Here is a 71,898-nt window from a genome sequence, read left to right as displayed (position 1 = left end):
AGGGAACAGCATAGGGAAGAGCCCAGAGGCGGGAACAATTTCAACAGAGAAGGGGGTTATCTGGAATTGAGAGACCAGCAGGCTGAGGAGACTGCCAGTGCTGGGTCCTAAACACTCCAGAATCTAACGGAAAGTTATTGAAAGGCTTTAAAGTGGGAGGTGGTCAGTTGTGTGTCTCTGAAAGATGACTGACAGATACACAGACATTGAGCAGCTAGCTCTGCACAGGCCCCTAAAGATCCAGTCACTGTGTTTGCCTGTGGACTGAGGAACTAGGTGGCTGGGGGTCAGAGGTGGGAGGCAGAAGTGTTCCTAGGGACCCTTTGTTAACTTCTGATCTTGGAAGTATCCTGTGTATCCCAAGACCGGAAGCAGGAACAGGAAGAAGGCCACTGCAGATGTCCAGGACAGACCTGAGACATCCCGGAAGCTCCGTGATCAGACTGTGGGCATGAGGAAGGGGTTGGCATTACAATAATCCCTGTTTTTGGATTCAGGATTGAGTGACTAAGTGGATGGTGATGATAACTGAAATTCGGGAGAGGTGAAGAGGGTTTTGGGGCACGGACAGTTCCAGAATTTCTATTTAGGAGAGGCTCAGGGGTGGTCAGCTAGTTGGAAGAGGAGGCTGGAAGAGCTGTGTCTTAAATATGCATTTGCACAGCATTTATATAATCAAGATAGGTTCGATTATAGTGCAGTAACCTCAAATACACAACACGCACACATCTCAGAATTAAAGAACAGCAAAAATGTCGGGGACTTAGACAACAGTGTTTTTCGTTTTTTTTCCTTGTTCACCGTGAGCTACAGGTCTAGATGACTCTCTGGGCAACTGTCCTACGCGCGATGGCTCAGCATTCTGGGCTGCTTTGATCTTAGGCATCTGCATCTCAACACATGATAACTTTGGGACAAAGAAAGCGGCGGGGCAGGGGGTAGACACTGAAGAGAATTGTGCACCTGTTCCTAAATATTTCCACGCAGATGCCATATGTGTAATTTCCCCCACATTTCAGTGGCCACAGTGACTGCCATCACTGAGTCTAACTGCAAGGAGATGGATAAATAGAATTCTTCCAAGTGTCTAGGGAAGGAAGGAGAACTGGTAGAGCTCTAGTGCTGTCACTATGAAACTTACATGAGAATGAAAGAATTTCCAAAGTTTGTCTCCAAGAATGGGGTACATCAAAGAAAGGGGGGCACCTGGCCGGCTCAATTGGTGGAGCGTGTGACTCTTGATTTCGGGGTGGTGGGTTTGAGCCCCACGCGGGGTGTAGAGATTACTTAAAAAAAAGAATGGGGGTACTGGTTATGCAGAGTTGAAATGTTGGCCATCAATGAGAAGCCCTCCCCCCACCATTAGTGTTGTTTTTTTTTTTGTGTGTGTGTGTGTGTGTGTGTGTTTGTGTGTGTGTAGGGGGACCCAAGAATCCCAGTTTTGGACATGTTAAATTCAAGAAGCCTCCATCCAAGTGGAGGTATCAAATAAGCAGCTTAATCAGGAGGTCAGAGGATAGGTCTGGGTTAGAAATAGAATTGGGGAGATTAAAAAATATATGTATCTGCATTTCGGCATTGGTGCATGAGAGTGTGAAGTCCAGTGGTCTAGGCCAGTGTGGTCAGGAACACAATGGTCTTTGGAACAGGTAGAGGATCAAAGACAGCTGTAGACAGAACCTGCTGTCACCCACAATTAAAAAGGGGTCTGAAAAGGAGACTGGGAAGGAACAATCACAGAAGGGGAGAGTCCAGAGTGACTCTGCTACAGTTAAGGGGAAAAAGCTTTAAAATGTGTATTTCTACTCTTGTCATGCAAACTCCCCTACTTGCATGATAGATCCCTGCCCCTTCTGCACCTCAGTTCCCGTCTCTGCACTGAGTCAGATCTACCAGCACTTCACACGCTCTAGTGACCTCACTGTGTCTTTTATAGCTTGGAAGGGGGCAGGGGGTCTCTGTGGGGTCTCTTTTGTAAGAGCACTGATCTTACTATTCGCGAGGGCTCTGTCCTCAGACCTGATCACCTCGCAAGACCCCATCTCCTAATACCATTACCTCGGGGGATTAGGACTTCAACATATGATACTGGGGGGAACATGAACATTCAGATCATAGTGGTGCTTGATATCACATTGTCCTGCTCTGTTTCCTTCATGTCATTGACAGTTCTACACTTGATCTTAGGTCAGATCATTTAGACTAGCATTTACAGTCCTAATTGTTAATTGTTTACTTGTGTACTGTGAGTCTGACCCCATCACCCCCAATATGAAGCAAACTACAAGAAGATACAAGGAAAGCTTAGTTGGCGGAGGGGATGAGGATTGGGAAGCATAAGCAGTGGTTACTGCCTCTGAAAGTACCACATTTTCAGCAACTTTAAGATACTATGTTGCTAAGAGAGTTGTTAATTATACGATGGCAATAGCATTGGAGCGGGTAGTCTGAAATTCTGATTGGGAAGCAAGCAGAGAAGGTAGTCACATACTGGCACCTTTATGGGGGCTTTGCTGTCTCATCAACCAGTCTCATGCCTCCTGACGTGGCCCTGGGATAGAGAACTCCGATGTTATGACCTGGCTACAGCCTTGAGACAGGATCTCATCTACTTCTACATCACAGAGCCTAGAACAGTGTCAGCCAAATAGTAGGCACTCAATAATTATTGAATAAATTTACATAATCTTATATAAATTATTTTGTTTCTATAACCTGATAACATACATTACTTCATTACTTACACAATAAATAAATAAAGTTGTAAATGTTGCCAACAGCTTAGTTGGATTTGGGCTGAAAACTACCCAATGATTTGGACATGAACTTCACCGGTAATGTCAGTGGGACCATTTGCAGTCGGGGATTGGCAACACGGCTGGACTGCACGGAGGGAACAGCAAGGGAAGAGAGGAGGGGGGCCAGGGAGACTGCTCCTTCCAGAAGCTGGAAGCAAAGGGAAGTTAGAATAAGATCATGAACCATAAGATGCAAAATGAGTAGAGTTTTGTTTTGTGTTAAAAGGTTGAGACTTCAACATTTTTTGTGTGTGAGGAGAACAGAGCCAGTAGAGAAAGAACCAAAGACGCATGAGAAAAGAGAGCTGCTGGTGTGTGGGCAAGAGGAACCTGGCATTTATAGAACCAGGAATTCCCTTTCCAACAGGATACTAAGGAAGTAAGGACAGATTGGGAGTCCCGGTCAGGAAGCCCAAGGGATGGGCCTGCCACTGGCCTTTTTCTTTTCTTTCTAAGCACGAAGGGCAGAAACATCACTTCCCAAACTACTCTTCAATTTCTCCTCTTAACCAGTTCTGCTCCCTGTTTGCTCACACATACGCTTCACTCCTGCCCTTTAGGCTCTGTCTGTCACCTCTTCCCCGCTCTGGACTGGCCTGCAGCCCCTAGGCCTTCAGCGGGCTTAGTGTGCGACCGTGGTCAGTTGTCTGGGATTGTCCTGCTCTTTGATCCCGAGATGACAAAATCTCCTGTCTTATGAAATTGTTGGAATTCCAGACTTTTATCTGGTTTCTCTCAGTGAGAATTCCCATGGAGTGTCTGCACATTTCACAAACCCTGTCCCCCTACTTCTGAAACTGCATTCGACTTGGTGTAATTATTCAGCCCAAAGATGGCCACAAAACTCTCCCTTAGTTTCCTAAAATATAAGCAAGATATCTGAAACAAGACTGTATTTGAAAACTCAGCGATAACAGAAGGGAATAATAAGAAAGAAAAGTAAAAAGGTGTTGTAACTCAAACGCCCAGACCGTTTTATTCTTGCTTTACCTTGAGATCATTTTCTCAGATGCCAGAAAAGCTTATTTAATTGCAAAAGCACTGTTGATATTCCTTATCACACCGAAAAACTTGCTAAAACACCTATTTGAACTCTTATGCACTTCCAAGTTTCTCTCCCTACCTCAGCTGTCCGGTCCCTTCCCTGTCCTTCCAGAAGTTTCCTCCCACAGTGCATGGAGATGGCACGGAGATCTCTGGTCTTCAGCAGAGCCCTTCTCCAGTCATACCCAGCTCAGCTCTCCAGTCATACTCCTTCCACAAAACTGGAGGAAGAGATCTCTGCAAAACAAAGGCCCCGGTTGTTACTCACACCTGACCAAGTCTTACACCTTCACACCTGGAAACAGTCTAGGAGGTTTTTCCTGAAGCTTCTCTGTGAATCCCCAGCATCAGAATCTCCTACGGTCTGGGAATCAAACCAGAACATGTTTGCCTTATTATAATTGTTTTAGACAATAGCTTTAGGAAATTATTATGAATCAAACGCTTAGTTTGGGGGCCAAATTGTACTTATATCTATATATGCACATATATGCACATTGCCTTATCACCCTGTCTCATCCTGTAACCCCCAAACTTAAGAAATACAGTGTTATGTGGGAGATTTTATTTACCCGTGGCTGGTGCCACCTAGTGGATATTTCTGTCTAAACAGCTTGGATTCTAGGATTTTTTTTTTTTTAATTTTAATAAACATATAATGTGTTTTTATCCCCAGGGGTACAGGTTTACACATGTCACAGCACTCATCATAGCACGTACCCTCCCCGATGTCCATATCCCCACCACCCTCTCCCGTCCCCACTCCCTCCAGCAACCTCAGTCTGTTTTTTGAGATTGAGTCTTTTATGGTTTATCTCCCTCCCGATCCCATCTTCTTTCATTTTTTTCTTCTCTTACCCCCCAAGCCCCCCATGTTGCATCTCCACTTCCTCATATCAGGGAGATCATATGATAGTTGTCTTTCTCCGACTCACTTCGCTAAGCACAATACCCTCTAGTTCCATCCACATCGTCGCAAATGGCAAGATTTCATTTCTTTTGATGGCTGCACAGTATTCCATTGTATATATATACCACCTCTTCTTTATCCATTCATCTGTTGATGGACATCTAGGTTCTTTCCATAGTTTGGCTATTGTGGACATTGCTGCTATAAACATTGGGGTACACGTGTCCCTTCGGAGCACCACGTTTGTATCTTTAGGATATAAACCCAGTAGTGCAATCACTGGGTCATAGGGTAGCTCTATTTCCAGTTTTTTGAGGAACCTCCACACTGTTTTCCAGAGTGGTTGCACCAGCCATTTACAATTGCACCCAAAACCATAAGATACCTAGGAATAAACCTAACCAAAGAGACAAAGAATCTATACTCAGAAAACCAGAAAGTACTCATGAGAGAAACTGAGGAAGACACAAAGAAATGGAAAAATGTTCCATGCTTCTGGATTGGAAGAATAAATATTGTGAAAATGTCTATGCTACCTAAAGCAATCTACACATTTAATGCAATCCCTATGAAAATCCCATCCATTTTTTCCCCAAAGAAATAAAACAAATAATCTTAAAATTTATATGGAACCAGAAAAAACCTCGAATAGCCAAAGGAATATTGAAAATCAATTATCATATGGTTTCACTTATTTGTGGAGCACAACAAATAGCATGGAGGAAAGGGGCATTAGAGAGGAGTAGGGAATTTGGGTAAATTGGAAGGGGAGGTGAACCATGAGAGACTATGGACTCTGAAAAACAGTCTGAGGGGTTTGAAGTGGCGGGGGGGGGGTGGGAGGTTGGGGTACCAGGTGGTGGGTATTATAGAGGGCACGGCTTGCATGGAGCACTGGGTGTGGTGAAAAAATAATGAATACTGTTTTTCTGAAAATAAATAAATTGGAAAAAAAAAAGAAAGAAAAAGAAAGCCAAGGTTAGTGGCATCACAATTCCAGACTTCAAGCTCTGTTACAAAGCTGTCATCATCAAGACAGTATGGTACTGGCACAAAAACAGACACATAGATCAATGGAACAGAATAGAGAGCCCAGAAATAGACCCTCAACTCTATGGTCAACTAATCTTCGACAAAGCAGGAAAGAATGTATATGGAAAAAAGACAGCCTCTTCAACAGATGGTGCTGGGAAAATTGGACAGCCATATGCAGAAAAATGAAATCGGACCATTTCCTTACACCACACACGAAAATAGACTCAAAATGGATGAAGGACCTCAATGTGAGAAAGGAATCCATCAAAATCCTTGAGGAGAACACAGGCAGCAACCTCTTCAATCTCAGCCGCAGCAACTTCTTCCTGGGAACATCACCAAAGGCAACGGAGGCAAGGGCAAAAATGAACTCTTGGGATTTCATCAAGATCAAAAGCTTTTGCACAGCAAAGGAAACAGTTAACAAAAGCAAAGGAGTCTAGGATTTTTAACGACCTGGGGTAGGAATGAAGAGGAAGATGGCTAACAGTTACTGTTAGATGTGGTGCTAATCTATATAAAATCCATCGGCTAATTTAATCTCCAAAACAATACTAAATTATGGGAACACCATCCCCATTGTGCAAAAGATGGAATGTGAGACAAAGAAAGCTTGAGACTTGCCTTTCAGGAAGTAAATGGCAGAGTGACAACTGCAGAGTCCAAGGCCTTACCTGCTGAGCCAAAACACTGAGGAAACTCCATTAATGGAAGAATTCGGTACAATGTATTTATACAGTGGAGGGTGATGTCGCTGGTGTGGTTTAGCCCCTGGGGAGTGGGGGAGGTGCCTGAAGACTACCTAAGTATTAACAGGTTCCAAGGAAGTAGCTGTCACCCCTTGAGGCACTGAGAAGGGCCAAAGAAATGTCCCACACTGGACACTGGGCAGACAAAATCCATTCCTGTGTCCTAAATTCCCCTGCAGGCCACAGTGCAGGCGTGCTAGGTCTGCATTTTTTATTCTCTTTTGTTGCAAGAGAGAAGCAAATATTCCCAGTCAGTGGGATAGCTGAAGACTGATGCTCTCCCTCCCCACACATCAAATTAGGAAGTTCAGGCCCCCTTCTGACAATCTCGAGTCTTTATTCCTGACAAAGGAAGAGTGTGTCACTCTCCAGCATCTCAGTGAGAAGTTCGGTGGGAAGGAGGGCCTTTTCTCTGTGGCGTAGACCTCAGGTGCTGTCAGGCCTTTTCTGTGGAGTATGGAAGAAGTAAGTCATTCCCAGATGTCTTAGTCATCTGGGGCTGCCGTTACAAAAGTCCCACAGACCCAGTGGCTGACACAGCAGAAATATATTTTCTTACAGTTCTGTCCGGAGTCTCGGGGTCGGGGTGGTCAGCATTTGGTGAGAGCTCTCTTTCGGCCTCATGGAACCTTTTCTGGGTACGTGTACAACAAGAGAGAGCAAGTTCTCTGCTGTCGTTTCTTCCAAGGGGACTGAGACTATCACAAGGGTGCTACCCTCATGATGTCAATCTAATCCTAATGGCGTTTCAGGGGCCCCACCTCCAAACATCATCACACTGGAGGACAGGACTTTCAATATAGAAATTTGGGGAGGGCACACATATCTCTGTGCACAGATATTTGCACAAGATATTTGCACAGAGGGCACATTCTGCCATGAGACAACCAAAATTCACTTCCTTATCACATGCAAAGCACATTCATTCCATCCCAGCGACTCTGAGTCCTACCTCATTCCATCAACTCTGAACTCTAAAGCCCAACGTCTCACCTAAATATCATCTAGATCAGGTATGGGTGAAGCTCTAGATCCATCCTGAGGTAAAATTCCTCTCCGGCTGTGAATCTGTGAAACCAGCCAAGTTATGTGCTTCTAAAATACAGTGGTGGGACAGGCATGGCGTAGACATTCCCATTTCCAAAGGGAGAAACAGGAAAGAAGGGGTGATGGGGTCCCAGCCACTCTGAAACCTAGCAAGACAAATTCCATTAGCTCTTAGGCCTGGAGAATAAACCACTTTGGTTCACTACTCTGCCCTCCAGGCCCGCTGGGGTGGCAGGGTCATCCCCCAAGCGTGGCTCTCTGTGTGGGCCCTGTGCATGAGGTTCTGCTGAGCAGTCCTGCTCTTTGAACCCGAGGTGGGGGCAGCCTTGTGCCCTTTGCACAGCCTCTCCTGTGTACACGGGGGCTGGAGTGGGAGTGGCGGCCTTGCTGATCTCGGAAACCACCCGTGGGCTCCTTTCTCCCTCTTCTTGAAGGATAGTACCTATGCCCTTGGCCAAAGAGTTCCACGGTCTCACCCTGGAAAATCCAAGGCATCCAGCAGCCATCCTTCATTTCATCCCGTCTTCTCTGCCCCTGTCAGTCCACACGGGCAGTGTGTCTGCTGGTACAATCCTACCTCTGTGTCTGGCTCCTGTTGGGAAGGCTGAGCAAGTCTACAAGTTACTGCCCCCGTGATCTCTGTCAGATGACTGTCGAGCACCACCTTGGTGTTCTCTTCAAAACAACCCTTTTTTTTTTTTTTTAATTTATTTGAGAGAGAGAGAGCACACAAGCGGGGGTGGGTGGGAGAAGCAGACTCCGCACCAAGCAGGGGACCCTATGTGGAATTCCATCCCAGGATCCTGAGATCATGACCTGAGCCAAAGCCAGACACTTAACTACCAGAGCCACACAAGGCGTCCCAAACAAGCCTTCGCATTTTGTGCAATATGGATAGGCTGAGAATTTCCCAAATCTTCACATTCTGGTTCCTCTTTGCTTCACTGCCGCTTCGCCTCTCTCATTTTGCATTTCCCTGTGAGCAGTCAGGAGGAACTGAGCTGCTCCTCTCTCAGTTGCTTGGAAATCTCCTAATCCAGTTGTGTCACTTGCAAGTTCTACCTTCCCCAAAACCTTAAAACAAGTCTAGCCAAATCTCACTTTACATAAGGACTGCCCTTCCTCCGGTCTCCTCCAGTAATAGGTTCTTTTGTCTGCCACCTCACCAGAATCGCCCTTGATGTCCTTATGCCTTGTGTTACCTCAGAGTTCTCCCACATTTAGGTATTTGATAGAGCAGCAGATTCCTGATACCAGAATCTGTGTGAGTTAGCTCGGGCTGCCGTAGCAGACCTGTCGCCGGGGTGCTCACACAGCAGAAATGTATTTCCTCGCTGTTCCAGAAGCTAGAAGTCTGAGAGCTGGGTCAGAGCGCTCTCCTGGCTTCTCACTGTGCGCTCACAGGACCTTTGGTGAAGCGAGAAACATGTTCTCTGGTGACTCTTCTTACAAGGATACCAATCCCATCATAAGGGGCCCATCGTCATGACCTCATCTACCCTTAATTACCTCCCAAAAGCCCTACCTCCGAACACCACCACACTAAGGGGTCAGGGCTTCCTCATGTGAACTTGGTGTGGGGGACACAAACATTCAGTGCATAACACCAAATATGATTTTAATTTCTTTGCATTTATTTTTATTGCAAATGAGTCTGTCTAGTTTTTTTCCCCAGCTTTTTATTAAACACCTGAAAAGTTGAAAGAAGAAAACAACAGTACACCACTGCCTACATCATTAATCGCCGTATTTGCCTTCTCTATATGTCTATATACCTCTCTAGCTGTCTATTTGTTGTTCAAAGTCTCTTATGGACATCATGGTCTTCTACCCCTGTCAGCATGCATCTCTTAATCAAAGTAGCATTATTACTCTTAAGAAAACAATTCTCTTATATCATATTTTAGCCAATTCAGATTAAAATTTCTCCAGGATCTTTTGTAGCTCTTTCCCTCTAATTTTGGATCAAACGAAGCTTTAAGCATTACATTTATTTGGTATAGCTCTTTAGTTTTATTAATGTAGAAAAGTCCTCCAAAACATTTTCCCCCCATAACATTGACTTTTTGAAGAAACAATGTGATGATATTGTGACCATATGAACTCTTTGAGATATACAAAAATATTTATCAAGGGAATGGGGAAAATGCTGTTACAAAAACACAAGGCATGATTAACTGGCCTCAAGTTTAATTTAAACTTCTTACCTGAGTGCAATCAGAAAGCTTATCAGTTGCAGAAATTAACATATTGTTAATTGGTAATAGTACTAGAAAACACTATATGTTCATGATTCTAGAACTCTGCCTAAATTTACCACAGTTTTAAATTGATATTCACTGGTGGTTCAGCTCATCAAAATATGTGGATGAAAAATTTTAAAAATCTAACTTAAAAAAATCCTCAAACAGTACAGAAAAATACAAAGTTGTAAGAATCACTCAAAATCAGTCTATCCATAAATAGTATTAATACTGGGTAAACAGCATATGCAGCTATCTATACATCTATCTGGAGAGATAGGTAGCAATACTTTTATAAAAATAAAACGGTACTCTTGGAACACCTGGATGGCTCAGTAAGTTAAGAGTCTGCCCTCAGCTCAGGTCATGATCCCGGGATCCTGGGATTGAGCCCCACATCAGGCTCCCTGCTCAGTGGGGAGCCTGTTTCTCTCTCTCCCTTTGCAGCTCCCCCAACTTGTGTGCTCTCTCTCTCACTCTATCAAATAAATAAATAAGTATTAAAAACAATAATATGGTACTCTATATCCCTTTGTCCCTTCAGCCCATGGGCTCAGTGGCTTCTGGCTCTTACACTAATCAGCGGGTTATCTTGGTCATATTTGACATCATGCTTTTCCATTACCTGTATAATCAATTCCTTGCACTAAATTCCCCTCACTGAAAATACCTGAAGCATTTTCATGTTAGACCTTGACTACTCTATGGTAGATGCTCTTTTTAATGAAAATATTCTAACTTTAGTGACTTTTACTTGAAATTAATACAAAATAAGAACATGAAGTAGAAAACTTTTTCCTTTAACATGAGGGGTGTTAACATTCTAAAAGCTCTTTCTAGGTTAAGAAAAGAAATTATGGGGGCGCCTGGGTGGCTCAGTGGGTTAGGCTGCTGCCTTCGGCTCAGGTCATGATCTCAGGGTCCTGGAATCGAGTCCCGCACCGGGCTCTCTGCTCAGCAGGAAGCCTGCTTCCCTCTCTCTCTCTGCCTGCCTCTCCATCTACTTGTGATTTCTCTCTGTCAGATAAATACATAAAATCTTTAAAAAAAAAAAGAAAAAAAAAGAAATTATGAAAACTTCTTCAAGTTGGAGCTGTTACGCCTAATATTTTTAACTGCTTTTCAATTTTAGACAGTAAAAGTAGACAATTCATGAAAAACTAGTACTCACAAGCTTTCTGTTTACTTATACTTATTTTGTTCAGGTTTGTAACATTCACATTCTAGTAAACAATTTCCACCCTTGCTCAGTATTAGTGAAGTTACATTTTTAAACTGGCTCTATTTCACTACAAAGTCAGTTTCACGCAGCCAAAGCAGGTTACTTGCTTTGTTCACAGACACATTCAAACAACAGGAAGAGTGTCTGGCACAAATAAATGCTGGTTGAATAAATTATTTACCAAAATTATTCACCTTCTTAAATTTTAAATTAGAATTTCCCACCTAACTGGCTGGATTTCATGGCTGTGTATGTAGATATGTATAAACACACTCTTAGACACAGTTTTTTCCAAGAGAATCTTGGCCATGCAGTGCGGTTTGAGTCTCTTCCTGTTTGAAGACCTGACCCACTGTCTTCATGCATTATCCGTTCTCTGCTCATTTTATCCAATGTACTCTGAATATGGGTGTGTAAGCTGTCACAAATTCTTTACAATCCTAGTGGCCAGTGCCTGCCTATCATCATTATTTTATACTGTAAGCTTTTGTCTAGTTGTCTGCCACATTTGTGGGCAGAAGTTTAAAATGTGTCTTTTTGTTTTGATAGGGCTATGCTATTTTTGATGACATTCTTCAAGTCAACAAATATTTTGTACACATACTGTGTACACAAATACACATACTGTGTATGACACAGATATAGATGGCCAATGGACCCTATCCTCAAGGAACTGGTCCTGTGCGGTAGATAAAATAAATCTGTTGATACAATATGAAGTAGAGAGTCAGATCTTAGGAGAAAGACAGTGCCTGGATGTTTTGAAGAGACAATAACTACCAGGAGGAATGAAGGAAATGGACACTGACAGAAGGCCTGTTATTGGCAAGTAAGGAGGAGCCTTCATACATGTCATCTCCTTTCATCTTCAGAATAATTCTGCAAGAAAAATGATCATTATTCCCATTTCACTGATACAGATACTGACCTTAAGTAATTATCCAAAATAACACAGGGAGAGTTGAGACTGAAATCCAATTCTTCCTGATTCCAAAGCTGATGCTCTTTCTCTACTACATATATTACCTGTTGCAAGAATCAATCAGAGAAGGCTTGATGGAGAAAGTGGCCCACGAGCAAGTGCCTTGATGGGTAGGTAGGTTTTAAGGTAGGACTAATAATTCCTAATCTATGTCCAGCTTTTTCCTTAATTGAGGTACAGGTGGGTGTTCGATCTGCTGCCAAGAAATTGTTTCTGTTCATTTGGAGACCCAGTTCTGAGCGGATAGTGATTACCAATTATAGGAAAGAAACTCCAAGTAGCCTTGTTCTTGAGTTTCCTGGCATTCTTTGGTGTTGGATACCTATCTTTTCCTTCATCACCCCTTTGCACAGACACACAAGAATTAAGTCCTCTTGATGCTAAGATTTATCCTTCTCCTCAGACATTTCTAGGGTAAGTTTAAATTCTTCAAAACACCATGGGAGATAGAAAGCAGCAGCTTAAATTTTTCAAATTTAAGTTCCAAGTCATTAGTCCACTTTGACATTTTAGTTGGTTATAACCAACAAGGGACAGAGAGCACAGAAACAGCAGAGAGAATTGCATATAGAAAGGGTCAACGCAGTTTTATGCCCCACATGGGATCTGTGTGTGGGCTCTTGTTTATGTCCTGGGCTATGATGTAGACTGTATTTCTGATAGTGACAGACATTTCTTTAAACAGTAACGCGGCCTATTTACAAGCCACGTATACCAGCAAAGCCTGAAAGTGTTTTCTAACCAGCACAGAGGAGCAGCTGGGCTTAGGGTCAGGGAGCCCTTGGATGAAAACTTTCTCCAATCTAGGAAACAGTATCACAGGCTGCTTAGGTATTAAGTACTGTAATATCCTAAGCATTCTTTCAAGAGTCAGCTTAGTAGAAATGTTGATAGAAAAAAAACTAGGTAAGTATGTCTTAGCAGAGGCTCTGGAGGGAGGAGTAGGCCTGTCCAGCTCAATGGTTACCCAAGGCAAAATCCACTTTCTCAGAGAGGAGAGGCCGCAGGACCTCTCCAGATTAAAGTCCTCCTATCCAATTGGGTTATGTATATTTCCAGGACTCAAAGGATGACAGAGGAGGAATGCCTTCAATCAGCAATATTCAGTTCTTGGCTCTTTACTGTCTTCTTCTTCCCTGAATTTGTCTCTTGCCCAGTTTTTGATGGTGTTTGGAAAACCAGCTGCCATACTAGGTAAGGCTTGGCTGTGGTAATGTGTTAGGGCTCAGTTTCAAGAGCTGCTAGGGAGAGGAAGAAATTGGGACTGTGTGGGGTTAGGGTTAAGGCTGGCTGCTAACCCTGTTTGAGGGCAGATCACTCAACTGATTCCAATACAGAGAAGTCAGAATCTTAGCTAAACATCAGTTTTGTTTTGTGTATCAGTATGCTAATAGGTTCCAATCAGCCCTACTGACCCTATCTCAAAACTTATCTTCAATCCATTTTTATAAGTAATAATAAAATTATAGCTAATATTTAACATTCCTTTAATGATGTGCCAGCTGCTATGCTAATATTATCTCATTTAATCTTAACTGTCACCTTAAGAAGTAATGACTATAGTAATTACCATGGTAATAAGAACTACCATTTAATGAGAGGGCTTACTGTGTGCCAGAGAGTACAAAGTGCTTTAGATTGATAAAAAAACATTTAATTCTCACAACCCCAAAGACAGGTATGATTGTTACCCCCATTCTACAAAGGAAGGAAGTTAGCCACAAAGATTAGGTCACCTGCCTAAAGTCTCGCAGCTAGGAAATGGCAGCACCAGGCCTGGAATCCCCGGTCTTTAACTGTCAAGTTCAACTATCTAATCACTATATTCTACTGCCTTTCCCATCCACTTCTACTTAACAAACTTCTTTTTTTAAAGATTTGAGAGTGGGCATGTGCACACCAGGAGAAGGGCAGGGGGCGAGAGAGAGAGAGAATCTCCAGAAGATTCTGCACTAAGCACAGAGCTAGACACAGGGTTCGTCGAAGTTCACGACCTGAGCTGAAAGCAAGAGTTGGATGGACGCTTATCCGACTGAGCCATCCAGGTGCCCCTACTTATCAAATGTTTTCATATATAATGGACACTATCCTGATCAGTTCTTCTCTTATTAACAGTTGATTCACACAAACTAGCATTTTGGACCTCACAGTGGTCTCTGGTTTCCCGGTCTGCTGTTCTCTCTCTCCTCTCTTTAAAGATTTTATCTGTAAGCAATCTCTACATCAACGTGGTTCCCCAAATTACAACCCCGAGATTAAGAACTGCACACTCCACCAACTGAGCCAGCCAGCCATCCCAGTCAACTCTTCTTCTCGTATAGGTAATAGTTTTAAAAAAAAGATTTTATTTACCCATTTGACAAAGAGAGAGATCACAAGTAGGCAGAGAGGCAGGCGGGGGGAGGGGAGCAGGCCCCCCACCGAGCAGGGAGCCGGGTGCAGGACTCGATCCCAGGACCCCGAGATCATGACCTAACCCAAAAGCAGAGGCTTAACCGACTGAGCCACCCAGGTGCCCTAGGTAATAGTATTGATTCACTCCCCACCACCGCCCCCCTGCTCCAAACTGAAGTTCTGCTCATTTAAAAAAAAACATATCTTGCTGAACTATGCTGTTTATATGAATAATATATTCATATATTATGAATAGAACCAGGCTAGGTTTTGTTTATGTACTTTTTGTAATTAAAACTCTTAAAATTAAACTCCACACCACATATGGGGCTTGAACTCATGATCCTGAGATCAAGAGTCACATGCTTTACCAGCTATGCCACCCAGGCGTCCCATGTGTTCTTTCTGAACTGTTTTTCTGGAATCTTACTTTTCAAGTTTCTGTAGAATCATACCTTAATTTTATTTTTCAGTACTCTCAGACATGGACCAACAATGCAAGTCAAGCTGATCACTGTCCTCTGTGTAAGTTACAATACTCAGTCTGGGCCCTTGCTCCTATTTGATAAGCCTCTTTCATTGCTCCCCTACTTTCCAAATCCTGTTTGTTCACCAAGGCTCAGCTTAAATCCCTCCATAAAGTCTACATAATTCCCCTCAGTCCTACTGCTTATTATTTTCTCTGAATGTGTGTAGTACTGCATTCCCTCAAAACACTTAGAATTTAATTGTATGTGCTTTTAATTATTTCTATAAATGCTGCCAGTCTGATCCTTGTAGGGATTGTTATTTATACAGTTCTTGCCTTCTGCTTAGTGTGATGCCACCAAAAGAGCTTTAGGGAGATGTCCTGGCCTGGTACTGGAGTCGCAAACAAGCTCCTGGGACTTGAACTCATGACCCTGCGATCCAGAGTCACATGCTTCACCAACTGAGCCAGCCAGGCACCCCTATGTGCTCTTTCTTAACTGTTACTCTGGAATCTTACTTTTCAGGGTTCTATACAATCATACCTTATTTTTCAGTATTCTCAAACATGGACCAAGAAAGAGCACAAGTCAAACAAGCTCTCTGATACCCAGCCTATTTTTCTCTTAGTGTAAACAGTGCTATGCAAATGGAAGGTTACTAAAACATCTTAAAGAACATTAGCTTATAATTTGTGGGCCAGCAGATGGGTCTGTCAGCAAGATGCAAATACACACCTCAGTGCTTTAGATCACCCATTACTATGCTGTTTGGTTTTTATAAACCTCAGGACAGCACCAAGCTGTAAAATCAATATGAATGTCAATTTTTTATTGTTGTTTTAAATTGTGCTGCTAATTTTATTTTAAATTTTAATTTTATAAAAGTTGTTTAAGTAACAGTTATAATAGATTATTACATAGAAGGCATGTAGAGCATACTGAGAATGTTGACTTTTAATAAATTGTGATTACAGCACACAGGTCACCAACAATGGATACCAAAGGGCAGTAATCAAATAAAAGTCTATGTACACTTTCACTTATCAGTTTAGGTAGACATTAATTTGTCACACTGCTACTGCCCTGATAAAGTGAGGCAACTACAGTTAAGGGGAAATGAATACAGAACACAGATGCTATAAGCAGTGCATGAAAGCAACAGATGTCAAACAAATAATTCAACAAATGTTTGTCTACCATTTTATCAACAGGAAATCTAAAATAAGTGAATTTCCCTCAGTAAATTTTCATAACTGGATGCACCATTAAGTGCTGACACAAATTCTGATTTACAGACTAAATTATGTAAAGTATAGTTTGAAGGCCCTTATTTATTCTAATTCTTTAAATATGAGCACTGGCAGAGGCTAATTTGAACCTGGATTTGCATTAATTTGAAGTATGGCTGACAGGCTAAATAGGAGGAGAGGGAAAAAAAAACCCACAAAGAGAGGACTTCCTAGGTGAAAACTACCTTCCTCATGATCCCAGGGTCCTGGCATTAAGTCCCACATCAGGTTCTCTGCTAAGCAGGGAGCCTGCTTCCCATCCCTTTCCTCTGCCTGCCGCTCTGCCTACTTGCGATCTGTCAGATTTTAAATAAAATCTTAAAAAAAAAATCTTGGAAACTACTCATTAATACAGAAATGTACATTTCAACAAAAGCAGGGGGTACCTCTGATTCACAATTATCCTCAGCTGTTAACTGTTACTGTTATCTAAAAACTTGATTATAACGCTTCAGATATAGCGGGGAAGTCTTTTTTTTTAAAAAAACACCCCACTAAAGCATTCAGCAGATAACAGAGAACACAGGTCTGATCTTTTGACTCAAAGCTGTTACTGCATAACTCTAGATAAAACACACCGCTGCACACCCTGTATCCAGAATTCAGTACCGCGAAAATATTTCTATTAGGAGGGCAATATAATAATAATAACAACAACAATAACAACCCTCTATTGATCCAGGAACTCTGGCACTGAAAGCGTGAACAAGCCAAGGTAATGATGTCACCAAGGGACGACAGGAATAGAACCCAAATCCCTCGGCTCCCAAGCTCGTGTTTTCTCCTAATTGTGCTCCTTTCTACTCATCCCAGAGCACCAAGTGTGAAGGGTTGGAGAAGGGAGTGGACACACATGAGCCGAGTCGGCGAGGTGGAGGCCGCACTGAAGGTCCCCAGGAACCACTCTGTGGCACTTTCCTTTGTTTTGGCTGAGGACGATGAAAGCAGCCGCAATCACAGCCCCCGGGGACCAAGAACTGGAACTAGGTACTGCCCGTGTGCTAACTCTCTCTTCCTCATTTTAGGCCTTTCCTTTTCACCCTCTCCCTTCCGGCCGGCCCCGCCGCTCTCTCCGCCGCACTGCGCCGGCATCCCCCTCTCCGGCTCCGCTCCGCACTTCCCTGCCGCCGTCCCCGCCGAGGGGCAGCCGCGGGTCCCCCGCGCCCTTAGGTGGTCCGGGCGCTCCCGGCTAGGAAACCCGAGCGCTAGTCGAGCGTTCGGCGTTTCAACCCTTAGAAACTCAAGCGGTGGGAACAGGGCTGTATACCAAGTCGGCTCTGCGTGGGTCTGCGGAGCTCGCCAGGACAAAGCAAATTTGAGACAATAAGCAAAGAGCCTTTCTCTCCTCTCCCCGCCCAGCCATCCCCTGGGCAACCTCCCACTGGAGGACGCCTTCCGGAGCGCGTGTTTACACTTTCCCTGCACCGGGCGGAGGAGACGAGCGCTCGCGCACTCCGGGGGATTCCAAACCGTTACTCCGCCCGCCGGGGTGGGGCCAGCCCAACGGCCGAGCCTGCGCAGTGGGCCTGACCGGCTCCGGGGGCCCAGCGCACTACAAGTCCCAGAAGGCAACGCTCTGCGGAGGCGGGCAGCCGCCTTACCTGCCGCGAGCTTATTCCTCCGGCTACTACTGCTCTCCCCCTCCCCTGCTTCCGTGGGTCTCCTTTCCGTAGTTAAAGGCTATTCTCTCTTGAAGCACCCGAGGAGAAGGCTCAGCAACCTGGACTCGGAAGCTCTTTGCTTAACCTCTTTGTCCCCCTCTCCCCGAACTATGCCTCACTCCCTCACCGGAGTTGGGTAGTGGATAAGAGAGCAGGAAACCCGGGGAGGCTAAAGCCGCGGCAACTTGGTCGCACTTCCGCCTCCCGGGCTCCGGAAGGTAGAGCGCACGCGCTCCCTGCGACTCCGGCGCGGTTAACTTCCGCTCCCACTGTGCCCTGCGAGCCGAATCATGGATCACACTGGTAAGGAGGCGGAGGCAGTGGGGGTCCCGGTTCCATGCCCCCTTGGCCGGCCTGGGACTGGTTGCCCAGCGGGCAGAGAGGGGATACGCTCGCCCTACAGGAGTGGGGGGTGGCGGTGAGGAAGAAATCTTACAGACCCTTCTCCGTGCCCGGCAAGGGCCTGCTGCTTCCCGGCCTACCGTCCGGTGTGGTACCTACAGCCTCGGTGCCGGCAACAGCCGCTTCTCTGGTTCTGCTGAGCTCCCAGCCCAGACGGTGGGCGGCGCGGGCCGCGTGGGGACGAGAAAGCCCTGGCTTCTTCTTCTTCTTTTCTTCATCACGGGTGCTCTGCTCTACATGTTGGGGACTGGCGGGTAGATTCCAGTCTCAGTCGGGAAAGCTCATTACGCTGGGAGTCGATGCGCGGGAGTGGGTTGGAGACTTCCTGCTGTCTCAGCCAGCCTTGGGCGGGTGCTGCGGTGGTCACTGCGGGTCGTAATTGTCTCTCCGGTCCTTCAAGGACTAGAGGTGGGAGAAGGGAGTCGGATATGGTTTTCGGAATCATACTCGGAGCGGCTTTTTCTGCCCGAGTCCAAAGCGCTCCGGCTGTGGTCCTTACTCATCATTTGGGGGCGTTTACAAAGGAGAGCATAAATTCAAGATATTCTGATCTCTTTCTTCAAGTAAGAATGACTCCGCTCTTCGTTATGTGTTGTTTGGCTTTTCCTTCTTTGTGGTTTTTGGATACTGAATGAGTGCACTTGGAGTTAGTGTTCCGTACAGTTCTTTCAGCTGTATCGTTAAGTAGGAAAAAGGGATATTTTTTGTATTAACTATGGTTAGGATGCTCTCAATCATCAAATACCTACTTAATTTTGTACATATAGATATAAAATTATATCTCTATAAAATTTAGTGAATGCTAGTCAGCATAACATACACTAGTTACCTGTATGCCTGGAGATGGAATGATGGAATTGTAAACCAGACGGACTGAGTCCCTGACCGCATGGAGATTACATTCTGTTGGGGAAGACAAGATAGACAAGTGGTTTTTTTTGTTTGTTTTTTGTTTGTTTTTTTAAACGTAAACATTACAGATCATGATGAGTGCTTTGAAAAAAACTGTGTTAAAGACTAAATAGGAGAAAGCTTCAGAGAGAGTGGTCAGGGAGGGTCTTTCTGTAAAGGTAGTATTTACAAGCTGAGATCTGATACATGAGAAGAATCCATCCATGGAATTAGTGAGGAGGAAAGCATTTCTAGCAAATACAAAGATTCTGAGGAAGGAAAAATAGAGGTTAGTCAGCTGCAGCTTAGCAAGAAGAAAAGGGACCTAAGAGATTGGAAAGGAAAGCAGAGGTCAGATCATAAAAGACTTTGAAGGCCATGGTAAAGATTTGATTCTGTTTTAAGTGCAATGTGAAGCCATTGAACAGGAGTACAGGAGAAACATAAGTTCTTTTAAAAAGACAATCGGTTGTTCATGTGGAATGGCATAAGAGAGGGAAGGAAGAATAATAGAAAATAGAAAATTGAAACGGTGATTGCAGTAGACAAGAACAGAGGCTCAACTTAGTGAAGTTGGCTTTGTTTAGGGAAAAGGGAAATGTGCAGATTCCATATTTTCATGGTAGAACTCAGTAGGAGCTTTGCAAGGGTGTCTGGTTTGACAGCTAGGTAGTGTCTGTTACTAAGTTCCAGAAAACTTGGAAAGTAAACGGACTTTTTTTTTTTTTTTAGTGGTAAAGCTGAGACCTGGGAACTTGGGAATGAGATTTTGGACTGCTAAGTATGAGCTGTGTACTGGGACATACAAGGGAAGATGTCAGGTGGAGATCAGAGGAAAGATGTGCGTTGAAAAATAGATATTTGAGACTTAGGACCAGATAGCTAATATTTTATGGAATGAGGATGGATGAGATCACTTGAATGAGAATACAGAGAAGAAGAGGGCCAAGACCCAGGCTGTATGTAAGGAACTCTAGTATTTGGAAGTTTTGTAGAATTGAAACTCTGGGATCTTGGTGTTCGAGTAGCAAACATGCAGCTTTAGCAAAACAGTTATCATTAGAACCTGTTACTGGAATTGGGGGTCAAGCCCATTGCACAGTTTAGAGGATGTTATGTTGGGAAGTTGTAGTAGGGCTGGGCATGTCTCTGAGTATTCGTTATCCCTAGTTTTTAGGTTAAAATGTTGCCTAAGAAAGGAAAGAGTCATCCTGACATGAAAATATTCACAAATGAGCTGACCACCTAAAAAATTAGTTCTTACTCAGATAACACTGCTGCTCCTTTTCTATTCTTTTTTTTTTTTTTTTTTTAAGATTTTATTTTTAAGTAAGCTCTACACCCAACCTGGGGCGCCAGTTTACAACCCCTAGATCAAGAGTCACACGTTCTACTGATTGGGCCAACCAGGCACATCTTTTTCTATTCTTTTAATTTTGTTTTAAGTCATTTTCCTTGCTTCGTTATAAACCTTGCAAAAGATTTAGGTTTTCATGGGATTCTTAAGCGTTAATTTGGTAATTGTTTAAATCGCAAATGAAATCATTGGCAAGTTGAGGAAATGCCAGTTGAAGACATTATGATTAGGCATCTTAAAAGAAAGATTTTAACGTCAAAGGATTAAGAGAGGGTCTTGGGGAAATTGAGGATACCCTTGAATATTATACACAAAATTGACTGAATTTATGATTACGCTGAAAAGTCAAACATAAAATGAAGGCTATCTTGTAGTGTTCTAATAGAATTTTGCCAGGAAAAACTACTCCAGGAAAGTATGATTTAGGGGCGCCTGGGTGGCTCAGTGGGTTAAGCCGCTGCCTTTGGCTCAGGTCATGATCTCGGGGTCCTGGGATCGAGTCCCACATCGGGCTCTCTGCTCGGCAGGGAGCCTGCTTCCCTCTCTCTCTCTCTCTGCCTGCTTCTCTGTCTACTTGTGATCTCTCTCTGTCAAATAAATTAAAAAAAAAAAATGGTGATGCCGGAAAGTATGATTTAACCTTGATTCATTCTTTGGTCCTTCTAAGAATCAGCTCTTGGTTGTAAACTGAAATCTAAATTTGGTAAGATAGTTCTTTGTTCCTTTATTTCAGGATAAAATTCTAAATGAAATAAAAAAAACTATAATATGAAAGTGTTACTCCTTTTTAAAGTGGATTCATCTTAAATGGCCTCAAAGAGGTGCCTGGCCAGTTCAGCCGGTAGAGCATGTGACTGACTCAGTCCTTGGATTATAAATTCAAGGCCCCCTCCCTGGCTGTAGAGAATACTTAAAAAGAAAATCTTTATAAAATAAAAAAGAAAAATAAATGACAGGGATAGCTTTAGTTCTCATTTTCTCTAAAATAGCCAAGGATTTGTGTAGTTACGGGCTTTATATTTTTAGTCGGCATATTCAAAAAGAAATTGTGCTGTATTTTCTGATTTTTAATTAAAAAGAAAAGAGAGACAAACCCAGAATGATGTCACTCTTAAATGTTGTACTTTGTTTATGGGCTTGCAATCTGTGAGGTAGGCGGCAAGGTGTTAAAGGGCAGTGGACTTCCTAAAAATTGCGGGAGACTAAGCAAGCTACTGTTGTGACACGTGTTCAGGATGGTGGGAAAAGGATTTGCCATAATGAAGTGTTGGTATTTTGGTCATTCCTCTAGGTTAAACCATTGAGTCCTTCTAATATCTGAAGGACAACACTGAACTGTTAAATTTGTTTACATTAACTTGCTTTTTTATGTTATTGAAAAATCAGGAATACCTTTTGAATAAGAAAAAATTGATTCATGTCTGTCTTTTGGCTATTACATTGCTTGTAGGTACTTTTACATAAATAACTAGAATGGAAGCAGATGAAATATATTATTCAACTTGTTAATACATTTTGTGAAGTGTTGAAAATTGACCAAGTTGGGTTTATCCTAAGTCAAGAGTTTAGCTAACCATGTAATTCCTTTCCATGAATTTTTTTCTTTGAGGATTAGCTATTATAAAAGTAATAATAGAAAGTAGACTGAAAGATATTTAATTAATTGTTAAGAACTTATCTTGAATTTTGTTCTAAATATTGCTCAGAAAGAGGGGCACCTGGTTGGCTCGATCAGAAAAGCATGCGACTCTTCATCTCAAGGTTGTGAGTTTGAGTCCCATGTAGGGTATAAAGAATTTGTAGATAAATAAAACTTAAATAAATATTGTTCAGGAAGAGTGCAAATTGATTGAATTAACATGTGTCTGATCCTACTAGCCTTGGAGGTCATTAGTACTAGGTTACTTTCCGAATTTGGCTTTTACTGAATGTGATGTGAACAGTGTGCCTATCAGTCGTGATGGTAATATCTCCTGTGGGGGCAGTTCAGTAATTTTCACATTTAAAACATTACTATTTTTAAAAATTATTTTATTTGCATTTCCTATTTTAGGGCATTTCCCTTTGTGTCTTTAGTAGGTAAAGGTGAATATTTTCTGTATTGTAATATTTTGTCATAGACTTAAAAAAGGGAGACAACCTTCAGATGGAGTCAGTTCTATGAAATAATGCTCCCATTACTCATGAGAAATGAGTTAATTTGTTTCATAGCTAATAACAAGCAGGGACTTAGAAAGTGTCCCTTGTTTAGATCTAGTTTAATCAGAGAAATCTTGCATCCTCCTAAACTCTAGCTTTCCATTATGATGCTGTTCAGAATAACACACTTGTATTTTATCTTTAGGAAGGGTATAGCACAAATACATTATTGAGTATTTCTACTATTAAATGGTGTAGTAATTTTTGCTGTTCTTGAATACTTTTTAGAAAAACCATTTTACACTTAAGGAAATAATGACCTTCCTTAAAACTAACTTCATTTTCAGATGCATTATTTATTTAATTTTGCCATTGTCAGTGTTAGTTTTGTGTTGGTTTTGATTGTCCTAATGTAGATTCACTTCACAGACTTAAGTGTTTTGTGTGCTTGGTGGAGAATAGGGATGGTTTCTTTCTTTTCCTCCTTCTCCTTCCTCTTATTCTTTTTTTTTCTTTTCTTTTTTTTGTTTCCTTTTAAGAAAATCTCTTCTGGTTAAAGACAGAAATTCTTATCTTGGGCCTGTGAAGGGTTTTATGTTTTCTGTGAGCTCTTCTGGAGTCATGAAAATTTTTGTCTACTTCAGGGAGAGGTTCTATAACTTTTGTCAACTTTTTAAAGAGTTCTGTGTCTCAAAAAGCATTGCTCTAAGGTTTTATCCAGTACAGAGAAAATAAGTGTTTAAATTTATATAACATAATATTTAAAATCAGAGCCCAGATATTTAGCCCTTGATAATGTTGGGTATGTGATTTTAATACCTGTGTCAGAATAACCTTCAGAAAAGGATAACTGAATGAAATCACAACTTTTTTTCTTCTGACATAGATAATGAGTTACAAGGCACTAATAGTTCCGGATCGTTGGGTGGTCTTGATGTTCGAAGACGAATTCCTATAAAGCTCATCTCCAAACAAGGGAATAAAACCAAAACCGCACCTCGAGCTCCAAGGACTATAAACAGGATGCCTGCAAAGGCTCCACCTGGGGATGAAGGTAATTTGTTTAAGTTGAGAAGTCCGGAAGTCTCATTCCACCAAATAATCCATGTGCTCTTCTTTATTTATTTAAAAGAAAAAACTAAATAATGTTGCCGAAAACGTAGTCTTAAAAGTGAAATTTGTTCCTCTCCCTTGACAATACTTCACCAAAGTAATTTTTTATAGTAACTTTTTAATGTATAACTGCCATTTTTGCATGTAAGATGCATTTGAAGTTTTGTAGTTTATCAGGATGTACAGCTGTGCTCATTTAAGAAAATAGGTTTAGATATTTTCTTAATGGATGTGTCATAATTTAAAAATTTTTCTAACTTTTTTGCTGTTGAAAACAATGTAGTAAATATTCTTGTACATATAGCTTAGCATGCATCCTTGGTTTAACATTTAAAATTTAACATTTTGCATGATTTAGGTATTTTATAACTTGATAGATACTGTGCATTTTAGAATTTAGTGAATATTGCCAAATAGCTTTGCCAAAAAAAAAAATCAGTTTAATTCCCACGCACCAACATTGGGACTATTAACCTTTTAAAATTTTTGTTTGACATATATTTTTTTAATTATGAGTGGGGATATATATATATATATATATATAAATTTTTTTATAGTATTGATTATTTCTTTTGTGAAGGATCTACGTGTTTATATCCTTTAATTTTTTCTGTTTTGTTTTCTCTTTATTTTTATGAGTTATTTATAAATTATTTTACCAGTTGGCTTTTATGAGTTCTTTCCCAGTGAATGCACAGATTGGCTCTTTGTCATGTATTTTGTACATTCACCATTTGTCTTTTACATGTTCTATATACAATTTTTATTGTATAGAAGTTTGAAGATTCTGTGTAGTTGGATACCAATCCAGTCTTTTCTGTTATAACTTCTGGGTTTTATAAAATCCTTAGAAAGGCCTTTTCCCTATTTCATGAGCATGAATTAGTTTTCCCATCTTACTCTTCAGTACAGGGTCAGCAGACTGGCAGTGTGGACCAAATCCAGCTCAGTTTTTGTAAAGTCTTATTGGAACACAGCCATGCCCATTCATTTAAGTTCTGTTCATGGCTTCTTTCACACTGTAATAGCATATTGAGTGATTACAAGAGGCCAACACAGCCTAAAATACACACTATCTAGCCTTTTACAGAAAAAGTTAGCTGGCATTGGAATATTTATGGACAAATATTTGGTTACTAAAAAAATAAAGTGGAGTTTGGCTGTATTTATTTTTTCTCTCAAATAGCTGGCTATTTGTCCCAACTGTTGAATGATCTATCATATCTGTGCCAAATAGGAATCCCATCATTATCATACATTAAAGGTCTAAACGTATTTATGTGTGTTTCTAGATTTTCTGTTCTATTCCAATACTCTATATCTTTTTGGAATCAAAATAGTCACAGTATCTATAACCTAGGGTGCTCCCTCTTTGGTCTTTTGGTTTCTTTCAGTAATTTCTAAAAACTGCATAGTAGTATGCAAGTAAATTCTTATTGTAATAATCCAACAAGGCAATAAAGTTACAAACCCCCTTCTATCCTTTTCCTCTCAAATATCCCTTCATTCCCTCTCCTCTCACCCCGCAAGCCCACACCCTTTCTATAAGGAATTGTTACCATCCTCTCTCTTAATAGAGCAAACTGAGGCTGAAGATAATGTTTGACTACTCTAGATTCACTTATTTGGGGTAAAAAAAATATTAAGTGATTGGTGCTTTTCCTCGGCATTTATCAAAATAAGGAGTTTTGGGTTATGATAGCTATATCAATATATATGTAGTTTTAAGGATAGGAATACAGGTTGAACTACTTTGAAAAATGATTATATGTTCCTCATTTTCTTGTCTGTTGTTTTATGCAATAATTTTCTGCATTTTAGATAAATAAGAGAAATGGATTTTCCTTATTTTGAGTTTCGATGACAGCAACTTTTATAAGGTATAAATGGGCCTTATAAAACTTACTTAAGGTCACTCATTTGTAACTTTATAAGAACACTCTTTGAACTCTACTCTGTATTGGAGATCATTAGCAGTGCACTGAGTATCTAGATCAGCTTTGAAGAAGCCTTGCATCGCTGTATTTGTGTGTATGTCCATGGACCACTCCATAAACAGGTGCTGTAATTTAGCCATGTGGGTAAAGTTAAAACTTGTGTGCTTGGGCTACTCTGTTTACCAGTTCTAGGGCCAAAAGAGACATGAGAAGCCTGGCATTTTGGAGGGATAGATGTGTCTTCTCAGTTTTACTTTAGGTAATTGGATTCTACCTAGAATTACCATCACACTGCCCATTAGTTTTCCCTTCTTTTGTGTGAAATGAGAAGATTACAATCAGGGTCAGAGAAATTGAGCCCATTTGATCTTTATAACTTTATTGGTATATGCAGTGTAGAGGTGGATACTTGCGAATAGATATGATATGGCTTCTGCTGTTTGGTTGATAAACCAGGGAGAAGTTTTAACTGAAAGGATGAGGTATGTCTAAAATCAGGCTCAGTTTTAAGACTAAAGGAGAGGATACCTAATTTTAAGTTGTAAGAAGAAAACGTGAAGAATTCTTTGTTTCCATTATATACTTTTGCAATAAAATCAGCCACATGCGGCGCCTGGGTGGCTCAGTGGGTTAAGCCTCTGCCTTTAGCTCAGGTTATGATCTCAGGGTCCTAGGATCCAGTCCTGCTTCCCCCTCTCTCTCTCTGCCTGCCTCTCTGCCTACTTGTGATCTCTCTCTGTCAAATAAACAAATAAAATCTTTAAAAAGAAAAAATCAGCCACTTGCAACATGATACCACTTTAGATTAGAATAAGTGGTGATGAGTATCTTTAAAGTTTGTGCAACAAGTGTGATGATGGTAATTAGTGAAGTTTTATGTTAGGGATAGTCTGTTGAGTTAATAAGAGCACTTGAGTGAGAGTGAAGATTTCTAGAGGTCTGTTTCTGGCTCTACCACTAGTCTGTGTGTTATTATGGGTCTCCAAACTACAATATTCTCAAACGTGAAGTAAGAGAATTGGACTAGATGGTTGCCAAGATCATTTCTAGCTGATATTTTAAACTCAATTTAAACTAGTCTTGATTATCTTGTCCTTAGAAGAGCTTTGAAAGGCGTCAGATGAGCTTTTCGGTGAACAGGTCTGTGGTGCCATGTTGCATGTACTTCCGAAATGAAATTTAGGCTGTGAAAAGTTAATCTTTAACACTTTCTTTTCTCAGAAGCATTTGATTATAATGAAGAAGAACGGTATGACTGTAAAGGGGGCGAACTGTTTGGAAATCAGAGAAGATTTCCTGGACACCTTTTTTGGGACTTCCAGGTATAACTAAAAATAAATTTTATTAGAACAATAAAAAACAATCAGAATACTTAAAGAATGGTTTGAGCTTTTATTACAGCTATTACACTTTTTAGAACACTCAAATGATGTGTTCATTAATGTCCTGTTTCCACTATTTTCAAAAATAATTTGAAGTAATTTTCAGGAAAGTCAAGTAAAATCAATAACCTTAAACACTAAGAGAAAAAAAACCCTAACAGTGGCACATCTAATGATATGGAATATATGGGAATTATACCCAAAAAACCTTAATGGTTCTAACAATTTTTATAAATACTAACCAATTCATTGCATAAATTATAAATATAATTTTTAGAAATGCTTAAAAAGGAAATTTTAATTATATCATTTCAACAGATAAACATCTTAGGTGAAAAGGATGATACACCAGTTCATTTCTGTGACAAATGTGGATTGCCTATTAAAATCTATGGGCGAATGGTAAGTATTACTAAATTAAATGTTTTAGTAAACGTAAACATTTGCATAGAGATAGGATTCTGAAATTTAAGTAGGTAGGTTTATCACTGTTCAATGACTAAGTTTGTGACATTTTTAAATAAGTATGAAATAGCTAAGGGAAATTTTGGGATAACATGCATTTAACTGACAAATTTTTGAATTAGTTGAAAAATACTAAGGAAACTGACTTCTGAAAACTTACTTCTTTGGACTCTTTGATACCTGTTAGTGTACATTTATTATAGTTCATTAAGGAAAAATTTTTTTCTTGTTTAAAGAGTAAAATCAGTTATTCGTTTTTGATGGTTATAACTTTTAATGTAAAACTAATACTATTTAGGATTTTGGAGAATTGAATTCTAATCATTAAAAACAATTACAACCCCCAGCTGTAATTTTATAGTAATTTTGACAATCTTCCCTTAAAAAAAGATAATTTCACATTTGTATTTGAAAAAAAAAAATTGAACTCAGTAACATGTCTGCTGGTAGAGGGCATAAATTGTACTCCCTTGCTTTGCTGTATAACATAACTAAATAACAGTAATGGATGGTGAATTTTAAAATGGTTTAACATCATTTTTCTGTTTCCTTTTTATTTATTTTTAGAGTTTTATAGGTTCATTAACTGTCAGAGAAAAATGCTACTTAAATGTAGGAGATCTTATTATTTTATTGCTTTGGAATAGTTTCAGGAGGAACAGGATAAGATAAAACATGGTTATAGTATTCTTTGGGAGCTTTTTAAAAAAATTTTTTTTTTAATTTTAAATTTTTTATTTTTAATTGAAGTATAGTTGACATTAAATTAGTTTCACGTGGGCACCTGGGTAGGTCAGTCTTTAAGTGTTAAGCGTCTGCCTTCGGCTCAGGTCATAATCTGAGGGTCCTGTGATTAAGCCCGGCATTGGACTCCCTGCTCAGCGGGAAGCCTGCTTCTCCCTCTCCCACTCCACCTGCTTGTATTCCTTTTCTTACTGTGTCTCTCTCTGTCAAGTAAATAAAATCGTTCAGTAAATAAATAAATAAGTTACAGGTGTACGACATAGTAGTTTGACAATTACATACATTACACTGTGTTTACCATGAATGGTTACCGTCTTGTACGACATAGTAGTTTGACAATTACATGTATTACACTGTGCTTACCATGAATGGTTACCGTCTTTCACCACACAAAGTTATTACAATATTATTGACTATATTTCAATATTGTATAACACAGTTCAGAATATTTCAATATTGACTCTGCTGTGCTTTTCATTCCTGTGACTTGTTTGTTTCATAGCTAGAAGTTTGTACCTCTTAATCACCTGCACCTGTTTTGCCACAGCCACTAATGTGTTCTCTGTATTTATGACTGTTTCTCTTTTTGTTGTATTTGTTTTGTTTTTTACATTCTACATGTAAGTGAAATCATATGGTATTTGTCTTTCTGTTTTGTTTTTAAAGATTTATTTAAAGGGAGAGAGAGTGTGTGTGCTCATGAGCAAGAGGGGTGGTGCGGGGGCAGAGGAAGAGAAGCAGACTCCCTGCTGGGTGCGGAGCTTGATGTGGGGCTCAGTCTCATGACCCTGAAATCTTGACCTGAGCCAAAATCAAGAGTCGGATATTTAACTGACAGAGCCACTCATGTGCCCCTGTCTTTCTCTGAACTAACTTGACTTAGCATGACACCCTCTGGATTCATCCACATTGTTGCAGATGCAAGATCTAATTCTTTATGAGTGTATTTTTTTATTATTATATTTTTATTTGTATTATTTTATTGTACTATTGTTTCTATATTATTTATTACTTTATTATAATTTTTAAATATTCCATTGTATATATGTACCACATCTTCTTTATCCATTTATCTACCATTAGACAACTTGGGTTGCTTCCATATCTTGACTATTATAAATAACGTTGTAGTAAACATAAGGGTGCATATGCCTTTTCGAATTAGCGTTTTCCGTTTTCCTCAGGTAAATTCCCAGAAGTGGAATTACTGGATCATATGGTACTTCAAGTTCTAGTTTTTTGAGAAACTTCCATACAGTTTTCCACAGTGGCTGTGCCAGTTTACATTCCTACCAACAGTGCAGTGGGGGTTCTTTTTTCCCCACATTCTCACCAGCATGTTCTTTCTTGTCCTTTTGATACTAGCCATTCAGACAGATGTAAGATGGTATTTCATTGTGGTTTTGATTTGCATTTCTCTGATGGTTAGTGATGTTGAGCATCTTTTCACATGACTATTGGCCATCTCTCTTCTTTGGAAAAATGTTTATTCAGGTCCTCTGCCCATTTTTAATCAGGTTATCGAGTGGTGTTTGGTTTTTTGTTTGTTTTGGTGTTGAGTTCTTTATGTGTTTTAGGTATTAACCCCTAATTGGATATCTTACTTGCAAATTTCTCCCATTCTGCAGGTTGTCTTTTTGTTTTGTTGATGGTTTCCTTTGCTGTGCAAAAGCATTTTTAGTTTGTTGTAGTCCCAGTTATTTATTTCTGCTTTTGTTTTCTTTGCCTGGGGAGACCTCTAGAAAAATGTTGCTAAGATTGCTTTCCAGAAAATTGCTGCCTGTGTTTTCTTTTAGGAATTCATGTTCATGTCAGATATGTAGCTTTTTAATCCATTTTGAGTTTATTTTTGTGTATGGTATAAGAAAGTGGTTCAGTTTCATTCTTTCCTTGGCTGTCCAGTTTCCCATCACCGTTTATTGAAGTGACAGCATTTTCCCCCATTGTGTATTTTTGCTTCCTCTGTCATAGATTAATAGACCATATGAGCATGGGTTTATTTCTGGGCTCGGTTCTGTTTCATTCATTTGTCTGTTTTGTGCCAGTACCATCCTGTTTCAATTACTATGACTTTGTAGTTTAGTTTGACAGCTGGGATTGTGATACTTCCAGATTGGTTCTTTCTCAAGATTACACTTTGGCTGTTCAGGGTTTTGTGGTTCCATACAAACTATAGGATTTTTTGTTCTAATTCTGTGAAAAATTGCATTAAATCTGTAGATTGGTTTGAATAGTGTGGGCTTCATTAGGAGCTTTACATGCTAGGAAACACAGGATAAAACTCATAGTGTTTATATTTCCAGAAAGTGTAAGCAGATGACTATGTATACATTTATTGGGGAAAGGGCCAAGGTTTCTATTGCTTTGTTACTGAAAAAGGTTAACTGTTGCTTTTCTAGTACTTAATAAATGGTGTTTTTGAGGAATAGTTCTCAAGTGCCTTCTATGTCTATTTTTTTATGGAAATATTTTAAATTCTATTGTGCTTAACTAATATGTCTCTGTTCACAGATTCCATGCAAGCATGTTTTTTGCTATGACTGTGCTATTTTACATGAAAAAAAAGGAGATAAGATGTGTCCAGGGTAAGATTATCATTACATTTTTAATAAAGCTTGTGATGGGATGAATTGTAAACTAGGTTAAAGGTCAGGGTATGATGTAAATCAGCAGCAGGATATCAAGCATGCAGACATAGCTCATCTTTCTTGGTGAGCCCAGAGTAGCTCTTAGCCTTCCCCTTAGGATAGGGCTAGGCAGCTATTATCTGTCAATTCAGATTGGCCAAAACAAATACATTTGTCATCATAGAATTAGTGTTATAAATCAAAAGAGTTGTTTTGGTTTTTTTTTTGTTGTTGTTGTTGTTGTTTTTTCTGATGGCACATTATAGAGGTAGTATCAACCAGTGATTGAGCCCAGAGACTTTGGAATTAGAATTCCTGACTTCAGATCCCTATTCAGCCACTTATTAGCTATGTGACAGGTTGTTTCTTCATCTGTAAAATGGAGCTAATAATAGTATCTACCTCCCTATGTTGTTAGAACTAAACTAGTATGTGAATATATAGTACCTAGTATATAATAAGTGCTATGTTAAGTATAAGCTCTTATTTATTGCCTTCAAATCTTATTTATGTCTCGAGTACATCTTAGGACACCATCATGGCATCAGCTCAGACAAGTTATGAAGAAGATCTAGAGGTATTGGTTGATATTGATCCAGTTTGGGATGGTCTTGAAAGATCCAGAATAAATTGGGAATTTTAATATCCATTTAGAACCCCTGATAGAAGGCTTGAGAAAGCTTTGTGACAGACTTCCTTGGAACAACTGTAGGCTTCTGAGATTTTATGACTTGTGTCAGAAGCTAGCCCAAGATTGGAAGTATTGGTTCAGAACAGAATTATGGACAGTTGTAGGAGGATTGGCATCACTGAGAGAGAAAGGGTGATTCACTAAGTCTTCTAATATTAATAGTTAAAAGGAATTTAGTCTTCGAGATATTAAGAGTAACTCCCTAGTAAGGACCTCACTGGTTGGCCCTTAGCTATTAGAGAACATAAGCCTCTTTGGCTTATCAGACTCAAATCAGGAAGTGAAGAAATGGAAATCCAAGTTAATATGAATACCATACACTGTTGCTTTTAAGCATCACCCAAAACAAAGTGCCTTACATCCTGTTATTGTAGAGGTACTTCCGAGTTTGTAGCAGATTAGAAGCAAAAAAAGAACTGTGCCAAATGGCCACTTATGGGAAACCTACTGGGTTCAAGGAGTGCCAGCCAGCCTGACAGCAAGGATGGAAGTGTAGGCACAACTCAAACTCAAGAGTGTAGAGCCATTTAATTTCTTCTCAGATGACCCAGCACACACACTCCGCAATTGTGGCTTGTATCTGTGCATACGTAGTGCTGAACTAGTGATTCAGTCCTTCCCTTTCATTGTTTTATTTATCCTAGAATACTCTTCTCTGAGTAGGGCAAAGTAGATTAAAAAAACCATGGTAAGTCAGGTAGAATGCATGTTTAAACCCCATGGTGCAGATGAAGAAATAAACAAAAAGATTAAAAAACCTCTCCAAGTTTACAGAGCCAATGCTTGACCCTTCTTCTTCTGATACCTGGTTCAGTCCTTTTTTCCTGTTTCAAAAAAACTCCAAACGCAAGTGTGGATTAAATACAGTGAATGAAAAAGAGTTATAATTTTGACCCTGAGTCAATAAGAATGAGTTAAATTTAGTGCTTAAAATTTAGAAGGGAGTGTGTAATACTTTTAGTAGTGAAATTGTCTGGTAATTCTTCCTTAAGAGACTCTGGATAGTCAGGGTTTGAACTGAAGTTGTTGACAGTTTTGAATGTTAGGAGCCCTGATGAGTAGGGTGATCGTACTTGTTTGGGTGGTCCTCATAGCATCGTCTACGTCATACTGTTTGCTCAGCATGTGTTTACTGTTTAGTAAATACTAAATAAGTTTGGATTCCATGACTATGACAGATCTTCGGTTTATCCCTTCTGCATATTTTTGCAAATGGATGCAAAGCATAGAGTTGTTTGAGACAACCAGATCATTCGAGGTCTTAGGAAGACTAGGTCTTTTCCTTTTTTTTTTTAAATATATATATAATTTTTAAATTTTTTTATAAACTTATAATGTATTATTAGCCCCAGAGGTACAGGTCTGTGAATCGCCAGGTTTACGCACTTCACAGCACTCACCATAACACGTACCCTCCCCTATGTTTATATCCCCACCGCCCTCTAGCTACCCCTTTACCCCACGGCAACCCTCAGTTTGTTTTGTGAGATGAAGAGTCGCTTATAGTTTAAGACTAGGTCTTTTCTTAAAACATACTCTGTTTGATGAGCACTTGTAATGTTTTGTTGTAGTAAGAGTTCTGAGTTTGGTGGAAAAGCTGACGCTTAATAGGGAACAGACCACAGAGTGGGAGAGATTAAAGTTCACTTACAGTAACTATAGCTTTTAATCGTGCACTTCTGCAGTGTTTTCCACAACTGATTTTAGAAACAGGCGTAGCTCTGAAGTTACGTGCGTTATTTTTATAGTCTGCTTTCAGTAAATCGTTTTTTCCCCCTTTCTAATTTAGCTGTAGTGATCCTGTGCAGCGAATCGAGCAGTGTACACGAGGTTCTCTCTTCATGTGTAGCATTGTTCAAGGGTGCAAGAGAACGTACTTGTCTCAGAGGGACTTACAGGCTCATATCAACCACCGCCACATGAGAGCTGGAAAACCTGTTACCCGTGCTTCGCTCGAAAGCGTCCATCCTCCTATTGCCCCACCGCCAGCCGAAATCCCCGATCGCTTTATAATGCCGCCAGACAAGCACCATATGAGCCATATCCCGCCAAAGCAGCACATCATGATGCCGCCACCCCCTTTGCAGCACGTGCCGCACGAGCACTATACCCAGCCACATGAGGACATCCGTGCTCCTCCTGCAGAGCTGTCCATGGCTCCACCTCCACCTCGCTCGGTCAGTCAGGAAACCTTTCGTATTTCAACAAGAAAACACAGCAATCTAATAACTGTCCCTATTCAGGATGACTCAAATTCAGGTGCTAGAGAACCACCACCTCCTGCCCCAGCACCTGCTCACCACCATCCTGAATATCAGGGCCAACCAGTGGTATCGCACCCGCATCATATTATGCCTCCACAGCAACATTACGCACCACCCCCACCTCCTCCACCACCAATCAGCCATCCAATGCCACATCCTCCCCAGGCCGCAGGTACTCCTCACTTGGTGTATAGCCAAGCTCCACCTCCACCAATGACCTCTGCTCCACCACCAATCACCCCTCCCCCTGGACATATTATTGCCCAGATGCCACCTTATATGAACCATCCTCCTCCAGGACCTCCCCCACCTCAGCATGGTGGTCCGCCTGTAACCGCACCCCCTCCTCACCATTACAATCCTAACTCTTTACCCCAGTTCAGTGAAGATCAAGGAACTCTGAGCCCTCCATTTACACAACCAGGGGGAATGAGTCCTGGTATATGGCCTGCACCGAGAGGGCCACCTCCTCCTCCACGAATGCAGGGTCCGCCTTCTCAAACCCCACTTCCTGGACCACATCATCCAGATCAGACAAGATATAGACCGTATTACCAATGATTAATAGTACTTTGAACTGAAGATATGATGAGGAAAAACAAAAACTTATGTATAGTCAATCTTTTAATTAAGCTTTGACTGTTTGGGGGAAGGAAGTGTACCTCTTATTGAGGTGACCGCAAAACATTTAGGGTCTTGTCTCTTAAAATGGTTTTAAATCTTGACCTTAGGATTGACTTCAAGTACTATACTGTAGTGCAGATAAGTGGCTCAGTTGAGCACAGCTACGTTTTAACAACTTTGTTCCCCTAGTGTGGTAAATTGACCCAGAGGTGACCATTTGTAAAAAATTTGAGAAGAATTTTTCATTGTTCCACTTCTAAAAATACGGCTTTTGTTAAATCCAACGTTTAGTTTTTCTTGTGATACATTTTGTTAACCTGTGTAAGAGGATAAAATTTCAAAATGGTTGTAAAAATGCTATTTTTATGTGAATTTAAGTGCAGCCACATACTGTTTTTTAAAACCATATGTTTTACCACTAATTTCCCAAAGTTACAATAAAATCCTAAAAGTAAAAATCTACTAGAATTTACTGTAAGGCAGACTGTTAAATGGTAGAGAATTATTTCACATTTTAGGCACTGAAATTTTGAGGTATATTAAATATATAATGCACTTCACTTGGATGCCTTTTTGTTTTTAGGCAGCCTCAGGAGCACCAAAATACATTGGAATTCCATATTTATGTTCGTAATATTAAAAGGCATTAGTAGTTATTTGGAAAGATACGGCCAAAGCAATTGACTCTACAGGCTCCGAGCTATTGGGGGATACTGTTACTCGTTAATTCTTTCTACCGAATGGTGGGAATCACATGATGCACCACATTTACTAATCTTAAGTAACATTATTTTATAGAACTGTTTAAAACTGTGTTATCTAGATGAAGTGTGTTCTACTTTGCTCATTGTCTAAAACTTAAATATTTAGGGCTGAATAGGCTTTGTATAATTCCTCATTTCCTGGTAGAGTTTGATCTGTGCTTTGAGTGGGTTCTTGTCTATTGGGTTTTAAAGTACAATTTGAATGCCATCGAGGAATACTGTATTAATGAAGGACCTTCTTGTAATCACAAACTTGCGTTGCTCAGGTTTCATTACTGTGTGATAAGGTTTTTTTCTCTAACTTGAAATTTTAAAAGTGTTAATTATTTCCTATTCCTTTCATTGGTTAAGCACTATAAAATTTGGAACGTTTTAAAAGGGAGTCAACAGTGCAGACCACCAGACGATTTTGTATTGGAGAAAAGTGATGACTAAATTGTGAATTTCAGAGCTTTATAAGGTGCCTTTAGAGTCAGCTTTTGCATTATAGGGGCTTGTTACAGTCCAGCTAAGATGACCACTTAATGTTTTATACAGATCTCGTATGTATAAATCAGTACTCTTAGGGTATTATTTTATATCCTTTGAATAAACCCCTGTGAAGTATTTCCTCCCCCCTAAAATGGTGCATAATATAAACATGAAAAATGTAGTATGCAGATATCATTTATAACTAGTTTGTAGTGCATAAATTTAGAACACTTCTTTTTGACAAAGGGTGAACTGATGGCTAATTTACCATTTAATTCTGTCAGATACAAGCAGAAAACAGTTTCTCATCTTGGATCATCAGATGCAGAGGCGTCTATGAATTTAGAGCTGAAGTTAGAGATGATATCAATGATCATTTCAACCTTGACCAGCTGAAAATAATGAATATGCTTTTTTTTTTTTAAGTTAATGGAGTGATTTTTCACATCTAGCAGTTCGAGAGTCCAGTGTTAATGCAATAGATGTAGTGAGAAATTCTTGTTACTAGAAGCGTGGGAGTGAAGTATGAACTAGTGTGAAATGGTGGTGGTGAGTGCTTCTATCATATTACTGTAGGTACTTGGACTGGTGCAAACTTGATTCCTTTTCATGCCCCTGTTTAGGAGCTGTTAAAATATTACTGTTGAAAACCCAATACCATTCTTTGTTTCTTGTGATAAGAAAATAGCCAAATTCACTTCAGAGCTTTTCAACTTTCTCTAAGGAGCTCTCCTGTTTTTACTGAAATTCACTAGAGCTGAACGTGGTATGAAACCACTTAGCCCATGTATTGGACAAAACAGTTAGTATCATGATAAACTTCCACATGTTTAAGAGAATTCTCATAGACTTTAAAAATGATTTCTTTTCAGTTAGGTTTAAAAAATATGTGTTATGCAGGGAGGCAGATCAGATGAATGTGTTGCAGCAGACAAAATTTTTAAATGGTGTTAGACTTGAATTCATCCAGTTATTGTTTGAATGAGGGTGGGTGGGTAGAAGGTAACAAAATTACTGTTAGTGTTTCTTTCCTTAAGGAAAAAGATGTGAATCCCAGCCTTATTTCAGGGAAGCCTTTGAAGCTATGATGGACATAAGTCTAAATTAAATGTATGTATGTTTCATTATATTGCTCTTAAGACTACTGAGGTGGCAGTTTAATTCTTAAAAACAATAAAATGGAAGCATAAATACTATTTTGCCTAGATGAATTTTTACCTAATGATGACACATTTGGGTGAATGCCGAGTTTTCTGTGTTGATTTGTTGATACAACTTTTACAGTAAAATTAGATTCACTTTTTTTGAGATGAAACCCAGCAAGTTGAATGTTAATATTTCTTCAGTGGCATGCTTGTTCTCAGTATAATACAGTATTTGGGGAACCATCAGTTGCAAAAACCATGAGGAACTATATCCATTTTGCCCTATAAAAACCATTTGCTCAAAATTATTGTGTAAATACTAACTAGATACCACTAAAATATAAGTGGAAAAGATAATCCGAACATAATTTTTTAACTCACATTAAGTAACTTTACCATAATGAGGTATACAGAGCTGCTGTAGACTTCGTTCTAACATACGGGAAGAGTGTCCTACCTCTTTCTGGAAAAGTCCTGTAGTCCAATCTCAGCATTTTGAAAAAGTCCTATATCACAAGTACAGTTGACCCTGAACAACGTGGGAATTAGGGGTGCTGTCCCCCCTGCACAGTCAGATCCACGTATAACTTTTGACTCCCCCAGATTTTAATAGCCTGATAATATATACACAGTTGATACATATTTAGCATATTATATGTATTATATACTGTATTCTTAACAATGAGCTAGGGAAAGAATGTCACCAAGAAAGTTAATAGAAGAAGAGAAAAATACAGTACTATACCATATAGAAAAAAACCTCATGTATGAGTAAGCGGACTCACGCAGTTTAGACCCCTGTTGTTGAAGGGTCAGCTGTACGTGGAAAAAAATCACAAGTACCTAGAACAAAAATATACTTTTCTAATTACTAGATTAGCCATCAAATATTGATGTTAATTGAGGTTTGATGTAATCATACTCAAACATACTATATTTTGACCAAAGTGGATTTATTTTTCTTCACTGGTTTGTAACTGTAATCTGTTAAATTTTGGCCTAGAAACTAAGTAGAATTTACTTATTATGGTATATGCACAATCTAATAAAGCAATATTGGATATAGTTCGCTTAGAGGGGACAGAGAAGTAAGCCAGTGAAAATACTTGATATTAATAAAAACATTTGGATTTTCAAACAATTTTTGTTTTGATTCATGCCCCTTCAGTTTTCTGTCGTTGAGGGGAAAAGTGTTAAGAGAACTTTTTTTTTTTTTTTACAACAATTCTTAAAGCAGTATTTTAGTGTTAAGTTTTAATTTTCCCATCTTTTAAGCATTACAGAATCCCAGAATTGAATAGTCATGGGTTTAGTTCTCACACATGGGCAGGACCACGTCTTGATAAAAATCTAGTATTTGGGGGCGCCTGGGTGGCTCAGTGGGTTAAAGCCTCTGCCTTTGGCTCAGGTCATGATCCCAGGCTCCTGGGATCTATCCCCACATTGGGCTCTCTACTCGGCAGGGAGCCTGCTTCCTCCTCTCTCTGCCTGCTGTGATCTCTGTCAAATAAATAAATGAGGGCGCCTGGGTGGCTCAGTGGGTTAAGCCGCTGCCTTCGGCTCGGGTCATGATCTCGGGGTCCTGGGATCGAGTCCCACATCGGGCTCTCTGCTCAGCGGGGAGCCTGCTTCCCTCTATCTCTGCCTGCCTCTCTGTCTGCTTGTGATCTCTCTCTGTTAAATAAAATCTTTAAAAAATATAATAAATAAATAAATAAATAAATGAATGAATGAAAAAATCTTAAAAAAATAAATTCTTTAAAAAAATCTGGTATTTTGAAATGTTATTCTATGACTCAGAATATCCCGTTTCTATTCTCATAGTTGTAGGCACCAATTTTCATATTGCATTAAGCCCACTTTCTGTTAATCTACCTTTAAAATTACTCTCCTTTTGCCTGCCTTCAGATTGAAAAATACTGCTCCCTTTTGCTTTTCTTCCTAAGCATTACTTTCAAACCTTTAATTTTTTGTTTTAATATTGGTATTTTAATTAAATAATAAATCTTTTGGGAAAAATAAAACACATTAATGCTACAAATAAAGGTATAGATCCCCTTCCAATGAACATTGCCCTTCCGGGGTTAAGTACTGTTACAGTTGTGGTGTATATTGCCCATCTATAATCAGTTTAGTTGCACAGCTGACAACTATAAAGAGGCTCCATGCTGTGGTTCAGCATCTTAATCCATGGTAAATGTATTTCATGACTGATAATAAACATAGACTGAGCACCTACCACTACGTGGGATCTAAACCATTCATTCATTCACTCATTCATTCATTCAAGTGTGTGCTTGACAGTATGCTAAGCCCTTGGGGTGCATAAGCCTTTAGAGCTAGAGGATCGACAAATTTAATTAAATTACCTAACATGTTAGAAGTGTGATAAAATTCTATGAGATAAAGGAAAAGTAAGGATAATCTGGCAGTGGGAGGTTCGCAGTTTTAAGTGAAGAGAAGACATTTGCACAACAATTTGAAGTAAATGGGAATACTTAAAAAAAAATTTCTTTAAATCCGGTGCCTGCCTAGCTTAGGAGAGCACGTGACTCTTGATTTCTGGGTTGTAAGTTTGAGCTCCACATTGGGTGTAGAGGTTACACCCAAAATAATAAAAAAAATTCTTGAAGTAGATGAGAGTTAGCCATGTAGATATCATGGGGTGGAACTTTCTAAGCAAACAGGCTGTAAAGGTCAAAGTGGGGGCTGCATCTGGCATATTTGGGGAACAGTAAGGAGATTGGATTGGAATGAGTGAGACGAGTGGGAAGAGAAGGTCAGAGAGGTAATAACAGGGAATGGGGAAATCACAGGCTTTCTGGGCCATCATAAACTTTGACCTTACTCTGACCTGGGAAGCCTTCGTGGAGTTCAGAGGAATGGAATGATCTGGCTCTTTTTGGAAGGATTATTCTGGCTCTGTGTTTGGAAAAGATGAGGAAGGTAAAGAGAGACTAGTAGAGGTTTTAATAATTTACACAGAAGATGATGGTCATACTTGTGGAAGGATGAATATATAAAGTAATAAATGGGCATGACGTATAAAAATGTAATAAACTTACGTGCATAAATTAAGCAGTATATGTATGATATGGGTATAAAATGGTGAATGAAATAGATCTGGTCCCTGCCCTTTAGGAGCTCACATTCTAACTCATCTAGAGATTTTTCTTGGTAATCATTCCTAAATTTTTCTCCAAAGGTTTCTTATATTCTTTTTCAAAGGATATTAGCCCCCCCAAAAGGAATTTAAAAATGTATCATGAAAATATACGTACACATACAGCCATAACGAGGAAGGTATTAAGTTTGTTAGATTCTGGGCATTGATTTTGTGTTTCCCTAATAGCTTTTCTGGGTACACTTTTTAAAAAATGTTTTATTTATTTGACAGAGAAACAGCAAGAGAGGGAACACAAGCAGGAGGAGTGGGAGAAGGAAAAGCAGGTTTCCTGATGAGAAGGGAGCCCGAAGTGGGGCTCGATCCCAGGATCTCAGGATCATGACCTGAGCCGAAGGCAGACCCTTAATGACTGAGCCACCCAGGTGCCCCTCTCGGTACATTTTCATTGTAGAACACGGAATTAGTGACTTTGGAACAAATTCGTAGAATGCGTCTATATTGTTCCTGAATTTAGTCTGCGTTGTGCTAGATCAGTTTTTAGACAGGTGTTAATTTCTTTAGTGAGGTGATGCTTCCTAATGATTAAGAAGAGCCTGGCTCTGGAGTTGGACTGTCCAAACTGAACTCTGACTCTGCTACCTGCAACTCTATAACAGACTAATTACTTACCCTCTTCGAGCCTTGCTTTAGTTTGCTTTTCTAAAAAATGGGGACAAACGTAATACCCACCTTATGGTGTCCGTTTTGAGAACTGAATGAATTGATTCTAGACAGATCTTAAAAGTAGAGTCAATAGAGTTTCCTGACCGATTTTTCAACCTAAGCAGCCGGAAGGATGGGGTTGGCATTCGTGGGGCAATAAAAGATGCTGGTGGAGCAGATCGGGGGAAAAGGTCAGTAGATTGATGTGCAGGTGAACATGGCAAAAAAAATGAACGAAAGATTCTTATGGTCTGTTCTAGTTTATGCAGTGTATGGTCAAGAACATTTCATTTGCATTTCCAAATGGTAAGGTACTGCATTTAGTCAAGAATGAGTATCAAATACTTAAATCATTAGAAAAATTTTAAGGATAAACTGCTCAGCATGTATTAGCAGCAACCTTTCTTAATTGCAGTAACATATCTGTCTCTTCACAAGTTGTTCTCTCTCCCAGTTGCATCACTGGGTATCCTCTTCCCTTCAGTACTTGTTCTGACTTATGTAAGTTTTCTTTTTGTCTTCCAACATGATCTCTTGGCCTTTTCCTAAATAAGGGATCAGATTTTTGTTTTCAACATTTGCTCTGAGTTAGGTAAGGAGAGGCCCAACCCCATGTGTTCCCATTACCCCAAAAGCATATCCATCTTAGAAGCCTAAGAGAAGAAAACGTTTAAGTGTGAGGATAAGTGAACCTCTTAAGATGTTAAAGTTGAATAGATTGAAATGGAGGTGCAATGCTTGGAGTGCTCCATGTTAAAAACTGATTAGCAAGAAGCTTATAAAGAGCCCCTTTATTTGGGAAGATGCAGACATCAGCCATAATCCTACGTCAGGCTTTTGCTCCATTCCCAAGCCAAATGATCAGTAAAACAGGCCTATGATCTCAATTTCCACTCCCTGACCTCTACAAAGAGGTCTTAACTCGACATTCATGGGGTTAAAGGCATGGTATATAAATCCTATATAAAGTGTGTGTGTGTGTGTGTGTCCCCTAAAGTCCGTGGGGGTGGATGAAGATCTGTAAGGTATCTATGATTCAGAAATTTAAGAGCTGTTCCTTCAAAGAGTGCTTATATTCTAATTTTTAAGAGTAGCTATGTAAATAAACCTTTGTTTTACCTTACTGTCATTGACTTTAAGTCTAATAGACTCAGTAAAGACACTAATAGATGATAGAAGGGTACTTTGATAGTAAAGCTTTAGAGGTGAGATTTAAAAGGATTGAGACTTTTCTCATTGACAAAGTTATTTTTTACAAAGTTACAAATTTATCTTTTACATAAAATAAGTACAACTTTATATCAAGAACAATGCCAGCAAAAAAGAGAAGCGTGTGTGTAGAATCTCATCCTCCAGCTAAATTGAGCTCTAGAGCTGACACTCTGCCCTGTGGGTTCCAAATTACCAGCAGTGAAGAGTCAGACTTTGTCCTACTATCTTCGCTTTCCTCTAAGACCAGGAAGAGCTGGTTACCTGTCATGTTTTCTCTGCTTTCCACCTTCTTTTTCATTTTCTATCTTCATTAGCTTATCCAATTCTCATACTAAGAGGTGGAAGGAAAGGACTTGCCTTAAAAGCTAGTTACAGTTACAGATAATGGCGTTGGAAGGATTGTGTTTAGATCAGGGTAGGAGGTGGCTGGGTGTGTTAAAAAGCTATAGTGATAATCATGAACTCTGGGCAAAGTTAAGTGTCATTGCAAGGTTTCAGATGATTCTCGTGTGTCAGGTTTCTGGCCAGGCCATTACAGAGGGGACCCACAGCAGGCATATTTCTGAAAGCTAACAAATTTAACAAAACAAGACATATCTACTGTACAATGGAATTTTTAAAAATGGAAATAGATTCATTTGAACTATAAATTACAAGAGTCAAAGCAGTGTTGTAAATACACTGCAAAACCTATGCATGAAGGTCATGACCTAGATGGGAATCTGTCAGTGCTATAAAAATACATATAAACAAAACATTTTCTTCTTCTGATAAACCTATAAGACATAAAATTAAGAGTATTTACATAATTGTATACTACACATGTGAAAAATGTACCATGCTAGAACAATTTCGTTCCAAAGTTTGAAACATAATTCCATCAAGTAAAAGTGTTCTTCATACAATGTATGAACTTATCAATAACTTCCTGGGTATAAAGTTGTTCTTTATATTACAGGTGAGGATCCATCTGAATTATATTTTGGTTAGAATTTTGTTTCAACTGGTACCTGGAAAAAGATAGAAAGTTCTGGTTCTTAAAAGTTCTGGTCTTAGAAGATGTGTCCCTTTCAATAATCTGATCTTACAGCAAATGTGGTCCATCTTGCTAAAATGAAGACCTAGAATTTACCAGAGTTAACCACAAATTTTTTGTCTTGAATTTTAATGATCACATACCTTCCACTGCTACTTGGTTAACAGAGACCCATATGATACCATGTTGTGATGTAAGTGTACCTTTCAAAGGCCTAATTTAACTTAATCAAAATGACAGTACAACAGTTGTAGCAATACCTCCCTTCACAACTGTGTCAGTGGCCACACAAGCTCCAAGGGCTCTGTGTGCTGGCCGGGCACATTCAGCTTCCATGTGTGGGTCACCGCTGGTTGCCTGATTTGTCTTTCTCTAAATAATGTAGGGAGGAGTCATGTTAAATTTTTGTTGTTGTTGTTTTAATATGTGGAGACAGATACAGGATGGTCCCGACTACATTCTGTTAGGTGGTTGGTTCTGAAGCTTTGATTTGGCTCGTTAGGTATATGTTCTGTTTCTACACTTTATCCTTTCCAACTTGGTGATAGTTCTGAATCCAACTACTGGGGAGAGGATTTCTTGAAAGACTCTACTTAGAGGGGGCTCAGGCAAGGTGACCCATGTGGATTTCTCTAGAATCCAGCCCTGGAAAATATGGCTGGCTGGAAACATGACTGGTGCTTTCTGCAAATGTGCTCTCATTCGGGCCTAACTTCTGGAATGGCTTTTTCATTGAACTCTTCCTATTTGGCATAAATTTTAACAAGGACTTAGGGTTATCTTATTCTAGATACATCTTCATTTCTAATTTAAATTCCTTTTTTTTTTTTGGTTTTTTTGGTTTCTTCTTAAACCTTTTCTCAAATAAGAGAAATACCATCAGCCACTTCTCATACTTGATAGCAATCTTTAGATTCTTTCTCAGGATCCCTAATTCCATGAGTCTTTCACCAAAGGATAGAACCAGTGTACCACAGAGAATAGAGCCCAGGGCTTGGCATCAGACAGATCTTGCTTCAAATCCTGTTGCTGTCACTTTGGATGGTGTGTGACCTTAGGAAAATTAGTTAAGCTCTCTGAGCCCTCCCTAATTTCCTCATTTATGAAATGATGTTTTCTTCACATATTGTTGTAAGGATGAGATAATGAATGTGACACACCTGCCATGTACCTGACCTGTAGCAGATACCTAATTTGATTTGTGATTCTGCTTTTCCCAGACTGGAGACCTTCCCTTAAAGGACTGAATATTCTAGAAATGAATGTTCTAAGATGAAATAGAACTACCCAGTTAAATGAACTTGACACCTTCTAGTAAGAAAGGAGAGGAGCTTTACTTCACTTTCACTGCTGGCCCAGGCTCTGTCGTGGGGACTTCCCCATGCACCTGGGAAGTAGGAAGTGAGTATGAGCTTCTCAGCGCCATCACTAATTCATCTGTAAGTGGAAATAGCCAAACTTTCTCTGCCTCCTGGATTGTTATAAGAGTAGAATAACATCTTGGTTGTAAGTACTTTGAAAACATAAAGATCTCTCTCTCTGTATGCTCAATATTGCATTAATAGAGACCTAGTATCACTATTTTCTATCTTTTTTTTTGTACTGGTCTAGGTTTCTTTTCTCCCAAAGTCCCATGAACACTGGTATTCCTTCTGTTTTCTAGGGAAGAGGCCCAGTGGCTCAAACAAGGGCTGGACTTTCTGTAGCCTGCTGGAAGAGGCCTCACTTCTTTTCAGTCTTTTTTGTTGTTGTTGTGATGGCTAGATACAGCTAACCTTGTTGAAGAATCTTACCTGACATTCCCGATTACGTAATCCTCCATTTGTATTTATGGTAAAATCAAATTTCATTTCTTTTTCCTGAGAAAACCAGAATAGAATCATGGGTTGGGAACATTTAAAAAAATGTTGAAAAAGAAAGGGGAATTGAAGTACAGATGGTTTTTATATAAATGTGAAAGTCACCAAAGAGCTGATACCTGACTGGCATTAAACTTGGAAGCATTGTAGTCCTTTGTCATCCAAATGTGCAAGACAGCATCATGGATTGTTAAGAAGAAGATTGAGTCCTTGACTTCATCGTCAAAAAATTCACACTGTACAAGCTTCTCAATGAAATCGTCTGAAGGGTGGGAAAGAAAGAATAACAGGAAGAAGTAATTGTTCGGCCACAGGTCTCTTCTTGAGACTGGAGATTTGAATTTCCGTTCGCAAACATGCAGTTTATTGCTATTTGGTAAGGTGTTTGGCGATCGCAATGGTACGATACCAGTGTACTATTAGTATGGTGTGTTCTGGAACAAAAGGATACCTTTCTAATAAAAGAAAACATTTATTGCCCTAATAAGAAGGAAAATATTCCAATGAGGAAAACTTTTAGTACTTCTCAGAAGAAAATCAACCCATTTTCCTTTAGGCAAAATCCTAGTGAATTAATCTCCCTTGGCTAATGATTAGAGCAGCAAGTATGGCTTATACAAAATTGGGATTCTGCCAAAATAGGACATATGCTCATAGACCAGTGATATGCTCTGGTTCTGGATTGTTGGACCTATTATCTACCAGTTACTTACTATAGTCCATTTTCCTAATAAAGGGAATACATATAAAGTCATATATAATATAATTACTATATTAATATACTAGTATATATTAATATAAATTGTTATAATTAATAGATCATAAACAAGACCTATACTTTGGAGAGGCCGTCTACACTGAGAGTTGGCCATGAGCCTGAAGTGATTGTCAGAACATAAAAACAACTTACCATCACTTCCAACAATATACACATCTACATTGATCCTGATAAATTCTTGCAGAATCTGTTAAAAAGGAAGTAGATCTTCCTTAGGAAACAGTTTTACTTGTCAGAAACATAAAATGATCATAATTATGACTTATGGATATTGTGTTGCTTAGAGAACCTTTTACATTTTGAAAAGAGATAATCGTATAAAGAGAAACTAAAATTAACAACAAGGCTCTGTGATGGAAGGAAATAAATCCAAAGGAAAGAACTCTTCTCTTCAGAAAGAAGTTAAAAATGATCATTCCTGTGGGAAGTATGATGGAGAAATCTTCTGTTTCCACTCACAGGATGGGCTCTGATTTAATCAGAAAACCACTTCCTTTATGGGATGACCTTGATCAGAGTTTTCTCGCTGCACAGAAGTAGAAAAACCCAAAACCCTATGGCTTGTAACCTGTTTATTATTCCTGTCCACAGTGACTGGATGTAGTAACACCAGTGAATCTTGATTTGTTTTCCAGGTCCTAGGCTAAGAATGAATACCAGTGGTGATGTGAGTGAGGTTATATAAGATAAGAAGAGTTACTGTTGATCATTTTAGATGATCATTAAAATCACTGTCAATCATCAGTAAACACCGAATCTCTACAAGGCACTGAACCAAGAATAAGGGCTTTAAAGAAACATAAGGCAGAGTCCCTGTCCTTTGTGCTATACTGTTGGGACCAGAAACAAATTGTGTGTGTGTGTGTTATGTATGTGTGTGTGTGTGTGTGTGTTTTCTCCAAAGCTCAAACAACTGAAAGAAAAAGCAAGCAGTTTTGAGAGTTCTGTGATATTAAGATTTTTTTTTAAAGTCTGAGGGAAACAAAATCAATTCAGTTTTCTAATTTTATATTCAGTTCACCCATATTTAATAGACCTTATCTTAGCTCAGTTCTTATGTAGGCAGATGTCTGTGAAAACCCCAGAAAAAGAGGGGTAAATGTGGAATGTCTTAAATTTTCTTTAGTCTCTCTCTGTATCTCTGTTGGAAACCAGTTTATTTTAGAAATGCTCACAGAACCATGGAAAGAAAACAGAGTACAACCTGAAGCTTTTAGTCCTATTTTTAAATCACATGTGACATCGATTCTTTCATATAGCTCCTTTTTTGGGGGGGGTGGGAGTGATGGGGGGGAGGGAGAGGTTTCGGATAGCAAAGTGGAAATTGGTCAGTTTGTAATGGATAAAGACAAAACAAAAGGATCTGCTATTCCACCTTTGTCCAAGATCATCCCAAATGTTCTGTATTTCAGGACAACTTCAATACAGTGCCCACAGGATCTGCAGGTCCTACAGAGCTGGGATTTCACAGGAGTATGGGCATAGTTGTGCAGTGGCAAGTTCAGCATATGTTAGAAATACGGGTGTGGTTGTCTTCAAAATTATATGCCAGCCTCCTGGGAAATGCTCTTTCAAAGAGCTCAGTGAATGCACCCCACCCACTCCCACTCTCTGTGTGGACTATCCTAAAATTACGATTTGCTTCTGGGTAAGTGTGTTTGACCTAAAGAACCATCTTTCCTCAACTCTATCTTTTTACCTTTGGCCACTGATCAGTTGTGTTCATTCAGAAAGAAAGTAATTACCGTCTTGAGCCCCCTCATTGAAGAAATGTCAAGAAATGACACCGCTGAAAAGTCAAGAATAAGGCTATGCAGGCTGATTTGAGGGACCACCATGTTGAGAGGAAGATCGGCATTCCAGTCTATCTGGAAGGGCAGGTCGCTGGTGTTGATTGGCTGGTCCAGCTCTTCTATCTCATTGTTGTCCAGCTCATCGTCAGAATCTTTAAAGCCATCATTGGTGCATATGAACCCTTTCTGCAAGAGAAGACAAGAAATGCGCTTGATAGCTCTGACCAAGAGAAACATTGCCGGTGTCAAAAATACCCAGTGAGTTTCTGAAGCTCACAGTCAAAGTCAGCTCAAGCCCTTTCCTTCGGAGAAGCAACATTTTCCCAGGAAAACAAAAGTTTTAAGGAGACCCTTAAAGATGCCATTGAAAAAAAAAACAACACCGACACCTGAAACCCGTGGTTTATCTAGCATTTCACTTAAAGGAATGGAACCAACACCTTGAAATACATTTTATATGTTTTTAGCTATAATACCCAGAAATGTGGTCAAGAAACATTCCTAGGAGATAATCAAAGCCTCACTGGACTTAAGAGGCCCTTAGGAAAAACAAAGGAGGCCTACAAGATTTTTGCTAAAATGCCATATAATTGGGTCACACAAAATGTCAGATGTATATGCAGTCTACGCTGCACTAAGGTTTTGTTGGTTCCGGGAATCAGTGCGTGTTGAAATGATAATTCACTTGTGGTTAAATACAAAAATATAATTTTTCCTATTAAAAAAAGAAAGAAAGAAACTTACAGGTGTCACTTGCAACAGGCCTTTCTTCTGCAGCTTCCGGATTTTTTTCAAAGCTTTGTTGCGCTTGCGTAGGATTCGTAGCGGGTTGAAGCCAACCTGAAAAATCCATTGCTGTCTTACAAGAGTGTGGAATAGGATGCTGCTGAATATCCTGTAACAGAATTCTAATAACTTTAAGTGGGACGGGTTGGGATTGGGGCACATAATAACAATATGTGTAAGAAAACGTAGAAGTGGTTCAAACAACAACAGTGATGGCACTGTGTCAACGACTTTGGTCTGCTCAGCCTGTGTGCTGTTACTAACATTCAAAAATTGGGGCTCCTGGGTGGCTCAGTGGTTAAGCATCTGCCTTTGGCTCAGGTCATGATCCCAGGGTCCTGGGATCGAGCCCCATACTCAGCAGGGAGCCTGCTTCTCCCTCTTCCTCTACTGCTCTCCCTTCTTGTGCTCTCGCTCTCTCAGTCAAATAAATAAATAAAATCTTAAAAGAAAAAAAAAGGTGACTCTGCTTTGAACCTTATCCTAAAGGGCCTTATTTCCTAACATATTAATAGACCCCTTATAAAGAAGTTTCACCTGCTCTGGAACACGGGACAGAAAAACATGAACACAATCCAACTTCAACATATGTGAAATCAGTCACCCTCTGGTTACAGAGCAAACATTTCATTCCTAGATATATGGTGGAATTACCAAAAAACAAAAAAAAAAGTAACAACTTCAAACCTTACAGCATCAATAAGTTTTTGTTTAAAGAAATGAATATTTGCAAAGTAGATGGGGGCTGGACACCTGAAGATCTTCACCCCTTCTGGCTCATACATCTGTAAGGCAGAGAAGTAACATGAGACAGGCCCACAGGACTCATATTAATATCTTTTAGCAAGTCAAAGTAAAAAACAGATCTTCCTTACGTCCGAGTAATCCTTCTTATTCTTGTAGATGTTGCTCCTTCCAACATTAGCCAGAGTGCTGCATTTTGGACTGTAGGGAAAATCGATACCAAGTGAATCCCTCGTGAGCATGTGTAAGGCCTGTAAGGCTAACACCAACTTCTAGCAAATCAAGGCTATGAGCAGGCTCACTTTCAAAATGTAAAAGGTTGGGGAATCATCATGTCATTGGACACCTTGGGGGGCAAACACCTTGTTTTACCTATCCTAGAACAACGCCTTCCATTTACCACCTTCCAGCTTACAAAGTGCTCCCATATGCTTTTGCTCTTTGGGTTCAGAATATCCTAGTTATTCAGTGAAATTGATACAATCACCCAGTTGTACAGATGAGGGCATGGAGAAGCACAATGTTTTGCCTACAACTAACTACTCGGTCTGTCTCTGTGATGGACGGGTCCCTGAGAAATGAATGAAAAGATGACGAAATCAGAGGAGGCAGGAACACTTCAACATAAATATATTCCATCAGACGGAGATTAACATTAACCACCCCACCTTATGTCCTAGAACTCCTGAGCCACCAAAAAGCCTATTTCTCTGTCACACCATGCCATCCAACATAGGCTGAGACATTATAATGGTGACATTATATGGCAGAGATTTAAGAATCAGGAAGATGTTTGGACTGGTTGTTAAGAATCAAGAATGCTAACTAGTCTTTGTGGACTTTTTGGATGACGGGGGCCTTTGAGAAGTTCTCTAGCCCAGCCCCGTTTTTAGATGGGAGAGCAATCCAACAACCTGTAAAGAGGAACAACCCTCTGCTAGACGTGGAGAATTCCACAGTCTTCTCTGGAACCCATTTCCATGTCTGGCAAGACCATGGCAAAGACCTGACACATGCTCAGAGGATAATGACTTCCAGTTTCCACTGGGCAAAGACACTCAGCAGTACATATGATTTCTCTGAATTGGTGACAAAGCAGGGAACATATCAATAGCTGGTAGGACCTGGGCTGAAGCTCTGAGGTCAGGACATGTCTATGGCCCTTCAGGCCTTGAGGGGAGCCACACGAGGAACAATGGACCAGCCGGTCTTGATAGATGGGCATGCCTGTCAACTAAACTACTTTCCCCTGAAACTGTGATGTTTGACCCCCTCCCACAGGCAGGTCCAAGTCTGCATGGAGGCAGAGCACGACGAACACTCACAATTGGGTCCTGAACACAATGGTCAGAAGCTGAAATGCCACGCTAGCGGCCAGGCCTAAACCGAGTCCCAGGACAATGGCAAAGATGAAGGTCATGATCCAAATTAGCTGTAAAAAGAAGGCAACACACGCACTACAATTTACTCTGACTCAACCACAGTGTCTTAGGTCCAGAGCTTTGAGGAAGCATGAACGTCTAGAGGCAAAGCAGAGGCTGGAAGTGTGCAGAACAAGTGACCTGCCTCAAGAGATCATTTCTTTTTTTTTTTAATTAGAGATTTTTATTTCTTTATTTGAGAGAGAGAGGGAACAAGCAGGGAGCAGCAGGCAGAGGGAGAAGCAGACTCACCTCTGAGCAGGGAGCCCGATCCCAGGACCCTGGGATCACAACCCAAGCCAAAGGCAGACACTCAGCCAACTGAGCCACCCAGGCTCCCCGAGAGTTGTCCTGACCCAGTTAAGGAAGTAACTGAGTCTATATGGCACAATTAAAACTGTAGAACCAACAGCTGTTGGTTAAAATCAGCAAAGTAACTGACGGCGCTTCTATCAATTTCTTACTGGTGGCCTGCTGATTTAATAAATGGCCACTATCCACAGACCTATACCCCTGGGGATAAAAATATATTATATGTTTATAAAAAATAAAAAATTAAAAAAAAAATAAATGGCCACTATCTGCACAAGGATATCAGCATGTCAAAAGGGTGTTAAAATCCCCAACAATCATCTACCAGGAACAAGAGTAAACCAAGTACAGCTAATTACTTTATGCTTGTTAAGTACCATAGGATATGTTAACAACCTTTTTATGCCTCAGACTTTGATCCTGATAAAATTATGGGCTCTGTGTCTCATCACAAGGCATGTCAAGAGCAGGGGGAGACTTTATAGGGTATTTCCAAAAGAGATGTTCAGAATTTAAAGATGTTGCAGATTCTTTGGAAACAAACATCCGATGTAATGAAAAACAAAGCAACCATATCTCACTAGGGTTTCATGGAGCACCTCCTTCTTGCAAGTGGCCTGTCCTTTTAAATTAAAATCCCAAAGAAGGATTATTAGAGTATGCAGTTTAAAAATAGCAAAGGAAGGGGCAGCTGGGTGGCATTGTTGGTTAGTTCGGCCTTGGATTCTTGGTCCCCACTCCAAAGGCGGACATCAAGGGCATGAGATGGAGCCCCAGTTGGGTTCTCTGCTCAGCATGGAGTCTGAAATCAGCATATTGTTCTGATTTCTCTGTCTCTTAAATACCACCGACCACCTCTACTCACACAATCATACTTATCCTTCCGCCAGAGTCTCCGTATCTCTGTGAACTGCATCAGCATTCCTTTCAAGTTCCCAAGTGCTAACGCCGCCAGGACAGACTGCAAAAAAACACAAACAGCAGATGTACTTGAAGATAAATAAGTCATACAGACATCAGGGTGAAGGTTGTAGATAAGTATGTCCTTTAAAGGGCCTCCAAGCCCAGCCCAGAACACACCCCTTTTCTGGTGTCTAGTGCCCCACAGGACATAGCAGACCTGAGACTCTGACCTATTCCCAGGGATGCATTTGTCCCCACCATGGTGACAGTGCCGGGCTCTGGGGTAGACGAAATCACTTACTGGCCTGGACCTTGGGACAGAGACAGGCAGATCTTAAGACCGATGCTTGAAATAAAACTTTCCCAATCAGAGACAGTCTAATGTGTGTTTATTTATTGGAGGTAGGGAGAAGGGGTTGCTCTTTGTTTAAAAAAAAAAAAAAAAACTTGGGGCATTTGCAGCACCCAGAATCATAATTCAAACCTTTGAGGATGATCAGCATTCAACCATTTTTTTTCTTTTTTTACAAAGCATTCATTTATTTATTTGAGAGAGAGAAATGTGCATGTGAGAGGGGCAGAGGAAGAGGGAGAGAATCTCAAGCAGACTCCAGACTGAGTGTGGCAATGAAAAGGAAGTTGCTAGTTAAGTACGGGTTAACTGGCTAGAACTAGTTAGTTTGCAAATGAATGCCAGTTACAAATCGTGAAAACTGAGTAGGGTCTGTGGACAGTATGGTGCCAGTGTCCCTGTCCTGGTTCTGATCATGCACGGCAGCAACTATAGGATGTCCCTGCTGTGCTGGGTGGGTGAGGTGGGTACGCAAGACACTGTAGGCTGTGCCCCTCCGCTGGAGGACCCGAGGATAGAGCATGTCAGGTGCCCACTGCCGAGGAGGATTACCCCTTCTCTTTCCATCAGGCGTTTTTTTCTCACCTGGTCAATATTCCCTGGAGAAACAATTTTTAAAATTTTTCATTGCAATACAGACACAAGAGAGCCCTTTAAAGAGTAAAGATTACAGAGCACTGAGAAGCCACAGAAAGGAAAAGGGACAATTTTTATCAGGAGTCAGGTCTCCATATGGTACTTGATGTAAAGGATTAAATGGGTATAAAATGATAAGAACAGGGGAACCTGGGTGGCACAGTGGGTTAAGCATCTGGTTTCTGCTCAGGCCCTGACATCTGGGTCCTGGGATCAAGCCCCGTGTCGGGCTCCACGCTCAGCGGGAAGTGGCTTGAGGTTCTCTTTCTCCATCTCCCACTGTCCCTCCCACTTGTGTTCTCTCTCTCTCTCAAATAAATAAATAAATCTTTTAAAAGATGCTGACAACTGTTGATGCTTAATCAGCACTCATTTATCACCAGCTCTTCTTGTGGATTATTTTGCATAGTTCACATGACAAAGAGAAGCAAACTAGCTATTCCAGTCAAACAGATACTACAGATACAATGGCCTAAGTAGAACTCATCACACGGATCCTTTGTCAGTGGGGCTTTGACTCACATCACGAACAATGTCCTGGGGTGTGCTTTATTCATGACAGAAATAGGTTTTTAACTGGCATGACTTCTTGAGGTTGGCCAAGTCAACATGGGCAATGTAGAGCCCAAGGGTACCCTTGGGAAGAAGCACAATAGGGCAGAATTCTCTAATAGGGGGGTTGCATGTGCACTTAGTTTTACTGAGATAGACATTCTATTTCTTTGGTGGAGACTTCGTGATTCCTTCGATGCCATTCCTTTGGAAAGCAGTAGGCTAGACTGTAGAGAACACATATTCTTGGCAGTGAGTACTCTGCATGGCTTGAAGACAGAGTTGTCCAGTGAGGCTCTTTAGGACGAACACACTGTTAGTCTAGAAACCTGGGACCAGATTCACTTTCTAGCTACCAACCAGCAAGGAAAAACGCCTAGATATCAACCAAGAAACACTATGGGCTGTGTCCAATCTCTGTGCGCTTTGTAGTAAGAAGTATAATATAATGTTTGTAGAATAATAACAATACAATAAATATACTAACAATAATGGCTACATTTATTAAGTGCTTGTCCCATGCAAGTCCTTAATGTGCATTATTTCATTTAGTTTTCACAGCAACTCTGTGAGGCAAGTGCTGTTTTCCTCCCTATTTTTACAAATGGAGAATGTGAGGTTCAGAGAGGTTCAGTAATTTGCCTAAAAGCACACAGAGAAAAAGAGGCAGAACCTGGATTAGAAGGAGGTCTCTGGGACTTAAGGGCCAATGTTCCATGGAGCACCTCAAAATTACATCACCTCCACAAAAAACAAGGTATTTACTGTTGTCTGGTTTCCTACAGATCCTTTGTTTTCCAGGGTCTACTGTTACTTCTTTAATTGGGGGGTTGCAGCCATTTACAAAGCATGAACCCAAAAACCCTCAAAAACCACAGTTCAGGAGAGATGGACCCAGGAGCAAGAGGGTGACGGTGTGAGGTCTGTGTGGAGGGCCCCCGCAGCCTACAACCTGAGAGTGTTGGTCTTGGAGTCTGACCAAACCCTGGAAACTGCAGGGTGGATCTGTGAGAACAGGTTGTGCGGCTGGTAGCGCCACTCTCTGAACTTGATAGAGGCCCTGATGACCTCAGCCTCTAGGGGAATCTTCACTTCCATCAATCCACACTGAAGCTGTAGCACCTGGCCGTCTTTCTGTCTAAACATTAATTATTTTCAGGGCTTACAAACATGTAGAGAGCGGAGCAGATAAGGGAGCTGGGGCTTTTGCGTTCCTAGCATTCATAAAATGCTGCCGAAGACTTTGGCCCCAGACTATGGGCCAGGAAGGGTACTCGAGAATTTGCAGTTCCCGCATTTTCCTGTCTAGTTTGCACTTCCAGAATGGAAGAGCCAGGGTCCTTGATTCATCATCACCCGAAGCTGAGAAAGAGAGAGAACCCAAAGAGAGATGAGCATTACCTTTTGTAGTGGTTCCAGAAGAAATCCAAGGGCTAAGATGACAATCAGCACGATGATAGCAGAGAGAATCCCAGCGATCTGTAAAGATGAAAAGATTGTCATTACAAAATCGACACCACCCCCCCCCCAGCTTGGAGTCACCAGTTGGTCCCAACACCAGGACGGCCCCTGCATTGAAGACCCTCAACTACCTGTGTTTTGCCCCCAGTGCTCTCCTGAACCCCTGATCTGGAGAGGGCGGTACTCCCAGCAAAGCCTTTGAATGATCCACTGAATATGTTACTCAGTCCCAAGGCTATTAACTCCTGGCAGGAGAACAAAGAGGAATCTTTTTTAGAAATGGCACTGCGATGGTACGATGTCCACAAAGTATTACTTGAAGTTGCCTAAAGAGGCCCAGCCCAGGTTATAAACTTACCTGATTGCCATCAATCGGATAATCGTATTTGAGGGAGTAGACACTGGCCACAGAGAAGGCTACCACAAAGCCAACGATGGCAATGCTGAAGCTGTCCCCAATGGTCTCTTGGAAAATCTGCGTGTCGGGTGTGATGGGAGGCTGAAATCTGAAAAGGAAAAGGGGCGAGTCTGAGCATCACCAACCTTCAATGGCTCACTTGTCCTCAGGAAAAGTCCAAATTCCTTAGCTGATTCCTTCCCGATCTATCCTTTCCCGACCCCCACTCCTGCTCAATCACTATCATTTCCCGGAATTGATGCTCCAACCATACCATGCTTTTGTTTGTTTCTCAAAGACATCATCTGGGGGGTACCTGGGTGGCTCAGTGGTTAAGCCTCTGCCTTCGGCTCAGGTCATGATCTCAGGGTCCTGGGATCAAGCCCTGCATCGGGCTCTCTCTTTGGCAGGGAGCCTGCTTCCTCCTCTCTCTGCCTGCCTCTCTGCCTACTTGTGATCTCTCTCTGTCAAATAAATAAATAAAATCTTAAAAAAAAAAGACATCATCTGTACTCTCACCTTGGAAACTTCTGATTTGCTTTTCCTTCTGCCTGAACTCTTCTCCTCATCACCATCCCTCCTTCTAGAAAGTCTCTCCCCACCAAAATCAGGGGTAGGGGACGTTCTCTGTGCTTCTCCAGCCCTGGATACCTCCCTTCCTTACCACACCCTCCCCCACAGCTCTCGCCCAGACACAGAGCAGGGACTGTGACTACTTCATTATTCTGTGACCAAGACCCAGCAGTCTTCTTGGCGAACAGCACGTGGTCAATATTTGTTGGGCAAATCCATGAGGGAATGCCATCAAGGCTGAGTTTGGTCTCATTTTGGAGTGCGACCAGCAAGCATTGAGCACCGCTGCAAACTTTGGAATCTGTTATCTTACTGTTGAAAAGCAGAGCTGCCTGAATTTGATACCAGAATGCAAACCCAGTCCCACGATAGCGGTGCATCTGATATTTTTGCTAATATAGCTGCATTAGAAGGTACACGTATATCCCGATAAGCCTCATGCAAAATGTCTTAGATTCCACTTGTATTGTTACATGGGATTGAAAAGCATCACCCACAATCCCTCCAGTAGTTACCATGGATGAAGGTCTTTGAGCAAACACAATTAAAGACAAGCGAAGCAAGAAAGTCTTCCCTCCATCAATAACAATACCTTCCATGAAAAACCCTCAGCAAACAGATGGGCCTTGGACTCTGCCCTGGGACCCACAGGAGTGCTGGAGCCAACCGTGGCTCTGACGGGGAAGACCATTTATAGTCACGCAGTGTCAGGGAAACATTCAACTCAGAGAAGATCCTTCTCTGAGTTTGTACCTCATGGATTTAGAACAGTCAAATGATATTTGCTAACTGTGTTATAAAAGGGCCGAGTATCTCCGGGTCAACATCCCTTGACAGAAATGCTCAGTACCTTCCTGTCAACATGTGCTTCTGACCTAAATCTTATTCAAAGTAAGTTTATTGGACCCATTTGACTTTTTCTTCATTGTTCGTGTTTTATGAATACCGTGTTCACATATTTGCAGCCTTAATTTTGAAGAAGTACCACGAGGTGCCATGAATCAGAATGTTAGTCCGGAATTTTTTTTTTTTTCCAAAAACATATCCTGAATTGACAATGCAGTTGAAATTTGCTTTTTATACCGAAGTCTCCAGAAGCCTGCTATTATTCTTTTGTCCTAGCCTCTAAATACCAGAGACAGAGCGGTGTGATGGAGATTTACTGGGATTCGTTTCCTGGCTCTGCTACTTCCCCTCCCTGAGCCAGCTTCCTCCTTTGTAAAGGGAGAATAATGACACTTGTTTTCTCTTCATCATAATTTTTGTGAGGGGCGGTACCAAATAAAATAATAGCCATGAATATTATTTACACACTAGGAGATGTGAAGTGGTTATTAGCTATTATCATCGGGATCCCTCTGGAATCTGAATACATCCTCCATGTCTCCTTGACTGTCTCGATGACACACTTTCCGTGTGTGTGATTTCACAAAATCACTTCCAAGGTGTCGTACTTTTAACAGCAGATTAGTAGTAATTAATAGTCATTATTTTCCAATTATATTCTATTAGTGATCACCAGAAATTTAAAATGCCCACTCAGGGTGCCTGGGTGGCTCAGTTAAGCCTCTGCCTTCAGATCAGGTCGTGATGTCAGGGTCCTGGGATTGAGCCCCATATCAGGCTCCTTGCTCAGCAGGGAGTCTGATTCTCTCTTTCCCTCTGCCCCCTCCCCCTGTTTGTGCTTTCTTGCACATGAGGGCACTGTGTCCCTCAAATAAATAAAATCTTTAAAAAAAATACCCACTCAATCATCACCCAGAAAAACTTGGAGTGGAAAAAGAATGTAAGGAGCCTAGTACTTAATTTAGATCCTAAATTAAGGATCTTAAATCCTTAATTTAGATCCACACTCCCTGTGGGACAGACACTTAAGCACGCATGTCACACATATGAACACACTCAGTCCTTACAAGAATCCAATGTAATAGCTACTAGTTTTAGCCCCATTTTTAGAACCAAGGACATGGAGGCATAGAGTGTAGTTATTTGCCCCAAATCAAAAAGGAACTCAGAAGTAAATCATAGGTACTCTGCCTCTAGGACAGGTGAGCTTGCCTACCAGGCTACATGGCCTCTCTGTGGAGTGTAATGATTAATAAATGTGAGTTACTCCTTCCCCTGCCTGCAAACATTGTGACTAGAGATCTGCTGACGTTCAAGATTTATTTGCTAGGAAGAGTCTCAAAGATTATAACTCAGTGATCTCAAGTTTAAGTTTTATTTCCCAAATCCTTTCTGGCAAGGTCCTCTTTAATTTTGTATGTACGTATCTATGTCTATCTGTCTCAGTAGTTCTGTCTGCCAAGACTTTACAGTAAAGTGTAATCACTTGCAAGTTACAGGTGGAGAGAAATCCCAGAAATAGTCTTTCAGTTTCAGACGAATTCTTACTTAAAAATCTTTTAAATGAAAAATGGTGCCTGAGGTTCATTAAGTGTAACAAATGACTATCTGGTGATAAAAATATTTTTTGCACGCGTTTCCTTTTTTGAAAAATTGGTTATTTTAAAGTCAACAATGCATATAAATGCTGATTTCTAGAATTCTCAAATGCTCCTTCAGCGTGGGGAAGAAGGGGGGGGGTCTTGTCTTTGTTTTAAACAGGAACATACCCTGTCCTTGGTAAGCCAATTGGAAGAAATTGATGCTCTGGTCAGAGGACAGAGAGAAGAAAACACAAAACTGGATCTCTCTTCTCAGCCCAATAAGGGCAATGCAATCAAATGCGTTTTCAAAGTCCTTGTATGAACGGGACCTCCTATCCTTCCACAGCATTCACGGTTGCTCTGGTCTTGTTTTGAATTTGATCACGAGGAAGGACAGAGTGTGCCTATCCAGTTCGCTCAAGCAATGGGCTACGGATATTCCTTCTGTGTCTCGTTTGAACTATCAGAACTTGGCTCTAGTCACCTCCAACAAAACACTGCACATTGTTTATAGTAATCGATGGGCAAGGAAATCTGGTTTCATTTGGTTCCTTTTTAGGAGGAGAAGCAGGTTTGATTTGCCTTTTTTTTTTTTTTTTTACTTTGACCACTACACTTTCCCTGTGTGTGAATCCCTGCTCATCTGGTTGGTGAGTTCTTCCACAAAGACAGACTTTCTGATATTAAGAACCACAGAGCCTTTGTGGCTCCTTCCTAGAAGGAGAGTAGAGCGCCTTCCTCATCCTCCCATGGGGTAGGGAGGGTTCTGAGCCGGATGAATGCGTTTGGCTCACTGTCCTCCCCACTTACTGCTTGCTGTCTAGTCAGTGCTTGGAGAGGCCACCATAAAAGACACACTTACCCTCTCTTCATCTCCCCAACCACAGCCACCTTAAACCTGTTTTCGAAGTCAAAGCCATAGGACACACCTGTTGCGATCACAGTCTGCAAAGTTGCAAATTGCCCAAGTTAGAATTATGAGAGATCACGCACAGTCTTCTTAGATCAGAATCTCCAGCCCTGGCTTTGCTTCTTTTTTAAAAAAGGTTCTGCAACAATTCTCCTCAGCCACCAGAGGTTAAGAATCGCAGCTCTCATGGGTCTGCCAAGCTTCTCTGAGGCCTTGTTCTCTGCGCCGCCCTCGTCTCCCACAGAGAGAATGAACCCCAAATCACAAAGGAAGTCATTTATTCAGAATGAAGAGAAAACCATACTAAATTTGACACCCAGAAACGGCAGAGAGGGCATCCACCCCACTAAAACCTCCTGAAGGTTCTCAACATAAAAACAGGAGACTAATGAATTACGAAGGAAAGCCTTAAGGTGATCAGTTACCATGATGAGTTCAATTGGGATGGGCACTGGAAGTTTGGCTTTGTAGCGCTGATTGATTTCTTTAACCACAAATACAATCACTAGGATAATCAAGGAGGTCACAAGGTCTGCGATATTGGTCTTCTCTATTTGTGTGAATACGGAATTCAGTACCTAAAATTATAAAAGCAAAAAACAGCCAAGTGCTATATTTTTTCTTCCTTTTTAAGAATCCTTTTGATTTTTATTTTTTATGATCTTTTTTAACTTGAGTACAGCTGACACACAGTGCTAGCTTCTGGTGTACAATAGAATGATTTGACATCTCTATTACTATATTCCCTATGCTGTGCCTTTGTTCCTGGGACATATTCATTCTATAACTCAACCGAATCCCCGGCTCCCCTTCACCCACTTGGCCCAAACCCCCACCCCCAGTCCCTCTGGCAATCATCAGCTTGTTCTCTGTATTTATACGTTCTGATTCTACTTTTTGTTTGTTTCTTTATTCATTTGATTCATTTCTTTCCCAAGCATTATACCGACGTATAATTTGGATGCAATATTTGATTATTTCCAGATAGATTAAAAAAAAAACTGAGGCAAGAAGGACTGGCATGGGTAGAAGAGTGATGCTCTATTCTGCTCAAGTTAACCATGAATGAGTAAGTTAACATAGCACGGGCACTCTGCTAGTATAGGGACGCTTGTGGCCTTTTTGCTGGGAATATCTTTGGCTGGTGTCAAAATTCCCTGGATACTTTTCACATTTTTACAACTTGTCTCTTCTGCTCTTAAGTCTTATGGGTTATTATTTTATTATCAGCATCATTTCTCCATCCAGGGAATACCTTCTGCTCCCCGATGGTTTTCTTAGCATGTATGCTTTTTTTTTTTTTTTTTTTTAAGCTTAAGCCCTTCACACTTTATAGTTAACTGTCTGTGTTACTTTTGGAAACTCATTTCCTGGCTAATAGTGCACAGAGCATGGTTTTAATTTTTATAGCCAGGGATCCGGAGAGCTCAAGCAGGCCCACACTAGATCCCAAATTGCTCCTTGGACATTCCCCTTCTAGAGTAGCTCTGGATGGGAGTGAGAGAGGTCTGGTTCCAATACAGAGCAAACTCTGTCTCAGCTCCGAAGACCGTCTGGACAGAAGCACCAATAAGCCCAAAGTTCATAAAAGGAAGGTGATAACAAAGATCAGAGTGGAAATACATGAATTCGTGACTAAAAGAACGATAGAAAAGATCAGCAGAACTAAGAGCTAATTTTGGGCAAAGACAGATACAACAGTCAAAACTTCAGCGAGATTCAGCAAGACAAAAAGAGAGAACTGAGAATCACTATGCCCCAGGCACACTGTCCTAGTCACATATTGGTTAATTTCCTTTTGCTTTATAAACCGGGATGCATACAGGTGTCTGAAGCACCTCCATTTTCAAAGAACAAGACCTGCTTTTTAGACATAGAGAAATGCTATCACTCAGTACACTTCTTTCAAGAGAAGATTGGGGGGGGATTTTTAAATCATGGAACAAAATACTAAAACCTTTAATAATGAACTTAGATTTTTTTTCTTTTAAATAATACTTCAGAGTCAAATCTCAGGGACGTGGTACTTGATTTGCGTTGTTCACGTTAGCTAGATGGTAGATGCGGTTCAATATTCAGTGTTCTTCCCTTGGCCCCTAATTTTTTCTGAATGTGACTAAATTTCACAACCTGTTGGATTCTCGGGAGTGGTCGGGAAGACCCACGTGGAAGTCATGAAAGGAAAGCCTCCCAGAAACAGGATAGTAAATATCACGTGTTTCGATTTTTCAAGGCCAAAGGACTACTTACTTTGAAAATTGAAAATGGATCAGTGTGTGCTGGGACCGTCAGCTGAAGCATGAACTTGAGCTGAGAAACCAGGACGTGCACCGCAGCAGCTGTGGTGAAGCCACTGATGAGGGACTCCGATAAATAGATCACCAAGAATCCGACCCGCAGGACCCCCATAAGCAACTGGAAAGAGAAGGGCAAAGGCCTTTGGCAGTCTGCCTTACAGGTGCACCTCAGCAACTAGAGAACCAGCAGGGGGAAGGATCCAAAATGTAAAGGTTCCGTCTGTATGTAAATGAAGAAGCAGGTGTCCTTGCCTCCCAGAACACCGCAGGTTCCGGGTTCCTCCCTCTCCCTCCTTCCCCCATTCAACTCCCAAGGCAGAGTGTGACAAGAGTGTTCACGGAGCATGTAAGTCTCGTACACCCCAAGAAGCTTCTTCCTTCCTCCCTGCCCCCTTCAAGGTACTGTATCTTTAGAAGACATACCCATATACCTTTCATAGTGAAATCCTATCCAACACCAGCCCTCATAACTTTTCCCATATAACTTTTTAAAAGATTCTATTTATTTATTTATTTAACACACACACACACACACACACACACACACACACCGAGAGAGAGAGAGAGAGAAAGAGAGAGAGAGAGATCACAAGTACGCAGAAAGGCAGACAGAGAGAGAGGGTGAAGCAGGCTCCCCACCGAGCAGAGAGCCTGATGTGGGGCTCAATCCCAGGACCCCGAGACCATGACCAGAGTGGAAGGCAGAGGCCCAACCCACTGAACCATCCAGGTACCCCCTCCCATGTAATTTTAAGTGGCTTGCTGGCTGCTATGGCATTCATGGAGCCTCCATTCATACACACTCAGACAAGTTGTTTGACTTTCCTAAGAGGTACATGACTGTGTACAGAACCTCAGAAGTGCTTGGGTTTAGTGGGGAATCAAAGTTGTTCATTCCCCCAAAGCCTCAGTATTTTGCAGTGACATGCACGGACAGTCTCCTTCCCTTGGATCCCCGGGGTTGTCTTTCCATTTGTGTCTCTGTGTAGCCGGAGCTGCAAACATGCAAAGGCACTAGATTCAGAAAAGAATTGGCCATGTTGTCTGTCAGTTGGGCACACCACTAATGTCCTTTTTTAAACTCACTTTCTCTTTCTTTAAGGAATGGTCTTAGCCAATAATATCACTCATCAGAAACTCAGCCAACATCTTGAGGAATCCATGCCATTCTCACTATTCACTATTCACCAGCAATGGAGTCGGGGGTGTGGCTTGGGAGGGAGGCTTTAGCTCCTCCATAATTCTCTTCAGCTTTCCTGAAATCTTTGAGATGGACAGTTCAAAGTGCTCAACCCCAAATCCTTCCACCTAGATTACATTCCCTGAGGAATCAGAAAGAAAAAAGTTCCAAAGACACCAGTGTCATGACTTGAATTAGGTATTTCACTTCTCACCACTGGTGCCTCCCTTTTCCTATTTTTCCTTCTCCCTAGACCTGTGTTCATTCACCTTTGCAATGTGGATCTGCTCCTCTGCTTTGGGTTGGGGTGAGGAGACCCTCTCCTTTCCTATGGGCCACTTACAGTGGAATGCAAGCCCAGGGAAGAGTGGGGGTGGGGTGGGCAGGAAGGAGACAGAACAGAAAGATGTGTACCAGTGAGGACAAGCAGCACGGGGAGGGGAAGGCCAATTACACAAGAAAGCACTCACCTGAATGATTCCAGAAAGGACTGTGACCGTGGCAGCCACCATCACCTTATACTCATCTGTTGAGGAATCATTGCTCATTGAGCTATTAGAGATTTCTAGAGCAGCTGTACTCTCCGACGGGGTTAATTTCACAACGACGGCTCCCACCATCATACTCAGAACTGGAAATGGACCTAATTAACAGACAATGCACTATAATCAATATAGGGATCCCTAAAGCATAGGTGTCTTTCAACCATAATGTGGTGGATAAAGAGATTGCCAGCTGTTCTCCCCTCCTTCCCCACTCCCCAGTCCCAGTTCTTACAAGAAACTATGACTTTTGGATTATGCAGGACTAGAATCTATACAGAGTGTGTCAAGTGGAGTTAATAAAGAAAAAGCCATGTGAGCATTCATTAGCCCACAAATTCACTTACCCACAGATATGTGTTTTGAAGTGCCCAAGAAAAAGTAGACCAGAACTGGGAAAAAGGCTGCATATAATCCATAGCTTGGGGGGACAGTGACCAGCAGGGCAAATGCTAAGCCTGTAAATACAGAAGCATCAGGGTCCTTATTTCAGGCAAAGGAATCCTAAGAGTCCTTCTCGAAGTCTTCAAATATTTCAGATTTTACCTTGAAAATCAGTTACTTTATTAACTCAAATAGATCGAGTATGTAAATGCAGGAGCTAAAACCATAACACTCTTAGAAGAAAACATAGGTGTAAGTCTTTGTGATCTTGGATGAGGCAATGGTTTCTTAGAACTGACATCTACAGTTTAAGCAACCAAATTAAAAACAAATAAATTGACCTCCATCAAAATTTTAAAATGTGTGTTTCAAAGATTACTATCAAGAAAATGAAATGACAACCCACAGAATGGGAGAAATGATTTGCAAATTTTATCTTGGATAAGGGTCTAGTATCCAGAATATATAAAGAACACTTACAACTCAACAAGAAAAAGAACATAATTTTAAAATGTGCAAAAGATTCATTTCTCCACAGATATACAGATTGCCAGGTAGCAACTAAAAAGATGTTTAGCATCATTAGTCATCAGGGAAATCAAAATCTAAACCACAATTTCAGACTCATGAAGATGGCTAACATAAAGAAGACAGATAATAACAACTGTTTGCAAGGATATGGAGAAATTTGAACACTTATATGTTGCTAGTGGGTGACCATGTAACAGCAGTCACACTGCTAGGTATATACCCAAGAGAAATGAAACATAGGTTCGTACGAGAACTTGTATGCAAGTGTTCATGACAACATTATTTCTAGTAGCCCCAAACAGAAAACAACACAAATGTCCATCAATGGATAAATGGATCAACAGAGTGTGGTCTGGCCATACCATAGAATTTTACCCATCTTGCAAAGAGGTAAATTACCCTCACATGCTACAACATGGATGAACCTTGAAAACGTGATGCCAAGTGGAAGAAACCAGACACAAAGCACCACATCTTCTGTGATTCTGTTTTATATGAAATGCCCAGAATTGGCAAATCAATAGAGACCGAAAGTCATTGCCAGGAAGATGGATGGATATAATGGAAAGTGACTCCTAATTGGACAGGAGGGTTTGGGAATGGTGCTGGTGGTAAAAATGTTCTGGAATTAGGTAATGGTGATCATTGCACAACCTTGGGAATATATCAAAGAACATTGAATTCTGTACATGAAAAGGATGAATTCTAGGACATATCAATTACCTCTCAAAAAAAGTTACCTTGTAGTACAGCTACCAGCCCTGTGCTGATTCCAGAAACAATGTCACTGAGTAGCCATTCCTTTATCTGGTAGGCTGGTAACCAAGACGCTATGGGGAACAAAGACAGGGCAATCTTCTTGGCCTTCTGTGTGGAACAGCTGAAAACATTGAAATCCCCAACTCAGTTAATTCATATCCAGTTGTAAGTTTGGCACCTAAATGCAGTGGAAAATTGGTGAAGATGATACTATATTCAAGAATGAACCACCATCTTTCCCATTGACACTCGCTTCCTTACCTATATTGAGTGCCCCACCCCCACCGTCACTACCAGGGGATTTTTTTTTTTTTTTTAAGAAAAATGCTTATTTTCTTTAGCCATGGTAGAGCTTATATGACATCCTCAGCTTGACTTTTACAACATTTCAGTTGAAAACTTTCCTTCGCCCTCATTTCTGAGTGCTCGGATATGGAGAGATTGTGTTGAGAGCTGAGATGGTGTTCATTGTAGAGATTGCCTTTCCAGCCCTGGCAGGGAGTCGGAGGTTGGGAAATCAAAGATAAGAAGACCCTGAAGGTGATGCATTAATGCCAGAAAGGAGAGCTTGGAAAGTTAGAAGAACGTGCTTCATTTATTCCTCATACTAATACCTTAAAAGATATCTTACCTACAACACCCTTTGAGATGATCCAGAAAGGTCTTGTGATGTCTCTGTTTCTTCTTATGTTCCTCCCCGAAAGCATTTGCAGAATACACGGGTCTGGCTACGACGTACTGGTTCCCAATGGGTTCGATCATTTTGCTTTCTCTGACGCCTTTGTTAAGAGGAAGACCTTTGGAACTATGTGGCAAACCCTTCTTCTTGCCTTTAGCAGGTTCAAATGCCTGAAACCAAACAGAGCATGCTTCTTAAATAACTCGGAGATAATGTGATGCAATTTACAGATGAGTGATCTCCGAACTGAATGTTACCACCTTTTGAGATCAAAAGAGGCAGGATTAAGGGACCTAGATTGTGTTTTGAGACAGTGATATCACTTTTTACTCCAAGGAGCTGGACACTGCTCCTTTGGGTAAGTAAACAAGGGCTTTTATTATTTATTCTTAAAAGATCACCAAAAAGCAATAGAAGTTGACTCAGTTTACTCATCAGTGAGTGCATTTTTTTTTTTTTTTTTTTACTTGTTAGAGGAGATCTCGTCAAGAAAATAATTCACTTTAGTTTCTTTCTCAGAAACGTTGCCAAGATTATGGCGAAGTCCTGGGACAGATTACATTTAAAATCTACTCCTTGCCCTTTCAATGCAGTCAACGCTGTTCGGTTTCCCCAGCTGAATTTTTGAAAACTCCGTGAAATGCTAGAAATTTGTGAAATTCGAGGAGACTGTCCACTTATTTTTCTATTGTTTCTAGGAGAGCTTTCCAGTGAACAGCTGAGGGAACTACTGCACAAAGTTTTACTTTGTTACTTAGCGAGGAGATGTTTTTAAAGAGAAGATCTCGGGCAATTTGCTTAACCTCTCTGAGCCTCATCCATGTAATTGAGCTAATAAGACTCAGGTTTAAAGGTTTTAACGAAGAGTAAATGGGAATGTTTTCAAAGTATCTAGCATTGCACCTGAAAACATCAGACTTTCGCTAAGTGATGATAGTTCATATCCTAACTATTTGCATTTCCTGGGTCAGATGTTTACATTTTTTGTTCTTATCTCAGTCCTGTGTCTGTTATGCTTAAGAGATTAATTTTGCAAGAAAATCCTTTAATGCATATTACCTATTTGGCCCTCGCAGCTCTTAAAGGCCCTTGCAATTCTAAAAATGTTCTCTTCTTACAATGATAATATAATAGCACCCCCTGCCACACATACACACACACACACAAATCTGAGACCTTTTCCTCAGGACCTAGAGTGAGTCAAGTGTCAAATGCACAGCTTCTGCTTTCAGATTTCTTTGTTGTTTCTTCTATGACACTCACCTTCTCTGTTGTCCCCTGGGAACGGTAAGCGAAGATCATTCCAGCTGTCAGCATTCTCCCCTCTAACCTTGTTTCTGTATTACTATTCACAATACCCAGAGTTTTGTTCCCTGACCTCAGTCACAGTTACTAACCGAATGATCTCAAGCTGGATTGTACCTTGTTACATGGCCTTCTCTCACAGCTCAAGGGATTTCCAGACTGTTTGCAGGGCTCAAGTCAGCACCAGAAACCAGATGCTGGCCTCAATTTGTCCCACCTGTCCTACCTTTGACCACCCATTTCTCTCCCCCACCTAAATCCCTCCCCTCTAAAGTCCTTTCTACTGATCTTCTCTGACCACTGTGGAGGGATTCTGCCCTACCCTCTGGTTTGACCTCCAGCATTTGGGGTGTTCTTGGGCTTTGTTACAACTGTTAGACCCCCTCTGTTCTTTCTGAGTTTCCTCTCACCCCAACAAACGGCTTCTTCTCTAACCCCTCACTCACTCCTCCACCCCAGTTCCAAGTGTCAAATCCTACCAACTATACAATACTCCTCATTGTCAGAAGAGTGTTCATGAAGCAGAATGGGCTTGGCTTACTCATTGCTATGCCTAGCATGGATTTTTTGTCCTTATTTGCCAATTACCAACAAAACACTTAAGAGCTAATCCCTGTTCAATGACTCTTGACACCTTAGATCTCTTGTAAAGGCTATCCAGGGTGTCTTTCAAGAACAGCTTTCATCCTGTGGGGTATCCATCCTAGCCAAACGTAGGATGAAGAAGACTTAAGCATTGTGCATTTCTTTGTCAGATGCTGCCATGGACAGAAAAAAGAGATTCCACTATTTTGTTGCTTTACTCATTTTTCCACCGAGTTGCTCAGAAAAACTCATTTTTTTTCTTTTTTTAACTCTGCTAAGGCATGGTTTGATTTTTTTTTTTTTTTTTTTGCCAGTGACAGTGATGGCAGAGATCACTCTGTTTGGCTTTGCCTCCTTCCCTGAGGATGACCTTGGCTGGCTCTTAGTGGGTTCCATCATACCTCCCTCTGGATCAAGGGCCTGGGCCCCTACCATCCTGCCCCACATTGGAAAATGCCTCCTTCCACACCTAAGCACTGACTACAAGGGGAGTGCTCAAGGTCAGGAATCAGGGCAGCTTAAGAAATCTTTTCAGGGGGCGCATGGCGTCTAACTCTTTAGAGATTAGGCTCAGGACATGATTTCAGGGTCGTGATTTCAGGTCATGAGCCCTGTGTCAGGCTCCTTACTGGGAGCAGAGACTGCTTAATATTCTCACTCTCTTTCTCTCCCCCCCCCATCCCCCACATCCCCACCCTCACCCAGCCCTGGCTCACAAAACCACTCTCTCCTCTCTCTCTCTTTCTCTAAACAAAACAAAACAAAACAAAAAACCTACAAGAACTTTACAGAACTTAGAGAAAGAGACCTTGAGGGTCACATTCCAGACTTCAGGTTTGTTCTCTTACTGCAGTCCTTGTTCCCAAAGCTGCTGCCTCCCAGTCCGCACTCAGTACACATTTTGAGTCACTGAGTCAACCAGCCCCGTGGTGCCTCGGCCCCCAGAGGCTCCAGACAGTCCTAAATTCATGTCCTTCTCCATGTCCTCATCTCTGGGATGCTTTAGTATGATCTATGTCAGTTAGGAATTCAAAGCAATCGGCTTAATCTCTCTCTCTCTCTCTCTTTTTTTTTTTTTTTTTTTGCCTGAACAAATTACCTTCCCCCAGAAATTCTTGAAAAAATGTTTCTGGGTTCCTAGAAATCACAATTCCAGTCTCAATTATGATACCCATATTCACATATGCCTTCCCACGTTCTGATTTATCTTCATGTCTCAGATTTTTCTCTGGGTTTCTTTGGGCATGGGTGGCTCTTCGGGGATTGAAATTTCCTCTCAGGCCTCTTTCTCCTAATGCTTTTAGAACTTGTTGGTATACATTTCCACTTTTATTTTTTTTTCAATGATGTGCTCTTTTAAACTTTTTGGGCCTTTATGACATATGTAACTCTCTGCATAGACATGCTCCCATATGTACACACACATCTGCTTACTTTGGACCTGGGGTTTAGTCATTTTACACTTGTCTTTCTCTGCTTTTTTTTTTTTTTTTTTCTGAACAGAAATTTAATTCCGGGATTTTCTGAAGTTCAGGTTTTTTTTTTTTTAATTTAACTATTCTGGTTGATGAATAACTTTGATATTTCTAGTGATTAAGGATGGTCATATGCGTGACCCCTGAACCCCACCCTGCGCCCCGTTCCGCCCATCTCCAGCCCAGTGCCAAGCACCGAGTGTCGCTGCCTGCCTTCCAGTGACCCCAGCACCTCCACGCTGCCTGCTTCCTCCACGCAGAAGTGTCTAAGGGCCTTGACTTTTTTCACGCCTCAGTTCTTATCTATTTAGAGTTCTCATCTCTCAGAGGGCTGCCCTATCTGCTAGGAAACAGCCGATTTGAATCCAGGTGCTCCTAAGCAATGCTGGTATTTTTCGTTTATTAGTGCTAATTTGAAACTGGAGGCAAGCAGGTATGCGGAGCATTTCCCAGCCCCTCCCCAGCTGCAGTAGATACCCCCACCACCGTGATTCAAGGTGGGCCCCCAACGATCCCGCCCTTCGGTAGGATCCCCTTCCCATAGCCCTGTGCCGGTCCATGGGAAACCAGAGGATGCCAGCCCTATGTCACAAACTGCTCCTCAGACGACAGGGAATAGAGGTATACCTTGAGAGCTACACTTAGGGGAGGAGGGATGGTGGGGGGGAACAAGCTGGATCATTTTTCCAGCAAGCACCATAAGAGGGACCCCAATCAGGAGCCACAGATGAACCCGGAAGTGAGGGTGTGTAGAGACCCACATTGTGGTTGGTGTCAGACTGGAGGGAGTCAGGGAGATGGCGGCACCCAAATCAGAGGAGCCCCGAATGGCCATTAGGAGTAACTGGGCTTGACATGGATTGGGAGGGAGGAGGATCCATGCTGATGTTGATAAAGAGAGGTTACAAGGGGTCAGGGGCTGGGCAGCCAATGATTTCTAGTTAAAGCTGTGATTCTGTGTTCCATTCTTGAAACACAGCAGGGTAATTAAGGAAGCTATATTATAAATCTGATCCTAGAGCTGTTTTTTTGGGAGAAATCAATGGCTCTATTAACATTTAGAACATGAAAACCCATTTTTCCTTTTTTTTTTTGTTTAGTGATGATCTTTTGAAAGCTATGGGCAAGTCATAAGTGCTTCCAGATCGTTTGCGAAGCCAGAGTCTTTCCATCGAGGGAGGAGATAAAGTGACATAGAAGCAATTAAAGGCGATGGGATCAGGGTTGGGCTCCCAAGGTCATGGAGCAGTTCCCTCAGAGAGTCTCAAAGCAAGATGCCCAAAGGAAAAGGTTTGAAATGCCTTTTTTGCCAAAATAATAGGGAGAATTTATACAACTTTAGTTCAGTGTCCATAGTGGGAAAGAACATAACATGTGTCTTGCATTGCTTATTCAGAAAGTTTGTTTATGTAAGTTTATAGTGGTCCTTTATTTCCTTTTATTATTTTTTTTAAGTTTATTTATTGGGGGCACCTATGTAGCTCAGTCAGTTGGCACCTACCTTTGGCTCAGGTCATGATCTCTGGGTCCTGGGATTGAGCCCCGCATCAGGTTCCCTGCTCGGCAGGGAACCTGCTTCTCTCTCTCCCTCTGCCTCTGCCGGCCTCTCATGCTCACTCTCTTTCTGAAATAAATAAAATCTCCCTACCAAAATAAAGTTTATTTATGTAAGTAATCTCTACATCCAATGTGGGGCTCAAACTCACGACCCTGAGATCCAGAGTTACATTGTTTCACTAAAGAAGCGAGCCAGCTGCCCTTATGGTAGGTCTTTTAACATCTTCTAGGAACTTAGCTTTAGCTTAATCTTAGTTCAGGCACTAAACATTATTATTGTTGTTGTTGTTGACAATTCTTTTTATTCGCAATTATTATTTTTGGTTATACTGCTGAAAAACCAAGTCAAACCTAATGTAGTTAGGCGGTGCAGCAGGAAAGAGTGAGATCTGACAGTGAGATCTGGTCACTGCTTAACTGTGTTGCTACGGGCAAGCCCTCCAAGCTTTTGTTTACCTAGTGGTAGAGGGGGACGCCATTACCTCCCTGTAGGGCTGTTGTCAAGAGACTTCTTAGCCTTAATTGCAGAGGTAATGGCCTCAGGACTGAGTATATATTGACCGTGTATATTGACTATTTACAACGCTGTCTGACAGAAGTCTACAGTGATCTGTCCGAAAGCATCAGTGCTACCAACTTTTCTATGACTTCATGTCTACTCCGCATTTGCCCAGAATGACCAGGTTTCTACTCTCACAGGTTTATTTTGACATAATTTGAAAGCACACACCTATCTAAGCTTCACAGCTTGGCATGCAAGGCTTTTTATGGATTAGCTCTGGCCCATCTCACAAGTTTCTCAACTTCTCCTCCTTCCATGTTTCTCATCTTCATGTCTTCGAGAATGGTGTTTCTCTTATCCGTGTTCTTCTCTTCCGACTCCTGGTGAATTCCAATTCATCCTTAAAAATACTCAGCTGTCCCTGATCATTGGTTGGTTCCTTCTTTCCTTCAGGCAGCATTTATTGGCCTATTGTTTGTCAGGAACTCTGTCCCTAACATAGGTGTATAAGATAAGAAGATGTGGGTAAAGCCTTCATGGAGTCCCCGAGAAAGAGTTAATCATTCCCTTCCTGTACATACTTTGTATGCCTTTCTGTACCATAGTGTACTGTGCCATCATTGTTCGTTCACAGATTTCTCTCCCCAGTAAGACTCAGATTCCCAAGGACCAGGGCCAAATCTTAATCATTTTTTTCCCCTTCACATGGGAAACAACATAGAGTTGCTGCCCCCAAAGGTTGTTTAAATAAACTAGACTGTGAACAAAAGCTGTAAGTGGTCAGTGATGTACTCCAAAGTCCAAAGTTTACATTTATGCAGTGGGGGGGGGGTCCAAAGTGACTGTCACAGATAACAGATTGGAAGAAGAAGGGCCATGAATGTGGGTTGGAGTCAAGGAAGGTTTCACGAAGGAACTGTAGGTCTTGACTTAGACCTCAAAGAACGGATCAGTTCAGGAGAGATGTTGGGAAAGCAGCAGGGAATGGGCAAATCATGTTCAAAGGGTAGTGACCCACGAACTGGAACAGAAGACTTTGTTGGCCAAACTACTACATCATTAGAGAAATGTGAAAATAAGCCACAGCAAGGCGTTTCAGATCCAGTAGGGTACTGAAGAAGAGAGAGGATCCCTGGACTTTCTATAAAGGTTTTGTAGGTTTCTAAGTATTTTTGCTTTTTTTGTCCTATGAAGCAGGCAGGGAAGGCAGACCATATTACCACCAATGTGCAAGATGGCAAAATCGAGATCTGGGAAGA

The 71,898-nt window shown here is 40.9% G+C and overlaps 2 protein-coding genes across 3 annotated transcripts; one reads left to right on the top strand and one right to left on the bottom strand.

The window, feature by feature from the left end:
• The first annotated feature begins 17,820 nt into the window (after nt 1-17,820).
• Nucleotides 17,821-37,998, top strand: CBLL1 (Cbl proto-oncogene like 1). Of its 2 annotated transcripts, none has more exons than XM_044245807.1 (6): nt 17,821-18,147; nt 23,520-23,687; nt 26,908-27,005; nt 27,384-27,467; nt 30,786-30,859; nt 33,382-37,998. In XM_044245807.1, the coding sequence occupies exons 1-6, from the start codon at nt 18,135-18,137 to the stop codon at nt 34,415-34,417; spliced, it is 1,473 nt and encodes a 490-aa protein (XP_044101742.1). In that variant the 5' UTR covers nt 17,821-18,134; the 3' UTR covers nt 34,418-37,998. The 2 variants fall into 2 exon arrangements, with proteins under 2 accessions (XP_044101742.1, XP_044101741.1); XM_044245806.1 differs by having other exon boundaries at nt 17,824-18,147; nt 26,905-27,005.
• A 4,889-nt stretch (nt 37,999-42,887) lies between these two features.
• Nucleotides 42,888-65,298, bottom strand: SLC26A3 (solute carrier family 26 member 3). Its single transcript, XM_044244517.1, has 20 exons — nt 65,168-65,298; nt 64,518-64,657; nt 63,210-63,320; nt 62,791-62,963; nt 61,094-61,258; nt 59,269-59,421; nt 58,796-58,878; nt 54,893-55,040; nt 54,666-54,779; nt 54,475-54,552; nt 51,496-51,591; nt 50,223-50,329; nt 49,029-49,098; nt 48,846-48,938; nt 48,112-48,207; nt 47,320-47,553; nt 45,707-45,761; nt 44,916-45,058; nt 44,731-44,796; nt 42,888-42,911 (listed from the first exon to the last, which is right to left on the bottom strand). Exons 1-20 carry the CDS (start codon nt 65,296-65,298, stop codon nt 42,888-42,890), a joined length of 2,280 nt encoding a protein of 759 aa, XP_044100452.1.
• Nucleotides 65,299-71,898: the final 6,600 nt, after the last annotated feature.

The sequence above is a fragment of the Neovison vison genome, chromosome 4, assembly GCF_020171115.1.
Source record: "Neovison vison isolate M4711 chromosome 4, ASM_NN_V1, whole genome shotgun sequence".
Lineage (NCBI taxonomy): Eukaryota > Metazoa > Chordata > Mammalia > Carnivora > Mustelidae > Neogale > Neogale vison.
This window is presented reverse-complemented; position numbering and strand designations above follow the sequence as displayed.

Excerpts from the sequence above, each read along its gene's own strand:
- CBLL1 (XM_044245806.1), top strand. Across the intron at positions 23,688-26,904 it reads GGCTCCACCTGGGGATGAAG|AAGCATTTGATTATAATGAA; the intron begins GTAATTTGTTTA and ends TTCTTTTCTCAG. Across the intron at positions 27,468-30,785 it reads TTAAAATCTATGGGCGAATG|ATTCCATGCAAGCATGTTTT; the intron begins GTAAGTATTACT and ends CTCTGTTCACAG.
- SLC26A3 (XM_044244517.1), bottom strand. The coding sequence starts at position 65,298 with ATGATCGAACCCATTGGGAACCAGTACGTCGTAGCCAGACCCGTGTAT. Across the intron at positions 51,592-54,474 it reads TTCTGGAACCACTACAAAAG|TCTGTCCTGGCGGCGTTAGC; the intron begins GTAATGCTCATC and ends GTTTTTTTGCAG. Across the intron at positions 45,059-45,706 it reads GTATATTGTTGGAAGTGATG|ACGATTTCATTGAGAAGCTT; the intron begins GTAAGTTGTTTT and ends CCCACCCTTCAG.